General features: G+C 42.7%; 2 protein-coding genes and 1 non-coding gene across 7 annotated transcripts; 2 read left to right on the top strand and 1 right to left on the bottom strand.

Moving 5' to 3' along the window:
- Positions 1-47,588: 47,588 nt before the first annotated feature.
- ACTRT3 (actin related protein T3) lies at positions 47,589-51,975 on the bottom strand. Of its 2 annotated transcripts, none has more exons than XM_055125549.1 (2): positions 51,543-51,975; positions 47,589-50,884 (listed from the first exon to the last, which is right to left on the bottom strand). In XM_055125549.1, exons 1-2 carry the CDS (start codon positions 51,803-51,805, stop codon positions 49,966-49,968), a joined length of 1,182 nt encoding a protein of 393 aa, XP_054981524.1. In that variant the 5' UTR covers positions 51,806-51,975; the 3' UTR covers positions 47,589-49,965. The 2 variants fall into 2 exon arrangements, with proteins under 2 accessions (XP_054981524.1, XP_004618942.2); XM_004618885.2 differs by having other exon boundaries at positions 51,606-51,975.
- Positions 51,976-53,100: 1,125 nt separating this feature from the next.
- Positions 53,101-53,173, top strand: TRNAV-AAC (transfer RNA valine (anticodon AAC)). The gene has a single exon. It is a non-coding gene; the product is annotated as a tRNA-Val (tRNA).
- A 685-nt stretch (positions 53,174-53,858) lies between these two features.
- On the top strand, positions 53,859-71,269 carry MYNN (myoneurin). Of its 4 annotated transcripts, none has more exons than XM_055125546.1 (8): positions 53,859-54,884; positions 55,716-56,012; positions 61,274-62,064; positions 63,264-63,423; positions 65,679-65,770; positions 67,100-67,183; positions 68,678-68,764; positions 71,003-71,269. In XM_055125546.1, the coding sequence occupies exons 2-8, from the start codon at positions 55,747-55,749 to the stop codon at positions 71,263-71,265; spliced, it is 1,743 nt and encodes a 580-aa protein (XP_054981521.1). In that variant the 5' UTR covers positions 53,859-54,884; positions 55,716-55,746; the 3' UTR covers positions 71,266-71,269. The 4 variants fall into 4 exon arrangements, with proteins under 4 accessions (XP_054981521.1, XP_054981519.1, XP_054981520.1 ...); XM_055125544.1 differs by having other exon boundaries at positions 53,862-54,884; positions 65,592-65,770; XM_055125545.1 differs by lacking the exon at positions 68,678-68,764 and having other exon boundaries at positions 53,862-54,884; positions 65,592-65,770.
- Positions 71,270-71,831: the final 562 nt, after the last annotated feature.

Genomic DNA, 71,831 nt, shown 5'->3' with positions numbered 1-71,831 from the left:
TTATTGTACCAACAGCCCTGGCCCAGAGACACAGCAGCAAGTCCCAGAAGACAGCACAGTGCCGGAGATCTCTCCGGGCCCCACACGGAGCCAATTTCACCAGGGCACCCCAGATGGAGTAGCTGCAGTCTCCCCACCTACTCCATATGGAATCCTGGTGACCAAGAGCTTCCACAAACAAGGCCCAGTTATGTGGATTCCAGGACTGAATTTCCAGACCATATGGCGGCAAAGGACCCGGCCTGTCCCTCCTTGGCTCCCTACCTGCCCAGAAGACTGACTTTCATGCCCACAATTTGCCTTTGGTCTCCATCTTAGCACACCAACAGCCCTGGCCCAGAGACTCCCAGTTGAGTCCCAAAATGTATTAGTACCATACAGAGATGTCGCTGTAACCAATCATTTACAATCTAGAAATTTACATTTACAATTGCGGCCATGCAAGCTCTCATGATACTCAAAATGAGCAATGGAAAATAAATTATCCAGCGTCTGCTCCTGGCAGGTAGGCTTGAATGGTGGTGGGAAATTTCAAACAAAACATAATGCCCAAAATTAGAGAGAAAGAGTATTGGGGAAATTGTCTGCCCATAGAGGCAGGGTGAGGACTAGGATGTGGGTGGTGGAACATGTGCACTGGTGGAGGGATGGGTGTTCCATCATTGTATAGCTGAATCTCAAACATGAAAGCTTTGTAACTCTATCTCATGGTGATACAATTAAAAAAAAAAAGTAATGTGGAGTTCTTGCCCAATTCAATCAGCTTAACCAATGGCTGAACAAATAGAAGTACTTCTACACTAAATAAGAAGTGACAACATAAAATAAATCTAAAGCATCTCTAAAACAGACCAAATTATATGCAAGCTATTATTTATCAAGTTTTAGCCCTTCCATTCTGTTGCTGTTGTATATGTAACTATTTTTCATGTGTTTTTCTAGAGCCTCATAAGTTTTGAAGAGATAATAAAAGCCACAATCTCTGTGAAGTATCATAATCTAATGGCCAGCCTTTAGTTCTGCCTTTGTATTTGCAGAAATGCCTTATATTCAAATATAAGTTTGTAAAGTCAATGACATAAACCATAGTGTATTAACACGTATACAAAATACTTTCACTCTTCTATGAACAAATTACTGATAAGTGTGATTAGCACAAACATTATTCACATAAAGCAGAATGAATGAGACTCACAAACAATAACACAATCCTGGTGGAATGTCAACTACTTTTTAAAATATTGAAATGGGGGCTGGAGAGATAGTACAATGAATGCTTCTTGCCTTGCTCATAGTTATCTGGTCTGGTCCCCATCACCCCATGTGATCCCCTGAGCCCAACAAGGAGTGTTTCCTGAGAATAGAGCCAGGAGTAAGCCCTGAGCACAGCTGGATGTGACCCAGGGGAAAAGGAGTGGCACCTGAAAACCACAGGATGTGACTAAAAAAGGTAAATTTTAGTCTAATTTAAAAATTTTTTAAAGTTATGGGGATCAGAGTTAATACAAGAGTTTAAGCCCATTTGAATCCTTGATACATGTGGTTCCTCTATGTGACTCCAAAACAGAAATGGATAAATATGCATATTACATAGGAAGGTAATATAATTATCTTGCAGTTTCAAGTTAGATTTTTTTTTGTTTTGGGGGGTTTTATTTTGGTTTTGTGGCCATACCCAATGGTGCTCTGGTATCACTTTTGATGAAACCATCACTCCTTGCGGGACCCTAAACGGTGCTAGGCAAGCATTTTAATCCATGTTCTACCTCTATTGCCCCTCAGCCTGGGTTTATTTCCCTTTGCTGTATGAATGATCTTAGATAAATTGTCTGAGTTCCACTTTTCTGCAACTATAAAACCAGGAGAATAACTATGTCAGTGTGTCAGAATTCAGTGCCTAGAGCAGGACAGCGGAAGACTAATGTCATGAGCATGACTCCAAACTCAGTAAAACTTCCAAGCAAGAGTCTAGGCATCTATGAAAAGTATCTTCGGGGAGAATGTATTCTTGACATTTATGTATTTTATAAATTAAATAAAGCAGAAAGGTTTCACAAAATAACATCACACAAGGCAAAAGATTATCTTTGCTTTTAAGAAATGCTCCTTTGGTTCTATATTCAATTCAATTAGATTAGCTGGATGTTTTTGGAATAACCTGACTATAATAATGCATAAAAGTTTGTCCTAGAGCCGGCCACACGTTTTTGCTGACACTTAATGAAATCTGTTTAATTACTCCAGCAGCCCCTATATTGGCTGCTGTGCTGGGGTCATTGGAAAACTCGACCCAGTGGTACTCGGGATGCAAGAACATCTTCTGCTGATTGAAGCCTGTACCCTGTGGAAATGTTTTAATGTGGTCTTTGAAGCATGTCCTAAGAAATGCTGTCAACACATATTCTTCCCTGTCAGGCATTTATTTGGTCAGGAATACTCAAGAGTTCTGTTTGTCTGCTCGTAGTTTACCACACTGTCTCCCGTTTGCTTTTAAATCTGGTTTAGCTGTGTTCAATGAAGCAAAGGTAGCTGAATTGGAGGGACATCATCAACATTGCTCCCCCAGAGAAAATTTCCCATCAGATAAATCACTAAACCAGTGACCATGTTCTGATGCATAGAAGCCACATCCTTGCCACCAACACGTGTTTTCAATATGAGCAAAGGGGCATGCCCAATAGACAATATGAAAAGGTGGGTTTGATTGCAAATGTTGGCTCTGAAGTATTTCCCAAAAAGAAAGAGAAACAACAATAAGACATCTTATTCAAGTGATTTTGTAAAGTAAAAAAATTCTGGGGGAATTTTTATTTTCTGGGGCAAAACTAACACTTAACACAAACTAAAAGGTTTGCAATGTCATTAACTATCCACAGACACTTATTCAATCATAAATTACATTTATTTATAAATTTTTTAATTTATAATTTTTTGTATATTCTTTCTTTTTTTTTTTTTTTTGTTATTTTTGGGTCACACACAGGGGTTACTCCTGGCTCATGCACTCAGGAATCACCTCTGGCGGACCATATGGGATGCTGGGATTTGAACCCGGGTCGGCCGAGTGCAAGGCAAACGCCCTCCCGGCTGTGCTATCACTCCAGCCCCTAATTTTTTGTATATTGTAAATTGGACCGGAGCAATAGTGCAGTGGGTAGGGCGCTCGCCTTGCATGTGGCTGACCCAGGTTTGATTCCTCCGCCCCTCTCGGAGAGACCGGCAGGCTATCTAGAGTATCTCGCCCTCATGGCAGAGCCTGGCAAGTTACCTGTAGCATATTCGATATGCCAGAAACAGTAACAAGTCTCACAATGGAGACGTTACTGGTGCCTGCTCGAGCAAATCAATGAGCAATGGGACTACAGTGACAGTGATACAGTGATATTATAAATTGATGAATTAAAATTCAATACATCATTGAAATATAAAGTGGTGAATAGTTGTCAAAAAACAACTTAAATTTGCCATATCCAAAGGCATTGAGATGGTCCTCAATTTATGTTATTGCTGTTCTTAATGCATAGGAATTCACGCAGAATAAAAATTTTCTTTAACTTTTATCATCTGCCCAATTAAAAATCTTAATAGTACAGAGGGTAAGGCTCTTGCCTTCCATGCAGCTGACTGGGTTTGATTCCCTAGCACCCCGTATGTTCCTCCAAGCCTACCGGGAGTGATCTCTGAGTGCAGAGCCAGGAGTAAGCCCTGAGCACAGCTGGATATGGCCCAAAACAAACAAACAACAAATAAACGTAAAGTCTGGGATTTTGTTTCTAGCTCTGAGAATAGAAAATGTTACAGGAATAAGTTGGTGTGAGTTTTTTTGCTGCCCCAAAATGTTGATATTTAGAGCAAAATGAAGGAGCTTTCTTTCCCCCCAATTAGACAAGGATCTTTTAGAAATGTGATATTTGAAGACCATCTTGAATTTCATTAAATAATTCCATTTTAGGGCCAGAGAGATAGCGCAATAGTTCAGTGCGTGTTTTGCATGTAGGAGACCTAGATTCCAGTCCCAGTACCACATGGACTTCTGAACACTGCCAGGAGTGACTCCTGAACACTGCTGGATGTGGCACCTGAGCATCACAGAAAGGAAGAATGAAAGAGAAAGCAAGAGAGAGAGGGAGGGAAGGAGGGAGGGAGGAGGAAGGAAGGAAGGAAGGAAGGAAGGAAGGAAGGAAGGAAGGAAGGAAGGAAGGAAGGAAGGAAGGAAGGAAGGAAGGAAGGAAGGAAGGAAGAAAAAGGAAAGAAGAAAGGAAGGAAGGAAGGAAGGAAGGAAGGAAGGAAGGAAGGAAGGAAGGAAGGAAGGAAGGAAGGAAGGAAGGAAGGAAGGAAGAAAAAGGAAAGAAGAAAGGAAGGAAGGAAGGAAGGAAGGAAGGAAGGAAGGAAGGAAGAAAAAGGAAAGAAGAAAGGAAGGAAGGAAGGAAGGAAGGAAGGAAGGGAAAGATGGAAGAAGGGAGGGAGGGAGGGAGGAAGAAGCATGAGAGTTTATGTATGCTAATATTTATGTATAAAAAGAGGAAATATGGGCTTATAAAAATGCATAAAAATCAAACAACAGTTACCTGGAAAAAAAAAGAGTGTAGGTTGCATGAAGTACAACTACAGACAAAATACTACCACTGGGGGAAAAAACTATATTTGAATTGGGTATTTTTTTAATTTTATTTTTTATAGAATCACTGTGAGATACAGTTACAAAGTTTTCATATTTGAATCACTGTGAGACACAGTTACAAAGTTTTCATATTTGATCCACCACCAAAAACCCCCGCATATCCCCCTGCTGCCTGTGTGGCAGACAATTTCCACTTTACCCTTTCTTTACTTTGATTACATTCAATTTTCAACAGGAATCTCACTATCATTATTTGGAGGTTTTCCTCCAACAGTCAAACATGTTGGATGGCATCATTAGATTGTATGTTTTTATTTTTCAGGAAAGGTTTGGAGATGTCCAGTCCCACATCCCGGAGCTGTGTTAGTAGAAGCTCAGTGTCGCCGGGGCTCCATCTGGAGAAGGCATGCTAGCTGTACCTTCTCCGTCTGGCTCCCCGGTGTTGTTGGCCCAGTCTGGGGTCTGGAGTAATCTCTGGCTTGCGGTGCTTACTGGAAAGCCCAAATTCTTCTCTGTTGATTGTGGCAAGATGACGCCGAGAGTGGGTCGAGGGCATGACTTCCGGCGGCCAGGGTGAATTGGAGACTGGGCTGGCGCCGCTGCACTCCAGTGCCCCCCGCCCCCCCAGTTTGGAGATGTCCTAGTCCTGCATCCCAGAGCTGTGTTAGTAGAAGCTCAGTGTTGCCAGGGCTCCATCTGGAGAGGGTGTGCTGGCTGTACCTTCTCCGGGCGTGCTGGCTGTACCTTCTCCAGGCGTGCTGGCTGTACCTTCTCCGTCTGGCTCCCCGGTGTTGTTGGCCCAGTCTGGGGTCCAGAGCTGAATTGGGTATTTTATTCCTCTATAAATTTCATGGGACTGGAGCGATAGCACAGCAGGTAGGGCGTTTGCCTTGCATGCGGCTGACCCGGATTTGATTCCTCCACCTTTTTCGGAGAGCCTGGCAAGCTGCCATATGCATACACCAAGGCCTGCACAGCAGAGCCTGACAAGCTCCCCATGGCGTATTCGATATGCCAAAAACAGTAACAACAAGTCTCACAATAGAGACGTTACTTGTGCCCGCTCGAGCAAATCAATGAACAACAGAACAACAGTGCTACAGTGCTACATAAATTTCATGGGGAAAAAATACTCTTTACAACATGAAATGACTTTTAAATGTATTTCTGACAACCTGCTTTTCTTACTAAAACCATGGCAAAGGCAATTCAATTAGAAACATTAATTGCTTTCTCATAAACAACTTAAACATAAAGTTTAGAGAAGGACTGGAACGCTGTGCCTGGTTGACTTCCCATAGAAATTATGCTTAAAATTATGAACTTAGTCTCTCATACCATCCTATTTGCAGATCAGGTAAATTAATAAAAAAAAATGTTCTTCACTCTCACCATGCACCCAACCCTCTTTTAGAAAACACCCATGGCGCATTTTGCTTTCTTTCTTTTCACCTTCAGTTATTAGTACATGAACAGTTGTGATTAATAGATTAAAGGAGCCTCAAGGACCAGAGTTCAGTGCATGCTTTGCACTCAGTACTACATCTGGAACCTTCATATGGTCTCCCAAACACTGTCAAGAGTGATCCCTGAGCACAGAGACATGAGTAATCACTATAGCACTGCCAGGCATAGCCAACACACACACACACACCACAAATAAACAAGCCTGAAAGGGAAGACAGAAAAAAAGGTTTTCACCTTACTATAATTTAACAAGCCCAAAGGTTTCCAGGTAAAGTCTTGACTATACCAAGCCCTCTAGATATAGAGGCAGTTGCAGAAAGATAAGGTGGAAAATAGATTCTATATTATTTTTGTGTACCATATGCATATATAAAGGAACTAAGGTTAATTTTTAGACAATGTTGCAGTATCTCAGTCCCTTATCACTGGTTTAAACTTGTCACACAACCAATATAACCTATGACAAATTGATTCCTGCGCATATATAAAGAAATAGTGTGTGTTTAAACAATGCTTTATTTACTGACTAGAAAGAAATAGCACATTGATGTCAATGTGCTTCTGCCCTTGAAGAAATGTAATGAGCCTGTCTGGAGAAAATTTCCGTGGTGCCCAGTGGTGAAGGGCACAGGATTTTGGAGTAAGACCCATCTAGATTAAATCCACTGCCTCTGTGACCTTGGATGAATTTCTTCCTAGAAAATTGTTTCCTATCACACAGTAACTTCTCAAAGGGTTGTTGATTAAATAAAGGAAAACCTACAAATGGTTTAGCACAGACATAACCTTAAACTGCTTTCATTGTAAGTCCTCTGTCTTTAAGAATCTCCATGTTCCTGCAGGTAGATATGCTTTCAGAGAAAGAAAATGAGAACACAAGACAGAAAACTAGAGAAATTAACCATCTATGAGTTTGTGAGTTCAAAGACTCTCCTAGAAATCTTAGCAAGAGGGCCAAAAGGAATTAAGAAATTGGAGTTTTTCAGGTTAATACCCAATGAATAGTACTAATGCTCTAGAAGGATCACATCCCATTAACTATTAATATTTAGCACAAATGTCAGCTTAACAATTACATGGTAGAACTAATCTTAAAGAACAGTCTGATTAAGTCTGGTGAAATACAGAATCTTGATGAGCTTTTTTGCCCACTTTTCACACACACCTCTCATCCAGAGTGATCCCTTCCAACCATCATTGTCACAATGGCCCTTTCTCTATTCCAACTGCCCTCTCCCCCGCCCTTGAGTCAGGCTTCCACCATGGACCAATCCTTTGTTTCAACTGTCTTTGTCTCTTAGTCTCATACTATGTTTTTGTTATATCCCACGAATGAGTGCAGTCATTCTATGTCTATCCCTCTCCTTTTGACTTTTTTCACTCAGCATGATACTTTTTTCATGTCCATCCATAATCCCCAAAAGTAAGAAATAGACAAAGAAGGAAAGTGCCTGCCATAGAGTCAGTCTGGAGGTGGGGGGGCAGTGGGGCAGGGGGATGTGGCAGGAAAGATACAGGGGATATTGGTAGTGGGAAATGTACACTGGTGGAGGGATGGTGTTGGAACATTATATAACTGAAACCTGATCATGATCATGAAAGCTTTGTATTTCACAGTGATTCAAGTTAAAAAAAAATTTTTTTTAATTTTAAAACTGTTCAGCATAAGGATTTGAGGAATTTGGGAGCATAGGCTAGCCCACAAAAAAAGAATGAAGCATGAAGGAAACTGTCCAGACCCTCTCATGGTAAGAAGAGTGCAACCACCTAGTGGCAGGAATGACCAAAAACTTTGAGAACAGAAATACTTCCCATTAGACTGTAAGTAGCTGGTTTTCACAGCTAGCTCCAGGGCCTCCAACTTTTCACAAGATCATTACACGTGTAGTCCTGAGTTGTTGACTCTCGGCCGTGAGGGGATTTGAGTGTTGTCCAGGAAGAAGACACTGGCAAAGCAGACTGAGGAGACAGGGAGTAGGATAGATGATGAGTTTGAGTCCACAGAGTTAAGCCTCAAGGAAGAGGGAGCAAGCAACATGCGGCTCAGACTCAATTTCTTTCTTCCCTACTCTTTAATAGGTGGGGGGAAGTCAAAGACACAAAAGGCATAGAACTCAGACTGATAGAAGACACAATTGAAAGCTAGAGAAAAAAGTCTGACTATGATGATACAAAAGGGGCTTTGGGGGAAAAGGCAGCTGAGATAGAGAAGGGAACACCAAGCAGAGGATGTTAGGAGGACCCATTCGGATTGCGTGCCGAAAGTAGACTATAGACCAATCATGATGACAACTCAATACCTCTATTGAAAACTACAACACCCAAAAGGAGAGATAACAAAAGAAATTGCCCTGCCGAAGAGGCAGGGTGGGGTGGTGAGGGATGGGATAGGGGTGGTGGGAGGTATACTGAGAACATTGGTGGAGGAGAATGGGCACTGGTGGAGGAATGGGTAAACTGTAGGACTGAAATGCAAACATGAACGTTCATAAGTTTTTAACTGTACCTCATGGTGATTCACTAATTAAAAATTTTTTTTAAAAGAGGGGTCTTCAAAAGGAACAACCTTAGCAGGAGAAAATTGTTCTGAATGAAGAGATGCACCTGTGCCTTGGACAAGGCTGCACACATTACAAATGAACATTTTAAATGTTATTCTCTCAAAGTCAAATTTTGGTATGTGCTCTGTGGGTCATGAATCACAAAACCACGAAATCCCCATTAATCGTCAATTTCTCGAGCGGACTCAATAACCTCTCCATTTGTCCTTTCCCTGAGATCTTAGAAGTCTCTCTCGGCTCTCAGCTCGGCCTTCTCAACGATGTCAATGTCGCACTGTAGGCTCTTTCAGGGTCAGGGGAATGAGATCCAGCTTGTTACTGGATTTAGCATATGAATACACCACGGGAAGGAAGCTTGTAAGGCTGTCCCATGTGGGCAGGAAACTCTCAGAAGCTTGCCAGTTTCTACCAGAGGGAGAAGTAGGCTACAAGATATCACTCTGTGGCCGCGCGCTTCTGGGAGCTTGCTTTTAAGTCTCTGGGTGCTGACCGTTGATGGAATTACACACACCTGGGTTCCTCTGCCGGTACCCTCATGTGTGAGGCCTGTTCGAACGTGTGGAGAGGGGCCTCGAGCATGGCTGTAGCTAGGTTCCTGTGGTCTTCGGCCACCGGGAGCTCTGCTCAGGGTGGGGAGGGAAGCTGGAGCCCATCCCCTCTGAGGGGCCCCAGGGAAGACATCCAGGCGTGCAGGCAAGAGACTCTCTGTATCGCTCTCTTCTGGGAGCTTGCTCTGTGGGTAAGTGATCAAATACCCAGTTGCCAGGAACAAGTTACTGAGAGAAAAACTTAAATCATAACAAACACATGGGAAAGAAGCTGTTATTAAGAAAAAAATATATTTTTAAATAATACTCTCTGAGCAGTCTATATGAAAGAATTATGTTAAGACATGAAACAGGGGCAAGAGCAATGGTACAGCAGATAGGTGTTTGTTTTTCAAGCATCCTTTAATTCCTGACACCCAGTGTGGTCCCCCAAGCTCACCAGGAATGATTCCTGAGTGCATGAGCCAGGAGCACTGCTTGGTTTGGTCCCAAAACAAAAAACAAACAAATAAGACATAAAACTATCAGGGCCAGAGAGATAGTACAGCAGGTAAAGTGCTTGACCTGCTCACTTGTGTTTGCTCTCCAGCAGTCCACACGGTCCCCTGAACCCACCAAAAGGGATCCCTCAGCACAGAGCCAGGAGTGAGCCCTGAGCACGGTGTGGTCCCCAAACAAAAGAAAACAGAAAGAAACAATCATATCAACCTCATTCTTTATTGAACACATCCTTGTATTCAATAAAGATATGTAGCTAGAAGTGTAGCTAGAAGTGTATGTAGCTAGAAGTGTACACAGAAAAATATGTAGCTAGAAGTCCTACCTTAGAAAATCTGAGGTATAAGTGAAAGGAACAGAAATGAGCAGGTTTTACCAGTTCACACACACACAACCATCATGCTCTGTTCAAAGCTGCTTACAAATACATAATATTAAATTCAGTCTTTAATATATTCTGATGTGTGGCAGCTTACAATCACAAGACCTGTTCTTTGGTTCACTGTTCATTGTAGGGGCTAGAAAATCAGGTGAATTGCAAACGGTTGTCGGGAAACAAGATGACTAGGAGTTCTGTGTTTAATAGAGTCAAAATGCTTATAATGAAAAAATAAGTAGATGGACATGTACAATGTAGACATTCCTCATCTAAGTCTAATGCATTAGCTTACAGGCATATTCATATATGAGAAAGGAAATGATGAAACTTTGTTGTTTGCCTGAAGGAAAACTTGTGATAAATAATGGAACAGGCCAGATATACAGGAACCCTCAAAAGAGTTAAGCCTCTGCTGTGAAAGCCATCACTTCTCGGGAAATAATTAAAGAAACAAACCACTCAATAGAAAAGATTCACCAAAAAAAATCCAAGATAATTTCCCTTCATTTGACCATAAACCCATCAAAACATCTTGGAATGTGGCTATTTTATTTATGTGGTACCTGTGTCCAGTTCACCACACATGCTGCAGCCTTAAGTAATGAGACAGAAAGCTGCTGTGCGTCTTGTTCTTTAAGAGGAATTTAAGTATCAGAGAGAATCTCCAGAATCCTAAGAAATTTTTCTATTGACATCAGCAACTGCCAGTGCATACTGACCTAGAAATAGTTTAGATCTTTTTTTCTCTCTTCAAAATCTTTTTAAAATCCATCTACTTAATGTGAACCACTTTCTAAGAATTTGTCCAAGGACTATAAACAGATACACTGATTCAAAAAACTGATCATAAACTATGGGAACTAGGGAATAGTCATTTTTAAAATGAAAATTGGATCAGTATTACTCTGAACTTAAAAAAAAACACTTATGAAGTCATATAAGCTAGACTTTATTTAAAATCACTAGGTCTAATCCAGTTTCTCCTTTCCCTGGTGCTTGCGTAGGCTCTGACAGTTAGTGATCCAGGCGTGGACTCTGACCGGCTTCCCAGCTGTCTGGAAACAGTTGTTTTCCCACCCACAGTCGTCCATTGAGCAAACTACCAATGCTTGTTTATACTATTTTGACAAATGAATAATTTGTTTTTAAATACATAACAGAAAAATATAGCCAGTGAGCAAGTTAATACTAGTTATACATTAAAGGTGAATTTTTTTGAAGATGAAACACAATAAGGAAATTGCTAAAGTAAAGGAGAAATTACACTGTAGGTATGTTTCTCTCATTAGAGTGCCCACTATATCAATTAAAGTTTTTCAAAGGCGTAAATGATGTTAACTGTTAAGGGGACTGTGACAACATATTATCTCTCTTTCTGTTTAAAAAAAGAGGCTTATTTATTGTTCTATCATAGAGGTAAAATCTTTTAACCTGTAGAGCACACATTGTTAGGCCAGCAACATAATTTTTTAACATTTTGAAACGATGGAGCAATTTCCTCAAATAAACACTAGAAATCCACTTTATAAGAAGCGGAACCACTCTGGTCAAGGGTATCAGAGGGAGTCAGATCTAAAGTAAATGTCTACCAAATCCAAGTTTTGAAGCCACCCCCCCAACATACAGCCCCCCTTACTTCCTTGAGTAGGAAAGAGTAAATGTGAGCCTTGAGGACAAAACTCGCATTGTTTCTTTTATTTTTCTCCTCTTCTTGCTCAAAAATAAAAATGTATGAAGTTTAATTTTCTCTAGGCAACAGCACACACTTTGGGATTTTAAAAAATCTTATGAGGATGAAACTTGATCTGAGAACAAATTTAAACAAAACTTGTTCAAAATTATTTCTTGAAACTCTCTTGTGCCAGTCTCTGAGCGTCAATCCAGGTTCTGTTGGTTCACAGCATCCAGCAGCACTCAAGTCTCTAGGCCCGTCCTCCCTCCCTGCAGAGACTAAGGAAGACCGTTTCCAACCTCTCACCTATCTGTGACCATCTTCACCATTGTTTAGAGAGTAAGATTTTACGGACATGCCAACTGTTTCTGTATTCAACTTAAAATTATGAGTTGTCTGATTTCGCCCAACAAGGCTGGGAGAAAATCATCTAAGTCTTTCCTGCCTGGGAGTGAGGCTTTTGTTTCAAGTGAACAGATATTGCCATCTACTGTTGGGAAAAGATAAAACGGCTAAAACAAAAGACCTTATTACAGTTTTGACAGATCACACATTAAAAAAATAAAAGATTTCTCCTCATGTTTATAACTCTTTAACTCTTTAGTATTCATTCATAAAGGATTTTGCAAATTAAAGTAGATAGAGAATTGAGCAAACCAGAAAGCTTATTTCCCTAAATTCAGATACATCACTATGTGAAATGATTCTTCTTTTTGATTAGAGCTTTAAAGCAAATCATTGTTTTATCAGTTCTCATTTGGACACTACAATGAAGAAGAAATATAAATAATTATCACTCTCATTGATAACTTTCAAATTTAACCTAAGATATAATTGTTTTTGTTTTCTCATAAAGCTACCACAGAAGCATAACATAAAGTCAACTTTAAACTTTAGATTTAGCTATAAATTTTCTTTAGAACATCAGGGTCGCTAACACAACCTTCTTCAGGCCTCTAACAGAATATAATTAGGTTCAACATTAGAAAAAGCCCCTTTTGGGGGGCAGAAAACTACACAAAAACAGTGCCTGTGTGTTAGCAAACCCAGCCACATTAAATAAAATCCCCCTACTAGTAAGGGGAGGCCAAACTCTGAACTCCAGATCCATCAATGTGAAGAATGACCTGTCATTATACTGGGGGCTGGTGTTGAGCTGGAGGAAATGATTGGGTGACTGAATTGCTGTTTTTTTGCACGTAACAAAGTATTTTCTCCTTTACAGAATATTTATTTAACTCTGTCAACAGCCAAGCACCACACCATGTCCCGTGTCAGCTATCTTGTAGCTAGGAGAAGCAGATACGAAACGTGATGTGTGGATGGTGCGAGACAGCTCATCAACATGAATGTCTGTGAAGAAAAAGAAAAGAGGTCTTTGATATTAAGAGTATTAACTAGTCTTAGTATGAAAAGTGATCTCACACTATGCATGTATGTGTAGCAGTGTGTGTGGGGGGAGTTAATGTGTTCAAAACTGGTTACTGATTTTGCTTTATCAACAATTCTGATTACAATTGCTATGACTTATTTTCCTGGTGTTATTAAGGTCTCCATCAATATTAACACCACCATAGCTTTTATTTATTATGGGGCACCCTCACACCAATGTCACAGATTACTTATTTAAAAAATAAATAAATGTGCCTAACTTCAATTAGATTGGTACCTCCAGGCTCCAAGAAGCAGACCTCAGTCCAAGAATGATACTAACATGTAAGGAGGATACAGACACAGTACAGTACAATCATCAATTATCCATTTATCCAATACCATATCTCTCCCCACCACTCCCCACTCCCAAGAGGTGAGCTTTTGATAATATAGACATTAAAGACATCAATTAGTTAGTAAACATCAGTATTCAATACATGAAAATCAGAGGCTGGGGTATTTTACAGTTTTCAGAAGGAACCCTTAAATCTATAACTGAGTGGTTTTTTTAATTCTAGTTTTGCCCATGCTGTCCCTACATCTAAAAGATGTTAAACAGACTTATTCTGTACTTGCCTGAAGCGTTTCTGCAGTCTGCAGATATTTGTTACCTATTCTATTTTTCCTGATATATTATTTTTTTTCCTGGATGCATTTTTGAAAACACTTCACATTCTAATATCTAAACTATCTAACCGAAGGGCATATACCTGTCTTTTGGAGGGGGGTGAGGTGTTAGGGGGAAGAATTCCCACAGAAATGAGTACTGAACAATGTGCAAGATCCTCACAAGCATCTGAAAATAAAGCTAAAATAAAGGCATCCCACAACCTTTGCCATGTTAGTTCACTTATCAGTCTAGCTTTACAAACTCGTGATTCAATCTTGGAAGAGATCAACAAGCTGCAAAAACTCACAAGTACACCAGTCTCCCTGCTGAAAAGTCTGGGATGCCCAGGGAGGTGGGAGAGCTGCATCCCTGGCAGCCATAATCACACCCCTACGGCTGCCGCCGTGCCAACAACTGACTCCACTACCTCATTACGAAGCTCTGCAGAGATGCCAAACTGCCAAAAACTTCAGGTATGCCGATCTTCAAGCTTAGAACTCTGGGGTCTTCTCAGAATGGGACTGATCAGCTTCCCTGCACCCTGGCAGTCCTGGCAGCCCACCCACATCCCACAACTGCTACCATGTAAATTCACTGCCCAGTTAAATATTCTTGAGTTTCTGGAGCATCTGTGGTCGAGCATCACTTCCAAACTCTGCAATACTGACATCCCAGTAGGTTCACACCACATTAGATGGGTGAGTAACAGAGAAGCCAAACAAGCTCAATAAATAAAAGTATTAACACAAGGAGCTGGAGCCATAGCACAGCAGGTAGGGCATTTGCCTTGCATGCAGACGACCTGTGTTCAATCCCCGGCATCCCATATGGTTTCCCAAGCACAACCAGGAGTAATTCCTGAATACAGAGCCAGGACTAACCCCTGAGCATCGCTGGGTGTGACCCCTCAAAAGAAAAAAATTTTGAAAATTAAAATATATATATATATAAACACAGAAGGCTCAACTAGCCATAACAGCTTAGTAAACCCTCAGGCAAGGACTTACTGTCCCTAGGGCGAAAATATTACAATTTTCACAAGTTTTCTTTCACTGAACTAATTTTTTTTTTTTTTACTTTTTGGGTCACACCCGGCGATGCACAGGGGTCACTCCTGGCTCATGCACTCAGGAATCACCCCTGGCGGTGCTCAGGGGACCATATGGGATGCTGGGATTCGAACCCGGGTCGGCCGCGTGCAAGGCAAACGCCCTACCCGCTGTGCTATCACTCCAGCCCCCTGAACTAATTTTTAAATAATTTCATTTGCCATTTAGTTCTAACAAACAAAATAAAATAAATTATTTGTGCCTGCTAAGGAGATAGCCTAGAAGGGTGGTTGGAAAAATGGGACAATGGTGGAGGGAAGGTCACACTGATGGTGGGATCGGTTTCGGAATATTGAATGCCTATCACAAACGCATAGTGAACAATTTTGTAAACCATAGTATTTAAAGAAAGATTGAAATATGGGGGAACAAAGCTAAAATCGTAACTCCCATCCTCCAAAGAGCTTCACAGTCCAGGTTGAGGAGAAGGAAGTAATCCCACCACTAGTCTTGCAGAACAACATCCCATTTGCATTAAGGTGGAGCACTATGGAGCATAAACCATGGCAACAGTTTTATTGCTGGGAAGCATCAGGACCAAGAAGGTTTCAGTAGTAGAAAACGGACTGGCATATTATTTAGTAGAGGGGGCACTTCCGGGCAGCTCTGGTCATTACTGGATGTCACATACTCAGCAGGTGTTAGCAGGTGAGTCATGCAGAGGAGGACAGGCGTATAACCTAGTGTTGTGTACACGGGGAAGATTAAGAACACAGGAGAACAGCTTAGAAAAAGAGAGGTGGTGAAGGTTCACCATCCCCCAATCCCCTCTCACTAAAGTTCTCAGCACTTTCATTATCCCACAGTACAGATAATTCCCATGCGCCAAACCATACATCTTAGAAGAGGCCCTGTACCACAGAGCTCCAGGGAGCAGGGAACATACATGTACCACCATGGACACTCCTTGATCAGAGAAGTGACCTCGAAAGTGACTGGAGTCTAAGGGCTGGTGCTCTGGAAATTGAACTCCCACTTGCAGAGATAGTGCTCTAATGACAAAAAAAGGGAGGGGGGGGGAGAATCCAGCCCTCAGTGCATGCAGATGTATTGCTGTTAAGAGAGGCCAGACAATATTCCCCATACACTCTCTCTACTTTTGGGCATTAGGGTTTGCAATACAGATATTGAGAGGTTATCATGTTTGGTCCATAATCTACTTTCAGCACACATCTCCCATCCCGACCAATTGGTGAAGGAATGGGTGTTTGATCGTTGTGTGATTGTAACCTAAACATAAAAGCCTGTAACTATCTCATGGAGATTCAATAAAATTTTTAAAAATTATTTTAAAAAAATTTTTATTAGTGAATCACCGTGAGGTACAGTTACAAACTTATGAACTTTCATGTTTGCATTTCAGTCATACAATGATCATTTGCATCCCTCCACCAGTGCCCATTCTCCTCCACCAATGTTCCCAGTATCCCTCCCACCACCCCACCCTAACCCCCACCACCCCACCTTGCCTCTGCGGCAGGGCATTCCCTTTTGCTCTCTCTCCTTTTGGGTGCTGTGGTTTGCAATAAAGGTATTGAGTGGCCTTCATGTTCAGTCTATAGTCTACTTTCAGCACGCATCTTTCATAAAAAATTAAAATAAAAAAAAAAAGAGGAAAGAGGCTCAGAAAGAAATGACAGGAAGCAGGGCATTTGCCTTGTACTTGACACCTGGTTTTGATTACCGATATGTCCCACCCTCCCAAGGACAAGGAGGAGGGGAGAACAGGAATTGAATTTTTTGTGTGTTATGTCGAGCTGATCTAAAGTTGTGGTATCAGACAGATAGAAAATTTTCTTGAACAGGAAAGTAACAGGAACTGATTTTTATTTTAAAAGTTCACCAACATTGTAAATGAGAGGTATGAGGTAAGAGGCTAGCCAGGAAGCTTCTGCAGAAGGCTAGACTAGAGGATATGACACTGAGCTGTCACAGAAGGGTGGGAAGGACAGTCAGACCAGAAAAATGCACCCTCAGAGATGGGTGGGGCAAGACTTTAAGACTGGTTAAGTTTGTCAGGGGGAAAAAAAAAGAATAGATCTGGTCTCTGAATGACAACCTAGATTGAAACTGGGAGACAAGTGACAAGACACTTGAATTTTTTTTTACTTTTTATTTGGAAACAATTATAGATTCAAGGAGCTGCAGATATAGTATAGAGAAGTCCCATATACCTTCCACCCAGATTCTCCTAATAGCAGAGACCATCTTTCTAACTACAGTGTAACAGAACCATTTTACATAGCTACAGTATAATATCAAAACCCAGGGGAAAAATCCATTGGGAAATGTATGTTATTTTATCACAATGGCAGTTTTGGGTGGTCACCAATAGAATTGTATCACTGTATCACTGTCACTGTCATTCCATTGCTCACTGATTTCTCGATTGGGCACCAGTAACGTCTCCATTGTGAGACTTGTTGTTACTGTTTTTGGCATATCGAATGCGCCACGCTTGCCAGGCTCTGCCATGCGGGCAAGATACTTTGGGTAGTTTTCCGGGCTCTCCAAGAGGGGTGGAAGAATTGAACCTGAAACTACTTCATGCAAGGCAAATGCCCTACCCGCTGTAAAAAATTTCACAAAAATCTCATCCCTTGAAGAATACATCCACTCCCCACCCCACTTCCCTTCAGCATCCAATCCCTGGCAACTACAAATCTGTTTTACAATTCTGCAATTTATAGAATTATCCTTTAACTCATTTTTTTGTATTTTATACCAAATTCCTCTCTAAAATCAATATCAGGCCAACAGTTCATTTTATTCTCACTCTGAGCACATGAATAAATGACCCAAAAATATTTTTTGTTTTGGTTTGGGGGACATATCCAATGGTGCGCAGAAGTTTCTCTTGACTTTACACTCAGGAATCACTCCTGGCAGCCTTGGGTACCATATGGGATGCTGGAGATTGAACTGGAATCTGCCACGTGTAACACAAACGCCCTACTCACTGTACTATCTCTCCAGCACAATCAAAATTTTAAGGAACTTATATAACTTAAATTTGTATCACTTCACTTGTATCAATTGTCGTCCCGTTGATCTTCGATTTGCTCGAGCAGGTGCCAGTAATTCGCCATTTGTCCCTGTCGCGTGCTAGTGCAGTCCAATGATATCTGCTTGCTCCAGGAACAGGAAGAGCCTCAAACCATTCATTCAGGGATTTGACAAAGAAATCTGACCATCTAGTTGGTGGGCGGCCACACAGTCTTCTGACATCCCGTGGAATCCAGTTGGTAAGAACTCCAGTCTATGGTTGTCTCTGAATCGCATTATATGACAGGCCCATCTGATTTTTGATGCCTTAGCAAATGAGACAGCATCCCTGATTCTTGACCATCGATGGGGGTCAGAACTCCAGATTTCTTCTCTCACTTGAGTGAGATGTGATACTCCTAGCATAGCTCTTTTGATTCCTCTTTGGGATACCCTAATAGCATTCTCATCCTGTTTGCATAGGGCCCAGGTCTCTGAAACATATGTTAGTGCAGGAAGAACAGTGGAATTGAAAAGATGTACCCAGAGTCAGAGGTCCTTCATCCTCTTAACCACTTCTTCGATGCTCTTGAAGGCATTTCATGCTGCTCTCTTCCTCCCGCGCAGTTCTGGCTCCAAGTCGTTCCTCGTGTTGATTTCTCGACCCAGGTATACGTAGCTGCTGCATTTGGAGATGTTTGTTCCATTGAGAGCAAATGGAGCTTCAGGGACTAGTTCGTTTTTCATGAGCATCATCTTGTTGAGATTCAGCTGCAATCCGACCTTTCCACACTTGTGGTCAAAGCCGGCCAGCCTTTGTGCCACCTGGCTAATGTTTGGCGTTATGAGAATGATGGCATCAGCGAAGCGGAGGTGGTGTAATTGCCAATTGTTTATCTTCACTCCCATTCCTTTCCATTCCAGTCATTGCATGACGTTCTCGAGGGTGGCACTGAAGAGTTTCGGTGAAATGGTACCACCCTGCCGCATCCCTCTCTTTACATCAATGATCACTTCCTTGTAGAATGGTGAGATCCTGGTGGTGAATCCACAATACAGCTCTTGGAGGATCTTGACATACTGAGTTTGGACGCCCTATTTGGCTAGGGCTTCGATGACCACTTCAGTCTCAACAGAATCGAAGGCCTTCTTTAAGTCGGTGACCGTTAGACAGAGCGGCATCTTGAACTCTCACAAAACTTCAATGAGTTTGGTCACTGTGGATATGGTTGATCGTGCTGAATCCCCTTCAAAACCCAGCTTGCTCTCATGGTTGTCCTTCTTCTAGTGTTCTGCCTATTCTATTCAGGATGACACGAGTGAACAATTTGTAGACAACAGACAGCAGGCAGATTGGGTGATAGTTGCCCATGTCGTGGATGTCTCCCTTCTTGTATAACAGAACGGTCCTACTGGTTTTCCATTGAAATGGAAACTTGCATTCAGACAGGTAGCGTGTAAAGAGCCGAGCCAGTGTACTGATGAGTACTGGCAGCAGATTCTTCAGGTGTTCGAGTCTAACCTTGTCTGGACCGGGTGCTGTATGTGTCTTTACCAATGAACTGGCGTGTCAGATTTCGGAAGGGAGGACATTGGGAAGGACATATCCATCCTGTGGAATTTGGTATGTGGGCAGGTGGACATGGCTGTCAAAAAGATCTGAGTAGAAGTTGTGAATAATCCTCTCCATTGCCCTTCTGGAAGATGTGATAGATCCATCAGGACGTCGGAGGGCAGTCATCTTGGTCTTATAGTTGGTGAAGGACAGGCGAGCGTTGCGAATACTTTTCCCGGCTTCTGCTGCATCGGCCAACACTGCTGCTCGTTTCTCTTTGAGGTCTTCCCTTTTTTTTTTTTTTTTTTTTTATCACATCTCTGCACAGCTTTGCAAGCTCGGACATTAGCTTGTGGTTGCCTGAGGCTTGTGCCAAACCACGTTGACGAATGAGCTCGAGAGTTTCCAAAGACAGGCGTCTGTTTGTGGCTTTCTCACTCTTGGCATTCTTCGAACAGTCATGGAAGTGCTGAACCAGTCGATCGTATTCCTTGTCGATCGATATTGTCAAGCATGGCATCTTCCCACGTTGCTGCAATAGTGACAAAGAGCTCCCAGTTGGTGGTCATTCTGGGAGTTGCCTTCTTAGACTTAAATTTTGCAGACCTTTCTCCCCGCTCTGTGATGTAGAATTTTGCGTGACGGAGACAGTGGTCCAATCCCGTTTGGAATTTTGGGACCACAGTGACATCAGTCAGGCAAAACCTTCGATTGAATATGATGTGGTCGATTTCATTGTGGAACTGTCCACTGAGAGACTCCCACGTCCAGTGTTTAGGACTTGGCCTTCTGGAACTATGAGTTACCATGGATGGTCTTGGTTGACATGATGAACTCAGACAGTCTCTCACCCTGATCATTCCATACTAGGCCATGGGTCCCAATGTGGAGTTCTTCAGGTGACCTTCTTGGACCTATCTTGGCATTAAAATCACCAACATTGATCCTGTAGAAGGTGTGGTTTTCTTTATAGACCACAAACTTATACAAACTTAAATTTGTGTGGCAATATAATTCATATAGTTTTCTTCATCTCAATAAATATTTGTGAGTTAAAAAAATCAGATATTAATAACCTTAGAGATGAAGCAACAATTCAAGCTTAATTATGCAAGTTCATTGAGAAACTATGTACCAAAACTAAGACATAGCTCTCAATTCAGTATTCTTTCTACTTTTAGAGAAAATCTGATTTCTCTGGATTCCTCTATATTTAATATACAAAGTTATAGCTTTATGTAAGAAATTATAATCTCTATTACTATACTTATTATGTTAGAGCATAATTTTTTATTTTTGTTTTTGTTTGGGGGTCACACTCAGTGGTATTCAAGGCTTATATCTGGCTCTGCATTCAGAGATTACTCCTGGTGGTGCTCAGGGGATCATGAAGGGTACCAGGGATCAGACTTGAGTCAGCTATCTTCAAAGCAAGGGCCCAAATATTGTAATAGCTCTCTGGACCCTGATGTTTGATTTTTAAAATTGAGACTGTAGAAATAGCACCAAAATTGTGGCAGGGTTTCCAAAGGAGGAATCGGTACAGCTAAGATAGTACAAGATGGTATAGTGCAATGAAAAGAATGGCTCTCTTATCTCTCGTGCCACCCAGTTTAAGTGGCAAGGAGAAAGGTTAAATAAGTGGTGTAAGACATTTGGGACTTGAAAATACAATCAGGCTTGAAGGACTGTAGCTGTTGTCCATTGTTCGTCAATTTGCTTGAGTGGGCACCAGTAACGTCTCCATTATGAGGCTTGTTGTTACTGTTTTTTTTTCTTTTTGGGTCACACCCAGCAATGCACAGGGGTTACTCCTGGCTCTGTGCTCAGGAATTATCCCTGGCAGTGCTCAGGAGACCATATGGGATGCTGGGAATTGAACCCAGGTCGGCCATGTGCAAGGCAAATGCCCTACCTGCTGTTCTTTTTTTTTAATCTGGACTTTATTTATCTAATAAAATTACATTAAGAATTGAAATGAATTATACATTATTGTGCTCATGTTTCCCCCATACAAAGTTCAAGAACCCATCCCTTCACCAGTGCCCATTCTCTACCACCAGTAAACCCAGCATCTCTCCCACCCTCCCCAGTCCCATCTCCCCCCCACCCCACACTGCCACTATGGCAGGGTATTCCCTTTTGTTCTCTCTCTCTGATTAGGTGTTGTGGTTTGCAATAAAGGTGTTGAGTGGCCATTGTATTCAGTCTCTAGTCTACATTCGGCATGCATCACCCTTCCCCCGCATGACCTCCGACCAATTTTACTTGGTGTTCCCTTCTCTGAGTTGCCCAGAATGAGAGACCAGCCTCCAAGCCATGGAGTCAACCTCCTGGTACTTATTTCTACTATTCTTGCCTACCCGCTGTTCTATTGCTCCAGCCCCGTTGTTACTGTTTTTGGAATATCAAATACGCCACGGGTAGCTTCCCAGGCTCTGCCGTGTGGACAGGATATTCTCGGTAGCTTGCTGGGCTCTCCAAGAGGGAGGAAGGAATTGAACCCGTGTTGGCCACATGCAAGGCAAGGGCATTTGCCTTTGCCTTGCACGCGGCCGACCTGGGCTTGAAGGAGAGAATCATAAATTTTTCTTACCCTCAATCTTATCCTGATAATATTGCTATAATGAGTTTGTACTAATAAAATAAGATCATCTGCTATAATTTTTTTACCTTGCCTTTTTTTTTCTCCCTTCCTTCTCTTGTTGGTATTACCATGATCAGATGCTTGGTTGCAGAATTCCCATTTGACCATTCTTTCCAGGGCTTGAACTTCTTAAGCAGAGTGTTTGTACATGTGCTTACTTGGGGGGGGGGGGTCACACCCTTCAGACAGTACTTACACATGCCTTCTTGAGGTGCAACTAGAAATCACCTGTAGTGCTCTGACACAGCAGCAGAACTTCCAGGATCACTCTAGGCATGTGCAGGTACCAGGGATCAATTTCATAGCCTTATACTTACAAGGTAGCAGCTTTAGCCATTGAGCCATCTCCTGGCCCCAATAAAATGTCATCATTTAAAAATATTCAACAAATATTTTTGAAGGACTGTCCATATTCTTTTCCAGAAAGGCTGAACCAGTCGGCATTCCCACCAACAGTGAAAGAGTGTCCCCTTTTCCCCACATCCACACCAGCACTGGTTGCTTTTGTTCTTTTAATGTGTGCCAGTCTCTGCCGTGTGAGATGATATCTCATTGCTGTTTTGATTTGCATCTTTCTCTGACTAGCTATGTGGAGCATTTTTTCATGTGCCTTTTGGCCGTTTGTATTTCTTAACAGTCCTTCAAAAACTAGAAATTGAGCTTCCATATGACACCGCAATACCACTTCTGGGAATATATCCTGAGGATGGAAAAAACCACAGTAGAAATGATATCTGTACCTATATGCTCATTTCAGCACTGTTCACAATAGCCAAAATCTGGAAACAACTCAAGTGCCCTAGAACTGATGACTGGTTAAAGAAACTTCGTACATCTACACAATGGAATACTATGCAGCTATTTGGAGAGATGAGGCCATGAAATTTGCTTATAAATGGATAAACATGGAGAGTATCATGCTAAGTGAAATGAGAAAGAGAGGGACAGACATGGAAGGACTGCACTCATTTGTGGAATATATAATAACATCACAAGGCTGACACCCAAAGACAGTCAATACAAGGGCCAGGAGGATTGGCCCATAGCTGGAAGCCTGTTTCATGAGCAGAGGGGAGAAGGCAGATGGAATAGAGAAGGGATCACTAAGAAAATTATGGCTGGAGGAATCAGTCGGGATGGGAGATATGTGCCGAAAGTAGATAATGGACCAAACATGATGACCTCTCAGTGTCTGTGTTGCAAGCCATAATGCCCCAAAGTAGAGAGAGAGTATGGGAATATTGTCTGTCATCAAGGCAGGGGGAGGGTGGGAAAGGTGGGGGGTATACCGGGGATATTATAGGTGGTGGGGAATGTGCACTGGTGGAGGGATGAGTGTTTGACCATTGTGTGATTATAACCCAAACATGAAAACTTGTAACTATCTCACAGTGATTCAATAAAATTAGAAAGAAAGAAAGAAAGAAAGAAAGAAAGAAAGAAAGAAAGAAAGAAAGAAAGAAAGAAAGAAAGAAAGAAAGAAAGAAAGAAAGAAAGAAAGAAAGAAAGAAAGAAAGAAAGAAAGAAAGAAAGAAAGAAAGAAAGAAAAGTAGGTGTGGCCATGGCACAGAGCGCAGTGTAGCAGCTGCACTCTCTGCAGGTGAAAATGATCCTGCCGTGGGGGAGGCAGCTCAAGAGGGCAATCCTGAGTATCAGCCAGCCCTCAATACCATGCCACCTGCTGACAGGCTCACCTCAGTGTCTGGACCAGGCTGGGGTGGACTATTATAAAATAAACATCCCACTTGGATATTCCATCTCACTCAGCATAAAATTATAGAAACATTGATGCTTCTTTATAAACCAGTTCTTCCTTGTATTATTAAATTGCTCTTTATCCCATCTGTTAAAGTCAGAAATCTGGAACTATACATAGTTGCCCCTCCCTGCCCCTTCCTAATAATTTGATATTCATTTCATAAGCCTCATACATAGAAATGTATCTATAAAGCAATAACTCACATGTATCTACTTCTTTCCTTGTCCATCTACTACCGACTGTACTCCAGCACCACACTCATTTATTATCATCATACTATGAACTATACATTTTGTAGTTAATTTGCCACTCCATCTGCTCTAGTTTGCTGTCAACAACTCTGGAGTTTAAGAAACCTTTTTCAGATCATTTTTAGCAGATTATTCATAACAAAGAATACAGAATAAATTATTTCAGTTCTGCTTTGGAGGCAGGGTTTGGGTTTGGGATGAAAGCATTTGAAATATGGTGGTGGGAAGGTGTAATGGTAGTGAGATTGGTGTTTGAATAGTAAATGTAATCAAATATTGTGAGCAACTTTATAAAAATTAAATTAAATTTTTTTAAAAAGAGAACTCTGGAGTTTGATCACCAAGTGACTGGTATTCCTGGCACCTAGAATAATGCTGACATTTAATAGGAACTCAGTATTTGTTGGGTGAAAGAAAAACAGATGGGGGGGTAAACGCATCCTTAGAAAATACATTTACATAGCATAAAATTGAGAAAATACAGGAAGGTATTTGTGCCCTAATTTGGGGTTTTTGTTTGGTTTGGGTTTTTGTTGGTTTGGGATCCATACCCCATTATGCTTAGGGGTTGGTGACTCCTGGCTCGGTGCTCAGGGATGCCAGGCACCGAACCTGGATCTATTTGTGGCCCAAAAACAAGCAAAAAAAAAGGTGGGGTCCACCTCTCTGTTTTCTCATACTCTGCCTCTTTAAAAGTTATAGAAATAGCTTCTCTTTTAGTTGCGAGTAATAGCAACATTGATGTCTGTTTTCCTCTCTCCCACCTATCTAAAGAGAGAGAACTTGACTTCACTCAACCATTAAATTGGAGCAGTATTTGGACTTGCTCCAAATGGAACTACCTTAGAACTGACCAAGATGGCAATGAAAATGGAATTAGCACTAGAATTAGAATTTGAAATGGAATTAGATTTTTTGATATGGACAAGAGTCAATTTATCCCATCTACAAGGTGTAACTGTAGCTGAAGGCTGTGTATAGGAGAGGGACCATCATATCCATATCTAGCCTCTGCAGTGAATTTCCTGGGCCCTGTGAATAGAAGCACAAAGCTGTGAGAAACAGTCCAACTCAGTGTTTTGGTTATATTTTCTCTTTCCAGTCTCCCTCATTTTTATCTCTTGCTTTAAACATACCAGCCGTGAAAGCAAGGTAGGAAAGAGGATAAGGAAAGAAAAGATTGATTGCATGTGACATTTAGTTCAGGAGAAAAATTTAGTTATCTTTTCTATGAATTCATTTTGCAGTTACCCAAGATTTGAATCTGTGCTTGAATCTAATATTCTGAATAAACAGATATGGTGATCAAGGAAAATTCTATTTGGAAAATTTTACAACAACAACAACAAAACTGGATAGATTAATCAGAGGTACAGTCTGGATAATTTAGCAATTCATACTTCAAAGTTTGTTATAGATTATATCACTAAAAGAGATTAAAATCATTTGAGAAAGATTAATTTTTAGCACAGCGGGTAAGGCGTTTGCCTTGCACGTGGCCAACCTGAGTTTGATTCCTCTATCCCTCTCAGAGAGCCCGGCAAGCTATTGAGAGTATCTCGCCCCCACAACAGAACCTGGCAAGCTACCTGTGGCATATTTGATATGCCAAAAACAGTAACAATAAGTCTCAAAATGGAGACATCACTGGTGCCTGCTCGAGCAAATCGATAAACAACAGGATGACAGTGATAGTGATTTTTTTAAAAAAGTATCCTGCAAATTCTTCAAATACTGCACACCTTGCATTAGTTATATAACAATTAAGAGAATCATTGAAAAATTGTGGAAACTATATATACTATTAACGATAGCAGAAAAAAATGAAAACAATTCAAATGTTCATGAGTAGGCAAAGTGCTATGCAGATTTGGTAGGTCTAGGCAATAGAATTTTAGGAAACATTATAAGCATTATAAAGTAATGGTTTCAAAATTCTCTTCAGGGGTTGGAGCAATAGTCCAGCATGCCTTGCATATAGCTGACCTGGGTTCGATTACAGCATTCCATATGGTCCCCCGAGCACGGCCAGGAGTCATTTCTGAGTGCAGAGCCAGAAGTAACCCTTGAGCATCTCTGGGTGTGACTCCCAAAAAGCCAAAAATAAAATAAAATAAGTTTATCTTTAATATCAAAAGATGCTTATAATTTATGACTAAGAGAAAAAAGGATTTGGAATATAATTACATAAAATGTATCAAATATATAGGATATACATGCAAAAAGAGACTGAAAAGGAATATACCAATGGCCATATACTGATGTCATTGTTTCAATAATCCTTTTTGTTTGTTTTCATTTTTGTTTTGGAGCTATACCCCACAATGTTAAGGGCTTATTCCTGTATTTTTGCTAAGGATCACTCCTGGTGGTGCTCAGAGGACCAAATGGGATGCCAGAGATCAAACAGGAATTGGCTGCATATAAATGCCTTAGCCACTATACTATAAATCTGGACCCATGTGTCTAATAATCCTTTATATTAATCTTTTTTGTGGGAGCCACACCAGCTATGCTAAGTGGTTACTCCTGGCTTGTCACTCACGAATTGCTTCTGGTGGTGCTCAGGGGACCATATAGGATGACAGGGATCAAGCCAGGGTTGGCTGTTTGCAGGGAAGCTCCCTACCTGCTGTATTTTCACTCCAACCTCCTTAGTAATATTAAAATTGAGAAGTATTAGACAGCATTATTACTCAGCAGATATCTATCAGCCTGTCTATGTGCTGATGAAAAAGAACATACAATCAAATAAGTTGTACTCTGTTTTAACATTTATTTAGCAAATAATTACTGAGGTAGACACCAACAGTAATCCATAAACAATAAACAAGGTCCAAAACTGGGTCCGTAGCTCTGGGGGGGGGCGGGGGGCGGTGTTTGTGTTTTTTCGGGGTTTTTTTGGTTTGTTTTATTTTTATTTATTTATTTATTTATTTTTTGGTTTTGGTTGCTCTGGGTTTACTCCTGAGTTGCTCAGAAAATTACCCCTGGCACGGCTCAGGAGACTCTATGTGGTGCCTGAGATGAGGCATAAGGCAAATGCCGAGCGAAGGTCCAAAGGTGAGAAGTATAGCAAATTCCAGGAACCTGGAAAAAAAGTCAGTGTGGCTGAGCACATGCAAAACAAGAAGGGTTAAAAGAGTTTGGGGAGGGGCAGAGAGATAAGTAAAGAGAAAGATCAGGATTTAATGGTGCAGGGTACATTAAATCCCTTGCACCACAAGATCTCCCAAAACACAGCCCAAAGCAACCCTGAGCACACAGCAGGAGCCCCAGAGCTCCAAAAATGAAGAAATAAACAGGTATCAGATCGTGCAAAATCTTGATAAGAACTGAATTTTATTCCAAGTGTAATGTGAAACCAACAGAGCCGTAAAGAGAAAAAACATGTTTTAGATTACATTTAATAAGATCACACACAAGGTACATTCTGAAGAAAGACTAGGTAGGTGGTGGTGCCTGGTGGCCAAGGGAAGAAACACAGGAGCTTGTCAGTTCCTTGCAGAAGATAGTGAACAATGGAGATGAATTAGATGTCTTCAGGGTAAAGTTTCAAGATAGATGAAATGGTGAAGGCAGAGAGAGTAAAAAATGATGCCCAGATAACTGAGTAGATTTGAGAGATAAAAATAAAGAATTAATTAAATTTAAGTAACAACAGAGCTACAATAACCAACTTAACTAATCCTTCTCCCAAAGCAAACCTTGTCCCATAGGAAATCTGTTTTTAAGCTTTGAAGTCTAAACAGCCTGAACAATGCAATGTTACAGCTGGCATTTAGTGTTTGTTTAAATGGATGTCACAGCTTTACAAATAGATCATCCATCCCAATGCAATAAGATTCGAGGTATTGTGCAAAGCCTGATTTTAGACATCTTTCGTTACCACAGACAAAAAAAAATTAATACTAACTTAGAAATGAAGTTATGTGATTTATTTTGTAATATATTAAGTTTTCTGTAGTTAAAAATGGAAATTAAAGGTTTTTAAGTGTGTGTGTTTAAATTCTTCAGTGTGCTACTGACCTTTTTGGAATAATTTGACCTCTTTTACCTCCTAGTGTTTCAGTCTCTCCATTTGCAAAGAGGAGATAATGGTAGTTGCTTATCTTACAAGGATGTCATGAAAATAAGTCAGATAAATTGCTTTGCCTCTTAGGAGAGAGGCTCCAGAAAATAAGTATTATTAGATATGATGATGAATACCCACCACTTCAAAGCTGTTTTTAAATTGCCCCCTAGGTCTTTGAACATGTTAAGCCTTTGAATAGCACGATGTTAGGTGTTTATATATTTCTGGCAAGCTTTCTCCTCTTGTTAAAGCAGTAAATGGCCTTGGAACAAATGTATTTATCATTCTTTGATAACTATGCTTCCTTGTTTGTATACTTGCAAGATGATTATCATCTGGCATATGCGATCAGGTTGAACTCCTTGGTGCCAGTACAGTTCAATTGCAGTTTTAATTGAGTTTTTCTTTTGAGGTTGAAAATAAATCACTGGCGCAAAAGGCTATTTGTGTTCTAAAAATTATCATAAGGTGACCAAACTATTCTCTACAGTGATCTGAAGAGTGTATTTTTTCATTTAGTTGTAATATGCTTATTGAAAAATGATGTGAAGAATTTAGCATTTTTCATTGTAATTTTTCTAATTCTCCCTAAATTGCTATTACTATAACTACACATTTTAATATGCCTAAGATAGATATGGTACCTATCGTTTCACCAAATTGCTGCAGGTAGGAGAGGTGACTCACAACAGAAGTAGGGTCCCTGGGATGGCTTATAAATTGTGCTGCAAGTTGTCTAACTCCTGGCTATATCCCCAAGAGTTTTAGGTTAGGTAAGGAGAGGGCATGTAAAATGGGGAACTATAGGATAACATTGGTTTGTCCTTTCCGTCTTGCCACAGGGAGCTTAGGTTTGTTGGGTTACTCCCATCACAGTGCTCCCATTTCTCTGTGTTTATTTGTAACCTCTTTCTTTGTGTTTTGTTGACTTGTAAATATTATTTTTCTCTTCTCCTTAAGTCCTTTGCATAGCTAATTCAGAGCAATATCCTTTTTGTATGGACACAAGTAGACAGTTAATGCTCTGCTTTCATAACTTGGGAGTTAATTGACTGAATAATATTTACCTACTGGATATCTGTTCTCTTAAGCCTCAGTTGCCCTTACTTCTAGCACCCCAAAAGCAGGGTCCTGAGGAGGGACTGGATGGACCCAGGGCAAGCGGTGAGCAATGTGCTACCCTGGCATCAAAATGGACCTTGCCAAAGTGCCATAATGCTTAACTATAAGTTAAATGCTTGGTCATGGACAAATTCTGTCATGATCCAAAAAACAACAACTAGATTCAGACCCTGCTAAGTTTCTGTCGTTGTCACTGTCATCCCGTTGATCGGGTACCAGTAATGTCTCCATTGTGAGACTTGTTGTTACTGTTTTTGGCATATCGAATATGCCACAGGTAGCTTGCCAGGCTCTGCCATGGGGACAAGATACTCTTGGTAGCTTTCTGGGCTCTCCAAGAGGGGCAGGAAAGATTAATCTGGCCTGAGCACTGTAGTCTGAATCTGTGGTGAGATGTCCCCAGGGAGTTGCCCTATAAACCTCAATGTATCTCTTACTGTGTCCTTACTCTTACAGTCTCTTATAGTATCTCTTATAAAATAACTAATATTAGTAGAATTAAGATGTTAAGTTATTGGACTAAGGAAATGAGAAAAACACCTTAAGTGGTATTTTGCCCCTGAGCAAAGAAAGGGCTTTTTAATGTTGATTTTGCTACTGGACTGGATGTAGCATCTACTCCCAGTGCGATGGAGTTGGAGAGAGATGAGAGGGTGGGAGAGAGATGAGAAACAGAGCAGGGCAGCAAGATGGAGCACAGAGAGACTAGCAAGAGGGATAGAGGGAGAAGAGTGTAGAAGAGTACAGGAGCAGGCACATGGAGAGCCCAGGCTGAGCCCAGGAGAAAGAGGATGGAGAGGGAGAGGGAGAGGGAGGGGGAGGGGGAGGGGGAGGGGGAGAGGGCGAGGGAGAGGGCGAGGGAGAGGCAGGGAGAGAGAGCGAGAGCGAGAGAGAGCGCCCAGGCTGAGATGGAGTGCGGAGAGACAGGAGATGGGAATGAGGGGCAGTGTGAGACTAGAATGGGGGGCTCAGAGAGACTAGAACAGGTGCGTGGGGAGAATGGAATAAACACAACTGACCACCAACCCACTTGGCCCTCATTTCCTCCTCCTCTGCCCCATGTCCTGGGCTGCCCCAGTTGGGGGAGTGGCCAGGGACCACCCAACCCAGGTAGGAGAGGCAGAAAGGCTGGGCCTGGGGCCTTCCCTAGCTGCAAGGAGATTATACAGGGAACAAGGAAGTAGCCTCAAGAATGCTTCCGGGGCTGGAGCAATAGCACAGTAGGTAGGGCATTTGCCTTGCACTTGGCCAACCTGGGTTCGATTCCCAGCATCCCATATGGTCCCCTGAGCACTGCCAAGGGTGATTCCTGAGTGCAGAGCCAGGAGTAACCCGTGTGCATCGCCAGGTGTGACCAAAAAGCCAAAAAAAAGAAAAAAGAAAAAAGAATGCTTCCACCTCTCTGCTCAACCTACCTTAACCACCTGGGAAATATCTGGAATTGGTCAGGACTGTTAGTCAGCTACAAGCTCCTACATGGCATGGGCACCAGTGTCCCACCAGCTACCTGTTCTAAATGGAACAGGAATAGGTTCTTTGCAGAAAAAGAATTTTTTTTTCCCTCACTTGACTTCTGAGCCATAATACGAGGTGATGCTCAGGGCTTACTTCTGGCTCTGTGCTCAGAGATCACTCCTGGCAGTGCTCAGGAAACCATATATGGTGTTGGGGAATGAAACTGGTTTGGCTGTGTGCAAGGCACTGTATTACCTCTCAACCCCAGGAAAGTCAGTCTTAACCTCTGCCCAGGGTTCAAGGAGCATCACCTTCCTTCACAGTAGAGACAAAATAGTAAAATTGTTTAAATAAATTTGCTTAGTGATATGTGAGGGGGAGAAACAGCAATACATGTTCAGGAAGAAAGATGGGTTTTCCAGGGGAGGTGATATGCTGAGAATAAACATCTCAAGTAGAGACGTGAAGCAAATCTCCAGTGTGAAGAATGAGTCCCACAAGGCCTTACAAAGCTGGCTCAATAGGAGGGTTTATTCAAAACAGTCTTAGCCTCTGCATTCAGAAACGGTAAGGGAAAAACCTTAGACTCCAAGATGATTCTTCATATTCTTATCATGACCTTTACAGTATCTTGAAGCTTCTCCTTTTCTGAGTAGGTTCCTCTCCTCTAGGCAGTACCGCAGTTTCTGCATCTGGGTGGTGGCTCATTTTACCAAACTGCGAAAGACTCTCAAAAGGATGCCTTTACACCTTTGCGCTACTTCAGCATTAGATAATTTCGGTTATTGGTTGGTTGTTTGGTTTTTGGACTGCACCAGGTGCTCAGGGCTTAGTCCTGGCTCTATGCCCAGAAATTATTCCTGGTGGGGCTCGAGGAACCATATGGGGTGCTAGGGATCAAACTCGGGTCAGATACATGCCAGGCAAGGTCTTACCTACTGTACTATTTCCTCTGTCCCTTAAGTTATTTGCTTAGTTTTAGTATTTCCCAAAAACTCAATACAGGTTCCCCCTTAACTACCTGTCTGCAACAAAGAGATACAGTACCCTCCAAACAAAATGGGGGCGGGAAGGGCGCAGAGCTAGTACAAGTCAGGCACTTGTCTTGCATGAGACCTACCCAGGTTTGACCCCCAGTACCTCATATGATTCCCTGAACACTGCCAGAAGTGATCCCTGAGCACTGAGCTAGAGTCAAAACCCTGAGCATAGCTGGATATGACCCAACTTCGTCTTCCTGACACCCCCATACTCCCCTCCAAATACAGTGTGGTGAGACATCTATATAAACACTCTCCATAAAGATGGCCAACAGACACAGGGAAAAACCTTCATCACTGTGACCAAAATCAAAATAACTATTAATTCACACCAGAGAGAATGGTCTACATGAAAAAAGACCAGAAAAAATACATGGCAGGGAGGATGTGGTGGAAAAGTAACTCTCATTCACTGCTGGTGGGATTGCTACTTGGTTCAGCCATTTTGAGAAATGGTTCGGAGACTTATAACAACATTATGTATAGAACTTCCTTATGATTCATCACTTCTACTCCCAGGCATCTACCCCAAGAACACAAACATTAATCTGAAAAGACGCATGTAAAAGATCTATGCAAAAGACATACATACAAGATCTATATTCATCCCAGTACTATTTACAACAGGCAAGATCTAAAAACAGCTCAAGTGCCCAACAAGAGATAAGTGAATTTATATATATAAATAGAGATGTATGTGTGTATATATATATATATATATGCACAATGGGATACTATTCATCTATGAAAAAAAACAAAATTTTGCAGTTTGTTGCAAGTTGGACACAATTAGGTGTCATACTAAATGAAGTGAGTCCAAAAATAAGATAAATACTAGATCACTTTGCTCATGTGTAGAGTATGAAAAAGGAAAGTGATTTGGTGTAGCAGCACTACAAGTATAAAATAATGATTTTAATACTATTGCAAACTATCATACCTCAATTTTAGAACTTAGGGAAAAATAATTTCTAAATTATTTCTAATAATAATTTAGATAGTATTTCTCAAATTTTTTCCAACCACATTTCCTCCTATGTCCCTCTTCTTCACCTTACTTGTTGGCCTGGTAGTCTCATATCATCTCTCCTCCCCACTTACATAATTTTAACCTGTGGGCCCACTGGAATATTCTGAGGGTCTCAGAGGACCATAAGGCCCCCAGATGAGAAATGCTGGGTTACATCTTCTATTGCAGGTGGGTATGATGCTTATAATCAGTACTATTTAAAATATAAAACAAAACTAGCTCTTACACCCATATTCACCTGTCCCTTAGCTAAATACTCAACACAACAATCACTTCCTATTAGAGTAGCCGCACCACTTCATCAGATTTGGGTAAAATCATTCTTTGCAAAGAAAGTAAGTGCAACTACTGATGGGCTGGAGCACAGTACATGCAGCTGACCAGGGATCTATCCCCAGAGCCACATATTGTTCCCTGAGCTGCAACAGAGAGCCAGGAGTTAGCTCTGAGTACAGCCGGGTACGGCCAAAAAAAAAAAAAAAAAAAAACCAGCTGAAACCAAACAAAAGACCTCTACTGTTAACGCCAATTGCTGTTAACAAAGATTACTCCCTTACCCCTCACCCCCACCCCTTTGAAATGAACCTTAGCCTGAAGATAGTACAGCAGGTAGGGAACTTGCTCTGCACACAGCTGACCCAAGTTCAATCCCCACATCCCATATGGTCCCTTGAGCATTGGCTAGGAATAATTCCTGAGCTGAGGGCCAGGAGTAACTGAGTATCACTAGTGTTTGTGTGTGTGTGTGTGTGTTTGGGGGGAAAGCGGGGGGAGTTGAGAGTTAAGTCTTAATACATTCATTTTACAGATACTGAATCTAAAACCAATTGAGTCATTCTAGATTCCCTCAGCTGAATGAGAGCACCCAAGCTAAAATCCTTGACTACAGAATAATTTCACCTTTTTTCCTGATTCCTTCATATATATTTCAAAGAAATTAAATTTGAAACGACACAAATAATAAGTTTATATCTTTGGTGACTAGAGAAAAATATCTAAATCAAAGTGGAGAAAGCATACGGGGATCATAGACTCAGTTCCATCAAGAGATGGAAGAAATCTCTTTCTTCACTGTTTAAACAGGATCTACATGTGATAGAATAGTCTGGACAGGTCTATTCCCACAAACAAAATCATTAAAGTAGAAATTTCCTAGTCCTTGTATGGGGGACCACTTTCAAAATAGTAACTGGTATTCATACATTTTGATGTTCCCAGGTCCTATATCAACAGAATAGTCACCTGTCATATACACCTGTCTTGAGTACACCTTCAGGTTGTGAGACAGCCCCACATTTTTAGGGAAGGCATTCTTAATTTCTTTGAATTAAGAAATCATTTAATTTGTGCAGGTCAAAAATTGCAAGTTATTCACAATTGGGTCAGGCAATGTTTCAATACCAATCCCTTCATCAGTATCCACTTCCCTCCACCAATGCCCCCATCCCCATTTGCCTCCCACCCACCAGTCTGCTTCTACAAGAGGTACTATAAGTATATATACATACATTTTCACATCCCGTTGCTCACCGATTTGCTTGAGCGGGGCACCAGCAATGTCTCCATTGTGAGACTTGTTATATTCTCGGTAGCCTGCCAGGCTCTCTCTCGTGCAAGGCAAACACCCTACCCGCTGTGTACTATTACACACACACGCACTCGCATGCGCGCACACACACACATATACACACACACACATATAGAAGCACCTCCTGTAGCAAGAGATTGGTATATATTCACATTTTTTCATTGTGGTTTACAGTACTGTTGCTAATATGTATACAGTACTGTTGAACATACATAACACTTTAATCACCTTTCAGCATCGCCTCCTCCTCAAAGTTCAGAGATGAACTTCACCAGAGATGTCCCCTCCCTGTCCTATTCCACCCCCCCAACACACACACCAAATGGCATATTTCCTACTGAATACAACTTTTCATGTTCTTTGCTTCTATTGGTTTTGGGTATTAGTCATTCCACCATTATGTTTCTTTATATTCCAAATATGAGAGATCATTCTGTGTTAGTCTCTCCCCCAGTGGCTAACTTCAATAACATGATACTCTCCATGGCCCTTCAAGTAGCAGGAAACTGCATGACTATTTTTTCTTATGGCTGAGTGGTATTCCATTGAGTATATGTACCCGTTTCTTTAGTCATCTATTCCTGGACACCTGGGTTGTTCCAGATTTCGGCAACTGTGGATAGTACTACAAAACTAGAAAATAATAAAACTAATACTAATCATTCTTCCAGACATACCAATACAGCACTAACATGCCAAACAGTAAATGAAACAGACATTGAAGTTGGAAAAACTAGTCACAAAAACTGCCATAAAAAAATTTTTTTTTGGGGGGGGCTGGAGAGATAGCACAGCAGGTAGGGCGTTTGCCTTGCACACGGCCGACCCGGGTTCAAATCCCAGCATCCCATATGGTCCCCTGAGCACGGCCAGGGGTAATTCCTGAGTGCAGAGCCAGGAGTAACCCCTGTGCATCGTCAGGTGTGACCCAAAAAGCAAAAAAAAAAAAAAAAAATTTTTTTAACTTGGCTATTTAAAATCCTGTAAGCATCAGTTTCTTCATCTGCTAGGATTTAAACCTTGCAGCAATGTGACGCTATATTTACTATATATAAATATATTCACATAAGTAATCTCGTGAATGATATTAATGGCCCCTTGCTACCATATTACTTAGTTTGGGCACAGAGCAATAGTACTGTGAGTAGGGCATTTGCTTTGCATTCAACCCCACCAGGTTTGATCCCTGGCATCTCATATGATCCTCCACACTTAGCGAGTGATTCCTGAGCACAAATCCAGGAGTAATCTCTGAACATCGCAGGTGTGATCCAAAAAACTAAAAAATAAAAAACCACAAAACCCACTTAGATTCACTTTCACTAACACCTCCCCAATCAAATTTTGTTAACACTAGGAATATTTTAGAATGCAAAACATTAGAGGGAAACTTTATAACATAAGATAGAACTAGCCAACAGCTGTGGGCCTGTTTTCAAATCTCAGGTATTAGATTGGTATTTCTTTTTTTTTTTTTTCAGGTTTAAGTCACAGTCAAATACTGATTAAACCACCATCCCTTCACCAGTGCACCCGTTCCACCACCAAGAACCCCAATACACCCCCCTCCCACCGCACCCCCCATCTAAGTAGCTAATGATATTCCCATTATTCTCTCTATATATTGAGTACATTTCATATTTCCATACAGAACTCACTATTGTTGATTGGAAATTTTCCCCAACATAGATTGGTATTTCTTTAATAGGCGAGAAAAGATTATCTTGTAAATTTTCTACAAATGGGGAACTGTAAGTACCACTAGATGGAGCAATAACAAAAACATCTGCTTGTTCAATAAATTCTGGTGGCTTTCAAGAGATTTAAGGTCAATTTGAGTAAATGTAAACTGTAGGTAGTCACTTCAAAAATTTAGAAAGATCTTCAGCAAAAACAGAACTAGAATTTAATTCATTTCTTAGTTCCTTCTACAAGAACCGTACACCCCATCCCCCCCAACACACACACAACTTTTTCTTGAAACTCAAAAGAGCAACACTAACAGGACTTTGCCGCTTCCCCACATCGCATGTCCTCCAAGACTACTCCCTCCTGGGGCCCGACCTCGAGAGCAGGCTGCGACAATACACACCCTGCACGTTCATAAATTCACTTTCACTGACGCGGCTCTCCTGACACTCTGAAGACCCACGCCGAGTCCTTTCGTTCTGCTTTCTTGCAGGGCCGAGACCGAACCAAGAACGCCGGCGCGCAAGCCGGGACCGCTCTCCAGCCCTCCCGGTCCCCCGCCGGGCGGCTGGCTGGGCTCGGGGCGCTACGGAAAAGGCAAGGCTCAGGGTGAACCAACGCAGAGGCCCGATCCAGCATAAAAGCCTGCCGTCGGGTTTGAAGGCCAGTTCGTCATTCCCTTTAAAATAACGAGCTTGTTCGCTTAGTTCTTTTCTGAACAAAGCCAAGACTTCTCCCCGCCTTGGCTTCCTGGCTAACGCCATGAAGCAGCACGCCTCTGGGGTGGGGGAGGCACACCGGCTGCGCTCGGGGGTCACTCCTGGCAGGGCTCAAACGACCCTACCGGGTGCAGGAGCTCGAACCCGGGTCGGCTGCGTGCCAGGCCAGCGCCTTCAACTCTTCAACTCTGCAGCCACCTGGGGAATTTTTTTTTTTTTTTTTTTTGCTTTTTGGGTCACACCCGGCGGTGATGCACAGGGGTTACTCCTGGCTCTGCACTCAGGAACTATCCTGGCGGTGCTCCGGGGAGCCTATGGGATGCTGGGAATTGAACCCGGGTCGGCGGCGAGCAAGGCAAGCGCCCTCCCCGCCGTGCCATCGCTCCAGCCAAGCACCTGGGGTAAGCGAGGGTGCCTGCGAAGGCGGCCCGTCCGCTCCGGGCCCCGCCGGGGGTGCCGCCTGCAGGCCCACGGCGAGGGCTCGAGGACACGCACCCCCTCCCGCAGAGAAGCCGCGCGGCGCCCCCGCCCCGCCCCGGCCGCGCGTGTCGGAGCCGGCCCCGTGCGGGTCCCACAGCTCAGGGAAGCGCACGTGCAGGGTCGCCTCCGTTTCTCTGCCTGCGAGAGGCGCGCCCGCAGCCCCCGCGGCCCCGCGGCTGACAGAGCCCGAACTCTTCGCGACGGCATCGGGCGCCCCGGGGAGCCCCGACCGACCGCGGCCTCAGGCGGGCGCGGGGGCGGCGCGGGCGCGCGGGCGCAGGCTCCGGGGAGCCGAGCGGGCCAGCAGCTGACATTTTTTTTTTTGTCTACAAACGAAACGGCGATGAGCGGTAGGCCGTTTGCCTTTTTCACCCGCTGAAAGTCAGCGAGAAAAACAGCGGGCATGGACCCAAAGCAACGCGCCTACGCTCCTAAGTTTAGGGTTAGCAAGCAATGGCCGCCCGGCCGCCCCGGCCCCGCCGCCGCGCCGCCTTTTAAATGGAGTTGCCGCTGCTGCACCGATTGGCTGAGCTGTTCCCGCTACAGATATCGCGAGATCGAAAAATCCAAGTTGGGTGGGTTTTTTTTTTTTTTCTTTTTTTGGGTGGTTGGTGGTGGCCGGGGGCGGGGGTGTTCCGGTGTGTGTTTCAGAAAGCTGTATTTTCGCTCTGGGGCCGAGCTCACCTCCCCTGGGCCCCGGGGCAGTTGGGTCTTTTCTTGTTTACAAAGTTATTTAAAGGTGAAAGCTAACTTGTTTGCTTCTGAGTATTGTTTTCATCCTCTAAAGATCAGGTGCCTGGTACTCGAAAACATAGAAATATTTTAAGGCGGGCATACAAAATAAGTTATTTTGTTATTGTTAGAAAAAAGCTTCAGGAAAAGCGCTGAAGGATCCGACGTTGCAAGTCTTGGCTCCACTTGTAAGATGCTCACGTTCTTTTTTTCCCCTGCCTTTAACTTTAGGAAGTCTTTTTTCCTACTTGGACGATTAAATGACTATTTGTTTAAAAAAAAAATTGCTTTTGCTGGTTATGAACCCAGGGCCCCACATATGCAAGGCTCAATAGCCTGAGCCACATATCAACCCTAAGTACTTGTTTCTTAATCTTGTTATAATCCACTGATTTGGGCCTTTCAACTGCTTGATGTAATAATGTTTTGCATACAACCGACTATTATTAAAAGTTGAACTGGGACTGGAAACAAAAAAGGAAATGAAAATTCTACTTGCGTTCAGTAGAGTGAAGAAACCTATGGGATTGTTGCTTATTAGCACCTCAATCAGAGAGCAAAGTAAAATATTGGATTGATTAGAGATATTTTTAAGGGCAGAAAAAAAGGGTTGTTGGATTAATGTCTGAAACCAACTAAGGATTGTAGTGTTCCCACATGCAGCATGTTGCGTTAGAGTCAGATCTCTCAAAATCTTTAAATTTTGACTTCTGAATTTGTAAAAGGGGAATATTTGTCTTTCCCTTTGCTCTGGGAGGTGTATGTGTATGGTTTTTAATGGAATCTCTGGAATGTTTGAGTTTAAATTAGATGTACAGTTAGCCTTATTTAAGAAACAAATGCCTGGGGCTGGAGAGATAATACAGTGGGTAGGGTGCTTACCTTGCATGTAACTGGGAATATGGGTACCATATGTAGTTTCCTGAGCCCCACCAGTATTGATGTTACACAAGAGTGATCCCAGAGTGATTCCAGAGCACTGTCAGGATTAATCCCTGTGGAGCCTAACAGTGGGTGGGGCTTTTACCTTGCATGCAGCTGACCAGGGTTTGATCCCTGGCATCGCATATTGATGTAGGCAGGTAGATAGGGAAAGGCCCTGGCAATGAAACGTAGATTACCAAAGTCTCTGGGAAGGAGAATCTTAAGACTGATCCACCTTATGGATTCAGAAAACAAAAGATGGGATAAGACCATCGCAGACCCTGAGGAGATTTTACCCCTCCCTGTGAAGGAAATTCCTCGACTTCATCTGATTAACTTTAGTGATTGAGCCCAAAGAAGATCCTCACCACTTCCAACCTCTCTGGTAACCTCCTTAGCAATGAACTGTTACCTAGGAAGAAGCCCCACATGGGGGCAGATTGGAGAAACCCTGTAAAAGCCACCTTGAACAAAGCAAGGGCACGCATATGCTGCCTGAGCCCGAGCCCACGTGGGCAAGCACATGTGGTGCCTGAGCACATGGGTCACCCGCACCTCCCCTCTTGAGATGTCTACTTTCATGCTTTTGTGTCTAAGGCTCGGATGTGTGTAGAGCTCTCTCCGCTCTCGGAGAAGCCGGCATTCTCTCTTGAGCACATTACTCTTACTCTTCTCTCTTCCTCTTCTCTTCCTCCTTCCCTCAAAAAACGTCTAAATGAAATCTGTTTACTTCGCTGCTTGTCTACTTCTGAAATTCTTTTCCGCAAACTAGACAAGAACCCAGTAACCCTGGTCCTTGGTGGTAGAGGTGGTTGGGGAGAAAGTGACCGTCTTTATCCTCCTTGTTTCACATAAGTCACCTGTGAGACCCACCAACATCAATATGGTCCCCCAAGCACTACCAGGTGTGAATGCTGAGCATCGCCCAGTGTGACCCAAAAAGGAATAAGCCCTGAGCACAACTGAGTGTAGTCCAAAAAAAAAAAAAAGTTCTAAGATTTCTGGTATTAAACCTTCTAATGGTTTCATTCACTCCTACACAAATCATCCCTACTTGAATCTAGTATGTATAGATCAACTGTTCAAACTCTTTAAATAGCTGAAACTCTTCAGTCATTTTCTATACCTTACCTAGTCTTGCTTAGAATCACTAAAATAGAGATACCACCAAGAAATGAAATGCATCTTTTAAGCCTTAATTGGTTTCAGATACATACATATATACATATGGACATATATCCAGAAGAAATACCTAAAAGAAATCTAGGAAAGGGAAAATGTGACAATCCTTGTTTTTGTTCTGTCAGTGCTCTGGACTGGACCTTCCACATTCCAATCAAGAACTCCAGCCCTTTGGACTCCCTGGCCTTATTAAGATCATACCTAATGAGGGGGAAGGAGAAGCCAAGTGAAGCTGTGTAAATTAGGTGCTTGATTCAAGTCTAAGAAACATGATGCAGTGGTTTTGAGCTACTAGTCCACAGACTGATTCCAGTCCACAGGTATAAAAATGGTTGCCTTAATCCTTTTAAAACTAGTGTGCTGGGAGCACGATTTGACTCAAAAAAATAGCATCACCTGAACTTTAAAATGTTCTAATTCCAAATCAAAAAAACACCTTTTTTGGGGGGTATTTTAAAAGTACCTTTAGGGATAGTAACTCATTTGAACTTCACAATGACCCTGTGAAATATAGGGATTAGCACCCTAAATTGGTGAAAAAAATGAACTCCAAAATGTTTTTAAAAATTCGTGAGGCCAAGGGGCTGGAGCGATAGCACAGCAGGTAGGGCCTTGCACGCGGCCGACCTGGGTTTGATTCCCAGCATCCCATATGGTCCCCTGAGCACCGTCAGGGGGTAATTCCTGAGTGCAGAGCCAGGAGTAACCCTGTGCATCGCCAGGTGTGACCCTCCCCCCAAAAAAAAGACAAAAAAAAAAAAAGAAGAATAGGATCTGAATCTAGCACTTGTTCCACTTGTAATGCTTTACATGAATAGATACTGAATAATTTGAGGTAGGTTAATACAGCTGTCAATCAGTCAGCTACCAGGTCACCAGACCTTAAGTCCCATCCTATTTAGTTGGAAACTTGTCAGTTTTCTTTGGTAATTTATTTTAATCTTTAAAATTAAAGTTAACATATTTTTTATACTACACAAAATACAGTATATGAATTTTAAAAATAATTTACTTTTTTTTTGCTTTTTGGGTCACAGGGTTACTCCTGGCTCTGCACTCAGGAATTACTCCTAGCGATGCTGGGGAGACCATATGGGATGCCAGGGATCGAACCCAGGTTGGCTGAGTGCAGGGCAAATGCCCTACCCGCTGTAGTATCACTCCAGCCCCTAAAATATTTTAAAGTCTAATAGTAGGTGCTATCTGACTAGGATCAGTGATGATAAACAGTTTGCGTTGTATTGTGAATAATTTTTGATCCATTACTTTGATTTTATTTTTTTTCAGAATTAAATGTTTGCTTATTTCAGTTTCTGTCCAGGACTGAAGCCATAGCACAGGGGTAGGGCGTTTGCCTTGCATGCAGCCCACCCGGGTTTGATTCTGCCGTTCATCTCGGAGAACCCGGCAAGCTATTGAGATTATTTCGCCTGCACGGCAGAGCCTGGCAAGCTACCCGTGGCGTATGCGATATGCCAAAAACAAAACAACAAGTCTCACAATGGAAACGTTACTGGTGCCCGCTCAAGCAAATCGATGAACAGCAGGTAGGGCCTTGCACAGTGCTACAATTTATTTTAAATCATCTTTTTGTTTATAGTTTAAGACCAATATTTTATATCTAGACTAATAACTTTATAACATCACAGGATCACCAAGGCCCATCTAAATGATACTTTAAACTATCACCATATTAATACAGCAGGAGCTGAGGGATGGAGTGCAAGGTCACTTTAAATCTCAGTCCATGGACTGGGTAACCAAATAGAACAGATTAAGGGATGGCTAGGGGTAGGGGGGGCGGGACTGGGCAGCAGAGAAAAGGCCAAGCCCTGTCACTCGCTCTATGCCTGGACTCACTCCTGTGTACCTCAGAAGCATGGGCCAGTACAGGAAGCCGCAGAGGCTCAGACAGGGGCAGGATACAGGGCACAGAGGGGTCTCACCCACATGCACATTGCGGTGGACAGGCAAGGAAAGCCGGGAACAAGACAAGAGCTGCTGGGGTGCAGTTGGGAGGCCCGGCAACAGGTCTAGAGCGCAGGGATCTTGCCCGTGCCCATGTGGCCATGGCTGGAGATTGGGCAATGCTTACACGGGACTGAGGAAACAGCAGGGACAGGACTTGGCCATCATACACGGGAGACACGGGAGGCATGTGACGTGCATGGCACAAGACAGGGAAGTTGTTCAAGGGACAGGACCAGTGACCTCATTCACAGGAGGCAAGTAGACTGTGTGCGACAGGACAGGAAAGTTGTTCGCTGGATCAGGCAGCGTCAGAGACAGGACCTGGTCATCGTCCATGGGTACAAGAGGCCTGGACATCTAGGGAGAGACCCAGATCCATCTACTTTTATTTGTCTAATAAGCTTTTCATCTACTGAGTTTTGTATGCATATTTCATACATTTCTCTAGAACTTGCCAGCACAGGAAAATCTGCCTTTGTGCTATGTATTTGGTGCTCAACACTGCAGTGCTTCATAGAGGAGTTTTACAGGAACCAGTAAGCACCCTCCAACCCCCTCGCCCCCCACTCCCGCCCATCTGAATCCTGTAAGGGAGCCAGAGAAGCAGCCAGCCGCCAGTGTTTCCTCAGCAAGGACTTTAAGGTACTGTTTTTGCTAGTTAATTTCAGTTTGCAAATAAGGAAATCACAGGAGCAAGAGATACAGGCCGTTCCTTCCCTGCAGTTTTTCTCTGCTTATGGGACCAAGTCAGTGCTAAGTCAGGAGGAGCACAATAGCACAGCAAGCTAGAAAGCTGGGAGCAGAACAGGAAGAAATATTAAGAATGCATTGTAAGCACATGGAAAACTTGAGTAGGCTGAAAGAGATAGAGGTCTGTTATGCTCATATGTGGAACTTGAACACAATACCCATAGCACTGATGTCGGGGGCCCCACGAGTGACTTATGTGACAGGGGGAGGAGAAAGACCATCACTTTCTCCCCAACCGCCTCTACCACCCGGGACCCAGGGTTCCTGGGTTCTTGTCTTATTCTCGGAAAAGAAGTTCAGGAGTAGACAAGCACTGAAGTAAACAGATTTTATTTGGAGGTTTTGAGGGAAGGAGGAAGGGCTAAGTGGGAGAGAGAAGAGTAAGAGTGACGTGCTTGAGAGAATGTGGGCTTCTCCGAGGGTGGAGAGAGCTTGAACGGGCTATTGGACTGGCTTTTACAGGTTCTTTGCAGCTCATCTAGATCTGGAATGTTCTAGAATCTCCTTGGGGCTGGGTCACTGAAGTTAATCAGATTAAGAGGTCCGACTGAGGGGTCCATCCAGATCCTCAGGGTCTGTTTTCTGAATCCACAAGTCTAAAGATTCTCCTTCCCAGAAACTTTGTTAGTCTAAATTTCACTGCCTAGGGCCTTTCCCTATCTACCTGTCTACATTAGCACTGTGGTCCCTTTGTTTATGGATTTGCTCGAGTGGGCACCAGTAAAGTCTCCATTGTGAGACTTGTTGCTACTGTTTTTGGCATATCAAATACACCACGGGGAGCTTGCCAGGCTCTGTCACTCGGGCGGGATACATACTCTCAGGCTCTCCGAGAGGGGTGGAGGAATCGAACCCGGGTGGGCCGCATGCAAGGCAAACGTCGTACCTGCTGTGCTATCACTTCAGTCCAAGAGCAATAGATGCAGCAAAATACAGATTCCTAGTGGAGCAGAGACAGGATTTGGCCATCGTACACGGGAGGGAAGTAGACTGCGTGGGACAAGACAGGGAAGTTATTCCCTGTACTGAAGAATTGAAGACTTCTTTGTCATTGTATTCCAGGCCTGTTTAATCTCCTTTAGCAGGGAATTTTTTAGCTGAACCCAAACTTATCATCCTCCATTGGAAATGAGTCTTAAGTGGTCAAAGATCAATTCAGCAAGATCATGGAAAAAGATTTTCTTTTGGGACTTCTGTAGTAAGTTTGCTGCTCAGTTTTGCAGTTATGTTCAATCCTTGGATTTGGAAGCAGGCCTTCAGGTCTCAGGTCAGACAGAAAAGTTGGTTAAAAATGTTACTTCCAAAGTTAAGAACGTTTTGGAATTTACCTCTGTGTTTATTAAGGAAACAACAAAAGTAAGATGTGTTCTGGTATGCAGGATAGTAACTTCAGGTCATATCCTTGAAAGAAAATGGTTGTTGGAAGATGTGTGCAAAGGAAATTTTTAAAATTTTTGTTGAATTACCATCAGATAGTTACAAAGCGTTAATATTTGAGTTTCAGTCATATGATTGAACACCCATCCCTCCACCAGTGTACATGTTCCACCCCCAATGTCCTCAGAATCCCTCCCCCACCTCCATCTCATCCTTCCCCCTACCTCTAGGGCAGACAATTTCCCTCATAAAAATGTTATGTTGGGTCTTTGCACAAAGAGAAAAATGGATTAGCTCAGGTTTCGCCTTTTTAGATGTTGTAGAGTCTTTTTTTGTTAATGAGAAAAGCAAGAAATGTGGAATGTATGAACAACAGGTTCTGATATATGCTTCTGATCTAATGAGAGAGTTAATTTTAAAGGTAAGGTGCTTCTTTAGTCCCTGGCTAGCAGTTTTTAGTCTTGCCCTAGGGGGGATATTCTGATGTTGCTCCTGGCCCTGCCTTGGATATGGTCTCAGAGGGTGAGGATACTGTTTACAGGTTCTTTACAGAATGGCTTCTAAGGGAGCCCCCAGGTACAGGGAGCAAGTTCAGTGTTCATCATGCAGGTCATGTGACTTGGCTGAATTCAAATCTCACACAGAGTATCTATGAGAACATGGATCTGCAAGTCTAATCGAGGTGGGGCATTTAGGCCTGCCACACTGCACACAGCTTTTTTTGGACAGTACCATGTAAAGTTAAAGGAAAACTTTCTGCTTTTAGCCACAGGTGTGCAATGGCTTCCAGATGCAGGATGATTTTGAGCCTCACTAGAGACATGGCCTCTAGGAGTTGGGGTACATAAGCTTTCTAAGGGGTAAATTTCTGGGGGAAGAAGTTCTAATGACCCCGCCCCAGAGATGTACCCCAGGCACAAGGATATAGCTCAGAGCCCTTCTCCGTGTTTACTGCTGGCATCAGCCGTTATCAGGAGAAGCAGAAGCAGCCACTCATGGCTCAGATTCACCGGTCTATTTCACAGATGGGATGACAAGCTATTAGAAGGGGACTTTTCCCCAAGTGGAAATACTGTTGGGAAGACAGTTTTCAGATCATGGTGTATGTAGTCTTGGGAAAGTGTCTCAAACACTCAAGTTCACTGCTGTTTTGGCCAAACCCTGTGGGCCTTTCCGTAAAGGCTTGGATTCAGGTTCCCAGGGACAGGGAAATACAGGCTTCGAGTACTTTGAGAGCAGGCAGCTCCCAGCAGCTGCAGTGCCCACCAGCTTAGCTTTGTCCTGGGAGGAAAACCCTCAGATCTGCTCAGGACTGCAGCATTCAGGCCAGACAGGACATCAAACACTAGCAGGCTAATGTTTCAGAACTCCCAGATGGAAAGGGAGTTGGCTCAAATGAGTACTCGGAGGTTTCCCTGATAATGACAATAAAGGCATTTTTGATCTTCGATCCCATCCCCCATGGAGCGTCTAAAGGTTCACAGACAAGTTGTTGAATCCAGAGGACAAGGAGTTATTCTGTGTATGGGATACACAGAACTGAAGCTCTGCACTCAATGTGCATCAGGTCTTGAGCCAGGACAAAGTGAGGAACTTCAGCATCAACGAGTTGTGTCAATTGGTGAGTCTGCACTGGCAAACCAAGTGGAACTTGGTGTAAAGTGGCTCCGCTTCTCTGAGAGCCCTTAGTCAGGTCAAAGTTGGGGAAAGTCTTCACCAGTTTCTAGACTTGATTCCCAATACCATCTGCCAGGAGCTCAATCTACACAATAGACTCTCAAGCTTTTTCTGAGAACCTTATGGTGATGTGCCAAGTTCAACAAAGGTTAGTCAAAGGCTTGGGCTGGTACAGTTGTGTTTCTGGGGAAGTGAACTTCCACTCATTCATGAGACATTCCCTCTAGAAAAATGGCTTTTGACATAGTTATTGACCCACATGGTTATTGACCCACTTGGCAATTCCTTATTGATCCAGGAGGCATAGACACACCTCATTCATAAGTGCTCACCCACTCAGCAGTTACAGATGCAGAGTCTGGTTATCGGTGGAAGATATTATCATTAGGGTATTTCTGCTTGTGTGTGTATGGTTATAAGGAAGATTATTTCTGATATCAGGGCAGAGGACCTAATGCAAGCTCTGAGTCTCTGTCCTGGCCCAGATGAAATGTTAAAATAGTCTTACCAGAGATCACTGGAAAAAAAAAGCAAAATGTCTTAAGATATGCAAGGAAAATTCATCTCTCAATGATACCTCATGGAAATGCTCCAGACATCTTAGTTTAGGTGATTAAAAAAATAAAAAGCTGTTGCTGCATCCAGCAGAACGGCAGGTTCTTTATGGAACAGGGCACTTGTAAGTTTGGGTATGCCATGGTAACTTCCATGGCTGTGGCAGAAAGTGGCACCTTGCCTGCAGGACATTCAGGGCAGCTAGCTGAATTCATAGCTTTGACCAGAGCCCCAGAGTTAAGTGAAGGCAAATCAGTCAACGGATACACAGAGTCCAAGTATTCTTTTTTGGTACTCATTGCCAATTTAGCCATTGGGAAGGAAAGGGGATCTTTGACTGGCAAGTCAAAAATTAATTATGGATCTCAAATACTCAAATTACTTGGTTCGGTGTGCCTGCTTATGAGGGTGGCAGTTATGTTTTGCAGAAGCCACCAGCAAGATAATAGTGAGGTGACACTAGGAAACAGGGGTGCAGATCTGGAAACCAGGAGGGCGACCAGCTGATCAAGTCATGGCTCTGGTCCCTCAGTGAGATCTTGGTGATGTCCGCCCCTCCTATACAGAGGAGAGATCACAGGCACTATCCCGAGGATATGGAAAGAAAGAAGAATGGTTTTGGAAGGGTGACAAACCACATCTGCCCAACCTCTCTAGTGGAAGGCCCTAAAGGCCATACATGATTCTCATCATTTAGGGAGGGATAAACTTTGTCTCCTCAGTTGTTCAGTCTTAGCGGAAAAAGACTAAGACCTTAGACTGAGTATGCCAGACTTGTGAAATCTGTGCTTGCAGTAACCTCTTTGGGGCTCTGCTTCTCAAGTGAATCAGGAGCACACAGAAACGTGCTGCATTATCCTGGAGAAAACCAGCAGCTGGACTTTGCTCAGTTACCCCCACAGGGTGGTTCCAATACTTACTGGAAAAAGTAGACACTTCCACGGGATGGATAGAAGGTTTCCTATCAGGTCTGAGAAGGCACAAGAAGTGATTAAGACTCTTCTCTGAGAAATAATTCCCGGTTTAGACTACCCTGTAGGTTACAGAGTGATAACAGTCCTTCCTTTACTGCAGAAATCACTCAACAAAGCGTTAGGAATAAAATTTTACATTTGGCTTGGAGACCTCAATCATCAGGAAAGGTAGAATGAATCAGACCTTGAAAACACAGCTCAGGAAACTGTCAAGAAACCTCTCAGAACTGGAGAGAGATTCTTCTTTTGGCTTTGCTTCGTGGGCACACTGCTCCTTCCACAGATCTGGTGCTCAGTCCTTTTGAAGCTCTCTATGAAAGGCCAGTATATTGCACTGCACTGCTTTTTTGGTTCAGAGTAGTCCTTGCTACAGAAGCATGCTCTCTTTCTTGGTTCTTTTCAACAGACTCTGAGAGATTTTGGCCAGCACATGTTCTGAGTCCCAGATGGCAACATGGGAACTTGATACTCTCCAGATACTCTATAGTGTTAAGACTTACAGGAGTGGAATTTAGCAACCAGGATGACAATCTATGTGGAAGGGACCATTCCGGATCCTTCTCTCTACTCTAATTGCCATTAAAGTTCCAGGAAATCCCAGCTAGATTCATCACTCTAGAGGAAAGAAATGGGTAGCTTCCACACAGTAGGGCACTGAAGTGCTGATAAAGGTAGCTCTTCATCAGTGGAAATAAATCTAGACACTAGCACAAACCACAAAGATAAGATGCATGAAGCGCAATATCTTGAAATATTTCTTCAAGGACACTAATTAAGTGTTCTTCACGTGTAAATAGTTTTGTGTCTTTCTATGAGTGTAAGGGATTTATTTATGCTTTCTATTTCTTTATATAGGAATACTTTTATCCAATCTTCCATGGTCCTAGTTAAATGTTTTTCAATTGTCCTTGTATAACCACGTCTGTCTCTTCAGAGTTACGGAACCCCAGTGAAAATTTTCTCCTTGGACACCCAGAATCAGGTAAAATGGCACACCAAGACATGGAACCCCAGTACAGACAGGGCTCGGACGTCCAGGATAGCTCAGGAACCGGCAGGGCTCAGACGTCCAGGATATCTCAGGAACTGGCAGGGCTTCAACGCCCTGATAGCTCAGACAGCTCAGGAACTGGCAGGGCTTGGACACTCAGGTAGTGACAAGGTGTTGACCACAGGAGTCTCACTCATATGTATGTGGCAGTGGCCAGAGTCTAGGAAAGCGGGGGCAGGATGACAGGAACTTTTGGGGGACAGTTGGGAGGCCCCGCACAGGGACAGAGCACAGGGATCTCACCCACATGCGTGTGGCGTTGCTGGAGATTGGGGAAAGCATACATGGGATAGAGAGCAGCACAGGAAGGGCCTGGCCTCGTTCACAGGAGGTGAGTAGAGTGTCTGGGACAAGACAGAAAAGTAGTTCACGGGACTGGGAGGCATCAGGGACAGGACCGTTGATGATGCTCACGGGTAAAAGAAAGGCCTAGACATCTGGAGAGGGACCCAGAACCATCTGCCTTTTTTAAACTAACTTTCAATCCTCTGGGTTTTGTGGTATGCAAATCTTTCATGCAATTCTCAAGAACCCACCTTTGCACTAACTATATCATCTTAATTTTCTTGTGTGTCCTCTTATATCTTTAATTGTTCAGATTTATTTACAGTTCCTGGCCTTTACCTTCTAAAAGCTGTAACTCTATAATAGTTCCATATGAGTTCTTCATTTTAATTTTTTAAAAGGAAGAGTTAATTTTATTCTCATTAAGATGGTGTGCACACCCAGTGGTGCTCAGGACTTACTCCTGGCTCTGAGTTCAAGGATCACTCCTCGGGGCCTCAGGGGGCTGTAGAATCATCCATGTGCAAGGCAAGCATCCTGTCCACCGACTTTCTCACCAGCCCCAGGAGTTCTTTTAATAAGTCTATTACCATGCCTTCAATTTGTTCATTCTCCTCTCTAGACCCTTATCTATTGCTTTGATTCTTTTCTGGATATCTGCCCTCTTCTCTCCTTTCCACTCCCTCTTCCATCCCTCACCCATTCTTATTCCATTTCATGATGATACCCTGCTATGAAATGTTTCCTCCTCCTAGCAACTGTCATGAATATCAACAAATCAGCTTTTGGCACGTATCATTCTATCACAAATTGATCTCCAAGATAAAGAGGCTGGAGTGATAGTATAACAGGTAGCATATTCGCCTTGCACATAATCAACCTGGATTCGATTCCTGGCATCCCATATGGTCCCCTGAGCACCACCAGGAGTAATTCTTGAGTACAGAGCTAGAAGTAACCTGAGCATCAAAACAAGAAAAGATCTTCAAGATAAAAAATGTCCCTGCCAATATTTAATTTAGTTCTACTAAATAAAACATGGTATCTCATGACATCACTGTGATTTCTCCCATTATAGACATGCAAGAGGCACGGGCATTCCAACTGAAATATTTTTGTTCTCCCAGAAACATATAATATCCAGTTTTATCACAAATACTCCAAATGCTTTCTTCTAGCCATTTTATCTGTACTCAGAAGCATCGCTGGTGCACTATGTTGGGTCCAACTTCTTTAAATTCTGCAGCAGTGATCCACATGTCCTGAAAAGCTGACAGGGATGCAAGAATAGACCCTCCCATCCACACGGATATTTTCCTTTCTGGGGGAGCAATAACCTGCACAGGGGTGTTAGCAGGAGCCAACTTTGCTACATCCTTAACTAGACGCTTGTCTAAGCCAGGAAAAGTGGTTGATCCTCCAGCAAGGATGATGTTGGAGAAGAAGGAACTTCTCAGGTCGGAATCACACTTCATTATACTGTTGAAGCACATCTTATCAATGCCAGGAACATCCAGGTTCATGAGTGCCGGACAGAAGAGGGTCTCAGGACAATGGAAGAGCTGGTCGTGGAGCTTGATCATCTTCCCATCAGGTAACTGGTACACTTTCTCTATACAATTTGGTTTCTTACTTTTTTCCTCTTCATAGTTCATTGTCACATAACAACAAGTTTCCTTAATGTTGGCAACAATCCTCCTGTCTGCAGTACTGAGCAGCATGATCCCATGGTCCTTCAGCAGCGTCAGGAGGAAGTTGGTGAGGTCTGTGCCTGCCAGATCTAGCTGCAGGACCCCGTGGGGAAGACAGTAGCCCTCAAAGATAGGGATGCTCTGGGTGACCCCAGCACCGGAACTCAGCACAAAGCCAGTTGTGAAGCCAGCAGCAAAGAGCGCCAGGACCCCCTGGATGGACATGTAGAAGGCAGGGACGTTCAGGTGCTCAAAAAACACTTCAGTGATCTGCTGCCTGTTGGCCAGTGGGTTGAGTGCTGGCTCAGTAAGCAGCACTGGTCCATCACAGGGCTTCAGCTTCAGGTTATGATCATACATATGCTTCCACATGTTCTCCATATCCCCCCAGGAAGTAATCAGGCCTCGCTCCACCGGGTAGCTGTGGGAAGAGCAACAAGACAAATGCACTTTTTCAAACTGGAGCTAATCCCCCACATTCATTACAATACTGCCAATAGGGTCAAGTGGGGAGCTCTGGAGAGCCCCTTGGAAACTGTCCCTTGGTGAGTAGTGAATGGCAGAGTCTCTTAGGAAAGCCATCTGTAACGCTTGCTGCTCTGCACTCTTTGCTGCCCATTGAAAAGACAGAGTTGGAAGGGGGCGGGGGACACAATTCTTCTATCAGTTTAGCTTAGAGACGAATGAAAGAACCCAGAGGCATGGCGAATTAAAGTGTTCTTAAATGAGCTTGGATTTTACGAACACTGACTTTAAGCGTTTGAAAACGTGTGGCTCTAAAGGAAGCGCACTCTGGGTATTCGGCACCTTGGGACTGCGATGACACCAGCAGGCTAGCTACCTCCTCTAGCTACTTCCTCTCCGCGTCCCCACTCCCGGGCCCCGCTGGCTCTCCGTGTCGCCCTGCGCGTGCAGTGGTCGCGGAGGCCTGGTGGCCTGCTGAATGGCGCGGGGCTGGGGGACGGGTGCCTGCGGGGCGGAGGACCGGGTACTTGCTGGACGGCGATAGGCGGGGGGTTGGGTGGGGGGGGGGGACGGGTACCTGATGGATGGACAGCGCGGGGCGGGGGACCGGGTACCTGCTGGACGGCGATGGGCGGGGGCACGGGTACTGCAGGGCGGCGCGAGGCGGGGGCGGGTACCTGATGGACAGCGCGTTCCTCCGCTCCTGCGCCTGATCGCCGACGTACAGTTCGGGCGCGCCCTCGCTCGTCAAGTTGTGGCCTTTGGCGCGGCCGATGATGTTCGGGTAGACAAACTGGGGCTCCCGAGACCCAGCCAGGCCCGCTTTGATGACTTCCGAGCCGTTGTCGATCACCACCGGCACTTGATAGTAGCTCATGTCGCTGCGGCCGCCGCTGCCCCGGCCGCGGGAGGCGTCTGGAGGACTCGGTGCCAAGGGCGCTGCGCAGCGCTGGGGCCGGACGCGGGTCGCCGTGATGCGCGGGGCCGCGGCCCGAACGCCGCGTCACAGAGGCCCGGCCCGCCCGCCGCGCAGCCCCCGGCCCGAGACCGCCGCCCCCCGGCCCGAGACCGCCGCCCCCGGCCCGAGACCGCCGCCCCCCGGCCCGAGACCGCCGCCCCGGCACCCTCCGGCCAGTCGAGCCCTCGCCAAGTGGCTCCCAGCGATCGCTCCGGGAGCCGCAGGGGGAGTTTTATTTTCAAAGCCACAGAGTTCGGGCGAATATTTAGGGCACGGGGAGCCCCGGGCGCGCCCTGGAGACGGGAAAGGCGGGAGACCGGGCCGGGAAAGCGTCACGGGGAGGACACCCGGCCCGCGCTCCTGAAACTCAACCTCGCGAACGGGAGACGCCAAGGTCTTAAAACGTTTGTTACTATGTTATATACTGGAACTCTTGTGGTTTCTAAACAAAGTATACGAAGGACCAAAATGTTGGGGGATAGTGTGTGTGTCTTACGTGACAGTAAGTAAACTCCACCCGCCGTCACAGTATGTAAACTCATTCTCAATCCTGACTTAAAAAAATTCTAAGCATAAATAGGTCTGCCTCTTTGCAGGGAAAAAGAAAATGAAATCTCTAAGATCAGTCCTTATGAAGTACAGGTTAGGAAACCTTAGGTACTAAAGATTGGTTTTCGGAGTCCGAGTTTCTGCCCTCAATTCTGCACCCCCGCAAGCGCGCGCGGTAAATCTCCAGCGGCTCTGCAGCCGCGGGCGGGAGCGCACAAGCCCTTTCCCTTCGCTCCGCGGAGGAAGCCGGAGCGCAGCCGGCGTGATAGGGGAGCAGCTGGCTCGGTGCTGCCGGGCGAGGGGCAAGAGAGGGACCCACTCAGCAGCCCCATCGCGGCTGCAGCTCCAGCTCTCCCGCACCATCACCAGAGCGGGCCTGAAAGAGTAAGCGGTGACCTATCCGCCCCACCAGCCTATCCCAAAAGGGGGGACGACCAGGGCTCCTGCTTTACACAGCGGCGCCTAGTTTATTCTGAAAGAAGGTGCATGCAAATTTCAGCTCCCCAAAATTTTAGCATTGTTTAATTGGATCTTTAACTGGTTTTTATTTGTATTCCCCTATTCTAAAGCTGTATGCTGTATTCATTTTGCATTTAAACTTAAATGAGAACCACGCCGCATCACACAGATTATAGGGAGCATTCGGAAGGCTCTGCAGCGGCTGGGTTTCCGTAGTGTAGTGGTTATCACGTTCGCCTAACACGCGAAAGGTCCCCGGTTCGAAACCGGGCGGAAACATCTTTTTCTCTTTTGCTAATACATACCTCCTCTAGAGGAGATATTTCGATATTGTTATCTTCTGAAAACACTTGTCTGGAAACCTGGGGAGCTTGGGTGTGATTCATTCATCTGGCAGAGATTCGGTACCCTTCCACGTTCAAAAAAAAGTCCAGGTTAAAAATACATCAACATTGAACTCACAAGCTTTTACGGAAAGAATGCACAGCCTGAAATAAAACTAGAAACTCAGACTTGTTCGCCTTCTATCGCTGTATTACGTTTGCTTCCCGCCAGTTTTTCCCATGAGATGATGATCTTCGTTAATTCCAGACCATGTTTTATTCTTTTCCCGTGTACTTAGGGGTCGCGCTTTAGATCCAAGGAAACTCAAATATTTTTGAATTACGAGACAAGTTTTCAACAAAAAGTGGAATGAGAGGAAGTTAAACTAGAAAAAAATGAAACAGCTAGCCTCAAAATTTGCAACATAGACAAATATACTCATAAACACGTACTTTTATTCATAAATAGAAATTTTAGAGAACAAAGGAAGTTGTAAAGAAAAGTTTGATGGGGGGGAATCTTGAGAAGGCAATTTAAGTAGAAATTGTTTAATATAAAGTCGCGAATAAATTTCCTGTGGTATTGACAAATTTTAAAGAAAATGCTATTTGTTTGGAATAGATTTTTGAGTTTTATTGAAATCTTACATGAACAAGAAATTGGAAATACAAATCAAAGAACAAATTGTTACGGCTTTGGCGTTTAAGCCAAACAAATTTTGAAGGGCAAATTTCAAAAAGGTGTGACGTTGTAACAATTCTAAAACAAAGTTAACCTACTTCTCGGAATGCAAAACATACAATCATATGTTAAGAAAATGCTATCTTGTGTTTTTGAGGTGACGTCTACGGACTTCAGGAAAGAAACCTCCCTCATACATAAACATGATGTGTTCTACTGTTTTAAGGAGAGGAGGTAAAGACGTCCGCTTCAGGGCCAGCATCCTTGCACTCACTGTAAGATTTCTGAATCCATAGTTATAAAAACCTTTCCAGTCTAGAATCAGGGGCTTTCCCGGCAACCACGGCGCACGCGCCTGTGTCCTCGGGCGTCGCTCGTGCAGCGCGCGGGCACAGCCCGCTAACGGGTAAGCGGGTCTAGGAAACTACACGTCCTTCACGTAAACAAACCCCGGGATCCCCCGAGCTTTCGGGCACGTCAACTGAAAAGGGGTGATGTAGTCTCAGCTCAAGAATTCCCCAGGCACTGAGCAGGTCCCATTCTGGGGGCCCAGGGGAGGATGAGCAACTACAACCCCCAACATGCCGTGCGCACTTCGGCCCAGGAAAGGACGCCACGGGGTTGCCCGGCCAGACGGCGAGGTCGCCCCGAAACAGGCTTAGCACGAACGACTTCCAAGTCGATCGACTGAAATACTCGGACCCCGAACGACGGGCGTTTCAGATCTGGCTTTTTGGGTCCCCCCCGGTGACGCCCGCGGCTCTGGGCGGGGGGGGGGAGGCCAGCCCGGACCTCCTGGGCAGTCGCGTTCCAGGGCTGGAATCCGGCTCGGCCAAGCCGGCGTCGGAACTCTTAACGCCCCCGGCCGGCCGGCGCCGGAAGTGACGTTTCATGCCGGAAGAAGGGAAAGGCGGAGTGTGGCGTGCTGACGTCCTCCCAAGATGGCAGAGCGAGGGTGAGCAAACTGTCCTCCCTTTCACTCTAGGTGAGTTCTGCTTTCGCCCCCAGCCCCTCTACAGGCACCGGGCGTTTGGGCAGGCAGTGTCTGGCGTTCCAGCTGAGGGCAGGGTGGAGATGTCCACTGGGAGGGCTTGGACGGGACGACCGTGCCGGTGGCCTTGGCCACTGGCCCCACGGTGGAAATCCGCGGGAGTGGGAGCTGGGCGGAGGGCAGGGCGACCGCGGGGACGGACCGCTGCCGCTCGTCACTCGCCGGTGCCACCTGGAGTCTGGGCAGGGGAGGAGTGGCCTCGGGACGGGGGGCGGAACCGCTGACGACTCCCGCCGGCTCGCTCTCCGCCCACTCTGCACCCCCTGCGCTTCGGAGCGCTGGCAGGCCACGTGGGGACCGACGGGTCCCCGTGCCTTGGGGGCTCCTCGCAGCGACTCCGCTGCAGGCTCTGCCCAGTCCGGCCCAGGGAGCGGGGAGGGATGGTTTGCTTTTTTCTTGGTTCGTCCCCGTTTTGTATTTTGGGGATGACACCCAGCGCGAGGCGCGGCGCGCACCCGGCTTCCCTGGGATCGCTGGGCGGGCTCCGGGGAGGTGCCGCCGCCGGTGCCCGCGCCCGCCCCGCTCTGTAGTTACAGCGAGGGGAAGTGTTCGTGTCCAGAGGGTGCTAGAAGCCGAGATGCAGCCTAGCCAGGCGCTTGATCCCGAAGCATTTCGAGCACAGCTGTTTAGAATGGGGCGGGGCGGGAGTCAAGCCAGTTCATGTTACATGCCTGGCCCTCCCCATCCCCCCATCCCAATTGCTGGGGTGAAACATCTGATGAAGCTTGGCGATATTGATGTAGATGGTTTCATTTTGTCTTTTAGAACAGGAGCGAACTTCTGTTCTGATATCAAAATGCAGTACTCGCACCACTGTGAGCACCTTTTAGAGAGACTGAACAAACAGCGGGAAGCAGGTTTTCTCTGTGACTGCACAGTGGTGATCGGGGAATTCCAGTTTAAAGCCCACAGGAATGTGCTCGCCTCCTTCAGTGAGTATTTTGGTGCCATCTACAGAAGCACTTCTGAGAACAATGTCTTTCTTGATCAGAGTCAAGTGAAGGCTGATGGATTTCAGAAACTGTTGGAGTTTATATACACAGGAACATTAAATCTTGACAGGTAAAGTACACATTCTCACTTTCAACAGCGAGTCAAGTAGTCTAGAGCTAAAGTATCTTGGTATTCTTTTGTCCTTAGTCCAGATATTCAGTTTAGGTTTTTTTTTTTTTTTTTTTTTTTTAGCCACGCATGGCTTTGTTCTGGGCTTATTCCAGGCTCTGCTCAGGGAACCATATATGGTACCCCAGATCAAACAGGTTGACAACATGCAATGCCAGGGACTTACCCTCTGTACTATCTCTCTGGCTCTCCTAATGGATTTTTTTTTTCTTCATTCAGACAATACTTAAAGGGAAGGGAAAGCAGGGAAGTTCTCATATTCTCACGGTTCTCCTAAAGAACGATTCTTTTCCCTATCCCCACAATGCTTTTTTTTTTTTTCTTTTTGGGTCACACCTGGCGATACACAGGGGTTACTCCTGGCTTTGCACTCAGGAATTACTCCTGGCAGTGTTCAGGGGACCATATAATGGATGCTGGGAATCAAACTCGGGTTGGCCATGTGCAAGGCAAATGCCCTACCCCCTGTGCTATGGCTCCAGCCCTCACAGTGCTGTTTTAAATAAAAAGGGCAGTATCGCTTAATTTGTGATGAGCAGCCTGCCTGCTTCCCTCCTTCCTTCCTTCCTTCCTTCCTTCCTTCCTTCCTTCCTTCCTTCCTTCCTTCCTTCCTTCCTTCCTTCCTTCCTTCCTTCCTTCCTTCCTTCCTTCCTTCCCACCCTCTTTCCCTCCCTCCCTCTTTCCTTCTTTCCCTCTCTCATACCCAGCAGTGATCTGGGCTGATTCTGCAATCAGTGATTAGTCCTGGCAGGGTTCAGGAGACTACTGGGGTGCTGGATAGAATTCAGGTTGGTCACAAGCAGGGCAGGTGCCCTGTCTGCTGTGCTGTCACTCTGCTCCCCTTGTATTTCATAACCAAGAAAGCAGAAATGTAAATAGAACTAAAAGCTTGTTTTTGATATATTCTGTTCACTAAAATAAAATCTGTGATTTTATTTTTTGTACCCCCATTCCCAGTCACAAGTAACAATGTACAGGACCTCTTTCAAATCTTGATTCAGGACAACAACTTTATTGGAGTATAAATGACTTCATTTGAGTCTTTATGTGTTGATTAAAGGAAAGAGTAGGGCCAGAGGGAACCAGAGAGAGAGAGTACTGGAGGTTAGGGGCATATCTTGCACACAGTGAGCTTGGTTCGATCCCTGACATCACATATGGTCCTTAGAGCATGGAACCAGAAGTAAGTCTGAGCTCCACTGGGTTGAGGCCCCAAAAGCAGAAGATAAATAAAGGAAAATGTCATAGATGAATCTGATATGATAAATTGACCCAATGACACAGACGTATACAACTGTTGGCTCACACTTGCATGTGGCTTAACTAACACAATTTGCAGCATAGTGTACATGTGTTAAATTTGCGTGTGACTCATTTATAGTACTTCTGATTTAAACATCCAGAATATATAATGTAAAATAACCAAAACCAGTGAATTTTGATTGATTATTCAGTGGTTTTCTGGAAAGGTTTGAATTGATTTGAACACACCAAAAAGTATCTTTGAGCCTTCATGCAAAGAACTGTTGTGGAAAAGCCAGTGTCTTGTCCAATCTGGTTCTTTTTTTCGTTTAGGTTTTGGGCCACATCCGGCAGTGCTCAGGGCTTACTCTTGACTCTGCACTCAGGGATCACTCCTGGCAGACTCTGAGGACCATATGGAGTGCTGGGGATTGAACCAGGGTTGGCTGGGTGCAAGGCAAACACTCTACCTGCTGTATTATTATTATGACTCCGTCTAATCTGGTTTTTTTTTTTCTTTTTGGGTCACACCTGGCGATGCACAGGGGTTACTCCTGGCTCTGCACTCAGGAACCACCCCTGGCTGTGCTAAGGGGGCCATATGGGATGCTGGGAATCGAACCCGGGTTGGCCGCGTGCAAAGCAAACGCCCTACCCGCTGTGCTATCGCTCCAGCCCCAGTCTAATCTGTTTTGATACTAACGTTTTTCCCAGGGTGCTGGAGCCAGCAAGCCACAAATGTAACTGAAGACCTAATCCAAAAATAGAAACTACATAAAATTTAGTGATTAAGAAAGCAGGAAAATGAGTTGATGTATATTTGTCAAATTACTTGGTCAAATCTTAGTCCTAATAGCTCTGATCTTGGACAGATTTCTTTAATTTTTGCTTTTTTCATCTGTATATAAAGTAGGAATTATAAGAGATTTCATAGGCATGTTTTGAGGATTAAATGAATCATGTAAATAATTTAGTCATATACCTGACAATATGTAATGATTTTCAGTAACTGTTTAAAAGTTGGCAAGCAATGTCACTTTATGTTTATAAACAAAATTCACATCAGTTGTTGACACATGCTGATTAGTTAAGATAATTTGTATGAATTACTGTTTTGGTACTGAATTAGTGTGTGACTAAGTGCTGTTTGTATTAAAGGCTATTTGACCGTATTTCTTCTGTGGTGTATTTTCTGAAACATTAAGCACAGTTATAATTAAGTTATAGCATAAAGTTGGTTTTCATTTTAATTTTTTAAAAAAAGCTTTTTGGGTCACACCCAGCGATGCACAAGGGTTACTCTTGGCTCTGCACTCAGGGATAACTCCTGGCGGTGCTCAGGGGACCATGTGGGATGCTGGGAATCGAACCTGGGTTGGCCGTGTGCAAGGCAAATGCCCTAGCCACTGTACTATCGCTCCAGCCCCTTGGTTTTCATTTTAATGGTTTCTCTCATCAATAGATGATGGATAGTACAATTACTAATCAATTAAATATATACAATAAAGTGCTTAAGAAAGTATTTTTAAAGAGCAGTGATACTGTGTACGGTTTAACATATTTTGCACTGAAGACAGGATTGTCTCTTTGGGGCATTTGTGTTTTATCTTTGCAAATAAAGAATGAACTTGATCACAAAGATCATCCCTTATATATTCCAAAATTATAGCCACGAGCCATAAGAAAGAGTGTCTTTATGTTTTCTCTTTCTTTTGGTTTTGTTTTGGTTCTCAGTATTTATTCACTCCTGGCTCTGAGCTCGGGAGTCTCTCCTGGTGGGCTCAGAACCCTCTGGGGTGCTGGGGATTAAACTGGATCTGATGTGTGCAAGGCTTTATCTGCTCTACTATCTTCCTATCTTTTCTTAAATGTTTTCTTTAGGGGAAAGCGTCATTTAAAAATATACCATGTTCCAAAAGTTTATTTGTAATATATTAAGTAAATTGGATGAGTTTTCTGGAGAATAAAATGTCTCCTAAGCTGGTAGTTAAGTTCACAAACTAGCCTATAAACGTTCTTGATACATAATAAGCTGAAACATTATTGCATGTGTAATTATTAAAAATTTGTACACCCCTTGTAAATATTAAGCATACTGGTGGCAAAAAAAAAGCATACAAGTGTCATTTTAAGGCAAAGGAGATTTAATTAATTTATTTAAAAAAATTTTTTTGACGTTTAATTTAATGATGATAAAATGGTAAGGGTTTGTAGGTAGATTTCTGAACGCTGTATACCTCCCAAGATCTCAGAGATTCATGATTCTAGTTGCTTTTAATTTCAAGTGTTATTTTTTTAACGTATAGTTATATTAACAGTACTGCAGTCTATTAGCTATGATTTTAAACCCTTTGTCTGTTTGTGTGTGCCTATTCATATAAGAAGCAAAAAGAAAAATTTTTCCCTGTAGCACTGCACTGTCGTTGTTCATTGATTTGCTCAAACAGGCACCAGTAACGTCTCCACTGTGAGACTTGTCGCTGTTTTTGGCATATTGAATGCGCCACAGGTAGCTTGCCAGGCTCTGCTGTGTGGGCGGGATACTCTTGGTAGCTTGCTGGGCTCTCCGAGAGGGATGGAGGAATTGAAACCGCCCTACCCACTGTGCTATTGCTCCAGCTCAAGTTTCCTGGAGACTTAAATTTATACAAGTAGGAAGATTACATGAAGTGGTAGAGGGGTTTGTGTGTGTGTCCGTTGGGGGTGGGGGGCACATATGGTGTGCGGTGTTTAGTGTTCTAAAATAACTGAAAAATGTATGGAGCATGTATTTTCAGTGTATTTTCATGCTGAATCATAGCTAAAAAATTTGAAGGACCCCAAGATGCTGACTTACCATATTTATTTCAGTTAATCCCTAGAGCAGTATTAGGGATCAGACCAGCCATTCTCTACATTGTATAAATTTCCAGAGGCCAGGCACTATTTGATATCTTCTAATTACTATACATTACTATACATGGTAGAGACTCAGTAAATAAAGACTAGAACTTTTAACAAGATGACTTAAATAATTCTTGGTATTTATTTATTTATTTTGGTTTGGGGGTCAGAGGTGGTGGTGCTCAGGGCTTACTCCTGGCTCTGCACAGGGATCACTACTAGCAAGACTGGGAGGACCATGTGTGGTGCTGGGGTGGAACCCTGGTGAGCCACATGTAAGGCAAGTGCCCTACCTGCTGTACTAGGTCTCTGGCCCAGATCTTTCTCTAATATACAGCTTTCCAACTAATAGGTTGACATTAAAAAAAAAAAGTGGAGGAGAGAGGAGGAGGATTACTAAGGGAGAGCATCGCACATCTTAAGACTATTATTCTTCCAAAAGTAATCACAGGACCAGATGCATGGCCTCATTCACTGGGAGTGTACCAGAGATACAAGCACAGACACACTAAATCTGAATTTGTAGATGACAAGAACTCCAAGTTATTCAGATGCACAAGAAAGAAAGCCCAGTTAAAAACTCTCATAGGAGCATAGGGAGGAACAAGAAACTTTTGTTTTGGGGCCACATGTAGCAGTGCCCAGGGCATATTACTGGCTCTGCACTCAGAGATAACTTCTGGAGGGTCTCAGGGAAACTTGTGGGGTGTTAGAGCTCAAATCCGAGCCAACCAGGTGCAAGCAAGTGCTCTCTCTGCTTACCGTCTTTAGTAAGTTTTCAACAGTCATATTTGTGCTCAAAGTGTTTTTTAAAAAAGCCAGAAATGCTAGCATTTATTTTTCTGTAGTGATAGGCCACTATTGAAAGACCATTATTTAGTCTTCATCTTCTGAAAACTACCTTTTTTGCTTAACCATTATGATGCATGAATTTCATAATTTGTTCTCTTGGTTTTGCCCATCTTTTTATTATTCTGCTTCATTGGGTCTTTAGAAGGCATTGGAATATGTGAATCTCTGTTCAAAAACAGTTTTTCTGTGGTCAGAATACTGTCATTAGCCTTGTTTCCTTACAGTTGGAATGTTAAAGAAATTCATCAGGCTGCTGACTATCTCAAAGTGGAAGAGGTTGTCACTAAGTGTAAAATAAAGATGGAAGATTTTGCTTTTATTGCTAATCCCTCTTCTACAGAGGTATCTAGTATTACTGGAAATATTGAATTGAATCAGCAGACTTGTCTCCTTACTCTACGGGATTATAACAACCGGGAGAAATCAGAACTACCTACAGATTTAATTCAGGCAAATGCTAAACAAGGGCCTTTATCAAGAAAGTCATCTCAAAGTAAAAAGAAGAAAAAGGTTCTTAAGTCCCAGAAAACTGGGCAGAATAAAACAGTGCAATATCCAAGTGACATTTTAGAGAGTGCATCTGTTGAAATATTACTGGATGCAAGCAAGTTGTCTACCCCTGTCATAGAACAAGTTGCACAAAGAAATAATTCAGAACTGGAGTTGACATCAGTTGTGGAAAATACTTTTCCAGCACAAGATATTGTACAGACTGTTACAGTGAAACGAAAACGTGGAAAGTCACAGCCAAACTGTGCTCTGAAAGAACACTCTATGTCTAATATAGCCAGTGTCAAGAACTCATTTGAACTGGAGAGCTCTGGAGAAGAGCTGGATCAGAGGTATCCCAAGGCCAAGCCAATGTGTAATACATGTGGGAAAGTCTTTTCAGAAGCCAGCAGCTTGCGAAGGCACATGAGAATTCATAAAGGCGTCAAACCTTACGTCTGCCACTTGTGTGGAAAGGCATTTACCCAGTGTAACCAGCTGAAAACGCATGTAAGAACACATACAGGTAAGACAGTTTTCTGGCATGATAAAATTCTTTTTATATGAGACTGAAATCATACTTAAACATTAATTTTTATTGAATCACTGTGAGATAGTTACAAAGCTTTCATGATAAGCTTTAGTCATACGATGATCAAACACCCATCCCTCCACCAGTATACATTTCCCACCACCAGTGTCCCCAGATCCCTCCCTGAAATAATACTTTTTTAAGAGCACATATCAATAATGTATACCTTGTGACCAAAATTTGGTATATATTTGTAATTCATTAGAATACTTTTCTTTTTTTTTTTTTTTTTTTTTTTTTGCTTTTTTGGGTCGCACCCAGCAATGCTCAGGGGTTACTCCTGGCTTTGCACTCAGGAATCACCCCTGGCGGTGCTTAGGGGACCATATGGGATGCCGGGGATCGAACCCGGGTCGGCCGCGTGCAAGGCAAACGCCCTACCCGCTGTGCTATCGTTCCGGCCCCCTAGAATACTTTTCATGTTAGATGGTTGAACTTTTTTGTGATTGAACAAGTATTTAATGAATTTTATTATAGCAGCTACTTCTGAATTTCTAATATATGAGTAATTTGGACCATTTTCTCTCATAATTAAAAATAGCCATAAACTTGATTCTAGCATATTAAGTATTTAACTTAAAACCGATAAAGCAAAAGAGATCATTAAAACTTGGGCCAGTTCTTAGATTTCTCCATCACATATCACCCTCTGTTTTCTCAAGTTGTAAGTGTCTAAACATTTATTAGAATTACATATTCCTTTCTCAGCCATTTTTACCTTTATTGGTATACTTAAACTTATATGTTTTAGGATGTGCTATGCATTTCTCTCACTGATCATATTTCACTATAGTGATTTGGGAAACACTAGTTTCTGTTCATTCTGTGTCTTTAGTAGTTAGCCAGAAAAAGATTCTTAACCATGCCAATGATAGTTCAATCCCCAGCACCGCATTGATCCCCCAGGACCACCAGAAGTGATCCCTGAGTACAGAATTTAGGGTTAGCCCTGAAGTACTTCCATTTATGACCCAAAAAGCAAAATAAGAAAAGAGAGATACTATTTGCTATTTTACTTATAGCAGTTTCCCAAATACCAGTACTTACCTTTGACAGGCCTTTTGAAGCCTTATATGGTTTATTGCAACTAGAAATACCTTCTAAGTAAATATATATTTTATTTGTTCCTTCAGGTGAAAAGCCATACAAATGTGAATTGTGTGATAAAGGATTTGCTCAGAAATGCCAGCTAGTCTTCCATAGTCGCATGCATCATGGTGAGGAAAAACCCTATAAATGTGACGTATGCAATTTACAATTTGCAACTTCTAGCAATCTCAAGATTCATGCAAGGTAAAAAAACCAAATGAGTTGTTTGGACTTTGAACTTGTCTTCACCATAGTCTTATAGAATAAACTAGTATTTTAGAATCCAGGACAGTAAAGTTCTAATTGTAGTTTCACCACTGACACATTCAAGGAACATGTTGACTGTTGACTGAAGGAGCTGAACAACTCAGGGAAATGATCAGAATAGTGACAGCACCTCCAGATGCCGTAAGGTTTGTAGGCCGTTACAGCGCCATACTCGAGATTAAGAAATAAGTGAGGTCATCTTGCTTGAATTTTTAAGAGGATCATACTGGGGAAAGATTGTAGGGTTCATGAGTGGGAGCATTGTGACTAGTTAGGAAACTATGTATCAGTGGTTTTCAACCTGCTCCACAGGCTAAAGACAACCTTATTCAATTTAGAGAACTGGCTTGCAACTACCCACCTGATCATAATTGTAAAAAGGTTGAAAACCACTGCCATATGATTGAAACCCCAAGTAACGGTGGTAATGAATTGGGACAGATATTAGCAGTGGAAGAGATAAGTAGTAACTAGATTCTCGAAGTATTGTAAAGGTCGGTGTCACTGTCACTGTCATTGTCATCCCCTTGCTTATTGATTTGCTCGAGCAGGCACCAGTAATGTCTCCATTGTGAGACTTGTTAGCGTTTTTGGCATATTGAATACACCATGGGTAGCTTGTCAGGCTCTGTCATGCAGGCGAGATACTCTTGGTAGCTTGCCGGGCTCTCCAAGAGGGGCAGAGGAATCAAACCAGGGTCGGCCACGTGCAAGGTGAACACCCTACCCGCTGCACTGTCGCTCCAGCCCATTGTAAAGGTAGAAAAAAAAATTGGCTATAAGCGATGAAAGAAACAAAATGAGTCCACGTTTATGGACTTGAGGACCTAAAAAGATGGAATTATTATGAAATGAAATTGAGATTTGTGGATATAGCAGTTTATATAGGAATACATGGATTTAAGAGCAGAACTTTGAAAATGTTGAATTTAAGGTGACTGTTATACATTTGAATGGAGATATAGTTAAGTATGGTGTTTAAGGGACTGACTAAAGCTGAAGATGTGAAATTGCCAGTTATTAGCATATAGATTTTTTTTTTTTTTTTTTTTTTTGCTTTTTGGGTCACACCTGGCGATGCACAGGGGTCACTCCTGGCTCTGCACTCAGGAATGACTCCTAGCGGTGCTCAGGGGACCATATGGGATGCTGGGAATCGAACCCGGGTCGGCCGCGTGAAAGGCAAACGCCCTACCCGCTGTGCTATTGCTCCAGCCCCAGCATATAGATTTTTTAAAAGCCACCATACTGGATGAAGTCAGGAAATGTGAATAGAAAAGACATTAAAGAGTTCCGAGATGCTAATTTAAGAGTTCTCTGAGATGTGCCAGAACCATCAAAGATACCTAGGCAGAAGTAGGTCATCAGTACCCTTGAAAACCAGCAAAGTCTAAAAGAAAAACTTTGCAGAAGAGAAAATAAAAGTACAATAGTTGATAAAGGAAGCAGGGAAATGGAGAGCCAAGTGAGGTCAAGGATTTTTAATTTTAAAGATGGAGTACCATCAGTATATTTATATGCTGTGATCTAGTGGGATGGAAAAAACTGATGTATGAATATGCAGGAGTGATAATGTAGATAGGCAAGAGAACTAGTATTTCACTATGAATTGAAATTATTAGATTCAGTTCCAACACTTCATATGTCCCCTTCATAGTAAAAAGAAGGGAGGTGAGCAATTAAATACGCTTATAGGTGGTGATGCCTCTAAGTTGTAAATTGCAATACTGGAAATTTTCTTCTGATTGCTTTTTTCTCAATAAAATGTAAAAAGGACGTAACAGAGAATGAGGATGAGTGAGGAGGTACTAGAGGCAAGGGTTTTTAGAAAAGTGAGAGACAACAAGCAAAAATAATTACCCATAGAATTAGGGGTACAGTTGAACTAACACATGGTAGCAAAACTTTTCATCCTGATCTCAGAAGTAATGTTTTGGTTGCAACCAAAACCTTTTGACAATAATTACACTAAAACTTGACTTCAAATACTTAGCCTGTTAAGATAAAATGAAATTAAACACTGCATGCAAATTTGTGTGAAAATGCTCATAGGGATCGATCCCAATTATTTTGTTACTTTGTAACTTCTATTTAATTACTATTAGGAAGCATAGTGGAGAGAAGCCATATGTCTGTGATAGATGTGGACAGAGATTTGCTCAAGCCAGCACACTGACGTATCATGTTCGTAGGCATACTGGAGAAAAGCCTTATGTCTGTGATACCTGTGGGAAAGCATTTGCTGTCTCTAGTTCTCTTATTACTCACTCTCGGAAACACACAGGTAAGAATTTTAAATGGAGAATCTGCTTAAAATAAGTTCAGATAGAAAAAGGGCACTTAAGCCTTTACCAAAAAATAGAGAATAGACTTAGTAGTTATATATCTGCTGTTGTGTTTGTTCTTTAGCTTTTTGTGTTAATAACTTTAAAATTAGATATAAAAGCTGACTTATTTTCTGGGTTTTTTTTTTTTTGTTTTTTTTATTTTGCTTTTTGGGTCACACCTGGTGATGCACAGAGGTTACTCCTGGCTCTGCACTCAGAAATCACCCCTGGCAGTGCTCAGGGGACCATATGGGATGCTGGGAATCGAACCTGGGTTGGCCGTGTGCAAGGCAAACGCCCTACCCGCTGTGCTATTGCTCCAGCCCCTGACTTCTTTTCTTTTTTTTTTCCTTTTAATTTTTTTATTTTTTTTTCCCTGACTTATTTTCTAAGAGAGCAGATTGGGGGTGAAATTTTTGTCAGTTACGCAGATTAAAATCAGGTACTTTTGAAACTATAAACTTAAGACATATTTTGTGACCTTTCTCTTTTGGCTTTTGAGCCATGCCTGATGGTCCAGCTCAGGGGCTTACTCCTGGCTCTGTGCTCTGAGATCACTCTGGCAGACTTGGGGAAACAGATGGAGTTCCCCGGGAGAGAACCCACATTGCCATGTGCAAGGCAAATAGCCCACCTGCTGTATTGTCACTCTGACCCCACGTATTTTATGACATATTTTATGTTTAGAAATACATATTTCTACTTAGAAATTTGTATACATAAAAACATATTTAGAAAGACCATACTTTATTTTCCTTGGAAAAAACTGTAGTAGAGTTAAGGGATGAGGATGTGTTTAGGTAGGACATATGTTTTTATAACTTCTTAGGATATAATTATTGCATGGAAATTCTTTGTTTTGCAAAATAAATAGATACTCAAAAGCAAAATTCGGTTTTGAAGCAAATTCTATTAAAAGATTTTCAATTTTTGAAGTATAAATTTTTAATAATATTTCCTAAATGATTTTATTCTTTATTAATATTGTTTATAACAAGAATTGAAATATCAGTTGCTGAATTTACAGATTTTAATCATTTGAAAATTGAACTTCTTGTTGACTCATCTCTATAACGATAGTTACAGAAGTAATTACTATATGAAAAGCAGCATTTAGATGAAGTATCAAATCATTACTAATTTTTATTGAAATTGGATCACACAGAGAATGCCTTTAATACAATAGCAGTTTTAATTTTAATTGCATTTTTAGAGTAGCTGACTTTTGATTAATTGAACTAATATTATATTGGTATAGTACACTGCTGTTTTTATTTTTCATCTAGGTGAAAAGCCCTACATATGTGGTATTTGTGGGAAAAGTTTTATTTCCTCAGGAGAGCTCAACAAACATTTTAGATCCCATACAGGTCTGTATTTCGATAGAACAGAGTTTTTGTTCTCTCTGATTTCTTTTTATGTAAACCAGGTCTTTTAAACTTTTGTATACTATATAGTATCTAATCATAATATGCATATGGTAGTATTTTAATGTGTATATTTATGTTTTAATTTGGGGGCAACACCCAGCTGTGCTCAGGGCTAACTCCTGGCTCTACTTGAAGGCATCCCTTCTTGGGTGACCAGATGGGATGCCTCGATTCAGACTCGGGTGGGCTGTGTATAAGCCAGCATCCGACCCACTGGACTGTTTCTCTAGCACTGTATAAGTATTTATTTTTTAAAAATTGTTTTAGTTACTTATAGTGTAATTAAATTTGGTTAAGAATTGTGTAGGTTTTCTAAAAATTTGCCAGATAGTTTGTTTGCTTGGGGGCCACACCCTATGGTGCTCAGATACCACTCACTCCTAGCAGTCTTGGGGACCATATGAAGTAGTCAGGGATCAGACTTGGCGAGCTCTATGCCTGCTGTACTATTTCTCCAGTGTCCACAGATGATTGTTTTTAACTCACAAAAATATACCAAGAAATGAAAAGGAATATAGTTCCAAGATCATATCAAATCATATTATTAAATGGCCTGTTGTTTGCAGGTATTGGGAATAGAGTTTAGTATGAGATGTTTATTATAAAAATATTATGAAGAAAATACTGAATATAAAAAAACATTTTAAAGGGACACATTTCTTTGAAATGTACTATGCTTATCTTTTTGTTTTGGGGCCATGCCTGCTCAGCACTTAATCCAGGTTCTGTGCTCAGGGATCACTTCTGGTAGTGCTCAGGTGACCGTAGAGGATGCCAGGGATCGAACCCAGATTGGCAGTGTTCAAGTTAAGCTCTACCTGCTGTACTATCTCTCCAGCCTCACCTTGTTCTTATTAAAAATGTAGATATTCCTTGTAATTTGTATCTAGACTTGTGGGAGCACCTAGTACATATTTTATATTTATCGGAAACTTTCCCGTTTTCATAAGCCTTGTTATATGTTATAAAGCATCAATTCTTAATTTAAAAAGAATTACAGCTCTATAACATTTTTTTGTCAGCATTTTTAAGGATTTTCTAATTCATAAGCTACCTAAGAAGAAAAACCATAATCACACTTTTCTTCCCTCTTCTTTACTGTACTTGTTAGCCAAGGTTTGGTACATAATTGGTACCCACTGGATATCTGGTAGAAACAAAAAAGTAAGTTTTTTAAGAGTAACTTATTTTTCAATTTGAATTTTATGTTCATGAAAATATAATTGACCCCTGGAATAGGGGTGCTTTTTATATAAAGGAATACCTTCATAGAAATTATTTCACCGTATTAAAATCAAGTAATTAAAATGGAAATTTGATACTAAACTTAAGGAGTATAGTTTCTGCCTTATATTGATAAGCACTGACGATTTTGCTTTAGCTGGCAACTTCTAAAAATGGTTGAAATTTTAAGCCTTTTAACTTGTTTTTCAGGAGAAAGACCATTTATCTGTGAATTGTGTGGAAATTCTTATACAGATATTAAAAATTTAAAGAAACACAAAACAAAAGTCCATTCCGGTAAATGCTTTTTGGGGGCGGGGTGGGGGGAGTTGTTTGTCTTGGGTCTCTGCAGCAGTGCTTGAGCGCCCGGGGCCCTTGCAGTGAGAGGCTCGGTTGGGGGCTTGGCCCATGCTGCTTATAAGCTGCCAGGATCGCCCAGGCCACATCAGGCAGTGTTCAGGGGCCCGCCGGGACCTGTATGGAAGGCATGTGCTCAAGCCCTTGTAGCTCTTTTCCCCAGCTCCCAAACACTTGTGTTTAAAGAACAGTTGGTACTGTTCCTTAAAATACGCATTCTAAAAATTCAAATTAGATAATATAGTTTGTGAAAAAGTTATATGAGGAGCATAGATTTGTAGTTTACAGATAAGCACACTTTGGATTTCTTTTTATATTGACCTCATATAAGAATTCTTGAAGTATTTCTTTCCTTAAACCAACTAATGAACCGTTTCAAAAACGAAGGAATATATTAACTATGTGTCAGGAATATTTGAACACTAGTTCAGAACTATGAGGAAACTGGGAAATACGTAGCCCCAAGTTGTTTTATAAAAAAAGGAAAAGCCAGACTACAAAATATTGAGATTGTTGTTCAAGATGAATACTTGAAGAATTTTGTTCTGTGCTTATTACCTTTTTGTGTCAGAATGTTCAGTTTCTTCCAGTGTACTGACAGTCTGTGATTATCACATCCCCAAACTGCAGTCATTAATTGAACAAAGGTTTACCAGTTGACATAATTGTGCAGGTAAATAAAGTTAAGCAAGGTCAATTGAATCCTGTCTTCAAAACATGTAATCTGGCATAGGAGAACAGGTATCTAGATAAGTAATTATGATTACAAGACTGATAACAGGGTAGGAGATTAAACCCTTCTGAGGTTAGTGTTGGATAAGACTTAATTGTAGGGAACCCACAATGGAGAATTCAAAGAATGGAGATGGGGAAGAGGGGGTCTAAGCAGAGAACACCAAGAAAAGCACAGGTTGGTTGTTTTTGTTTCTGGTTGAGCTGAAGAGCACTCTGGCAAGAGTAGATGATTTATCGGTTTTGGTTTTGGGGCCACACCCAGTGCTGCCCTTGTCCTCAGGGTAACACCTAGCATCGCCCAGGGAACCCTGGGTGGCACTGAGGATCGAACCGGGGTCAGCTGCTTGCAAGGCAGAACCTTAACCTTTCCCCATATAACTATCTCTCCTGCCCTAGAGAATGATTTTATAAAAGCAAATATGTAACTGTAAATAATGAATTAATATTTGATTGTAAGATTGAAATTAACATTAGTACTTTGGAATAGCAAGAACACGATAAAGCTGGTGGCAAATGTAATGTCAAAAGTGCATTTATAGGGTCTGGAGAGATAGTATGGTGGGCATGGTGCTTGCCCCACACCCAGCCGGCCCGGGTTAGATCCCTGGCATCCCTGATAGTCCCCCAGGCACAGCCAGGAGTAATTCCTAAATGCAGAGCCAGGAGTAACCCCTGAGCATCATAAAGTGTGACCCAAAGCCAGAACAAAACAAAGAGTACATCTTTGGTCTGTGGAATAATTACTTCCTTGAATAGACCATAATTTTTCACCTCTGAAAATATATAAAACTGCCTCACCTTGAACTTGATCTCACAGTCTAGTATGTGCTACTCATTTATTCATTTGATGAACAAGTAGAGTGTTTGTTATGTATAGCACTATTAGTATTTTGAAGGACTTAAAAAAGTGTAAATTCATTTACACTTTAGCTCCAGAAGCAGTCTAGGTGGTGACACATCTCAGAATAATGTCAAATAGTGATAGTAGAAATATACTTCAAAAAGCTGTAGATGGAAAATTGATTAACACCCTCACCTTGGTCTAAAATGATCCAGTTTGTTTTATTTTTATTTTTTGTTTTTTGGGCCACACCTAGCTGTGATTGAGGTTTATTCCTGTCTCTTACTGAGGGATCACTTCTGGCATCGTGCAGGTGGATGGAACCCAGATCAGCCATGCTCAAGGCAGACGCGTTGCATGCTGTGCTATTTCTCTGGCCTTTCAGTCCATTTTTATTATGGAATTATATGATTGAACCTTATCATGAGGACCCACATTAGATTTGTATATAAAATGAGCACGGCAGGGGGAACCACCCTCTTTAAGTTCAAGTGTGGAGGTCTGAAATGCAAACGCCGAAAATAGTAAAAATATTTCATCTACTTGGGGGTTTTGTTTTGTTTTTAAAAATAGTGTAATTTGTTTTCCCCCTTCCATATTAGGTGCAGATAAAACTCTGGAATCCAGTGTAGAGGATCATACCTTGAGTGAACAAGATTCCGTACAAAAAAGTCCTTTATCAGAAACTTTGGACGTGAAGCCTTCTGATATGACTCTGCCGCTAGCTCTTCCCCTTGGGACTGACGACCACCACATGCTTCTGCCTGTCACAGATAATCATTCTCCTACATCAGATACACTGTTGAGATCAACTGTGAATGGGTACTCAGAACCACAATTGATTTTTTTACAACAATTATACTGACTTTGTGAGAAATGCAAATTTGATAAAATGTTCTCTAGTAGTAAACATAAACATCTCTGGTAAGGTGCATATATTCATACTCAGTTGCCATTCAGTTGAGTTTATTATTTTTCATTCACTGAAGTAAAAGCAGCTGATACTGCATCGTATCTGTGCAATGCTTGTTTTGACTTTTGGTTTTTATATTTAGGTTATATATGCAATCTTTTAAGGATTGAATTGTACTGTTTTGGATGGATAAATTTTTATTTTCTTTTAGAGCTGTCTTAATTCCATTTTTATTTTGAAGTTTCCTTTTATTTATCTAAGTGGGATCTGTCTGTTTATGTGATTTGTTTTCTCTTTCTGGGTCATACCCGGTGGTGCTTGGAGGGACCAGGCAGTGCTGGGGTCAAATCTGGGGCTTCCACATGCAAAGCATGTACATCGGCCTTTTGAGCATCTCTCTGGCCTCTTATGGTTCAGTTTTGACCTATGGGATTGTTTTTTCCTTCTCAAATTTAAGCAAACTCCAGGGTAATATCAGCATGAGAGTGAAGTTTTTTTATCTAGTCTCCATAGACCAA

The sequence above is a fragment of the Sorex araneus genome, chromosome 2 (genome assembly GCF_027595985.1).
Source record: "Sorex araneus isolate mSorAra2 chromosome 2, mSorAra2.pri, whole genome shotgun sequence".
In the NCBI taxonomy this organism is placed as follows: Eukaryota; Metazoa; Chordata; class Mammalia; order Eulipotyphla; family Soricidae; genus Sorex; species Sorex araneus.
The sequence above is the reverse complement of the archived record's forward strand: the minus strand, read 5'-3'. Positions and strand labels throughout refer to the sequence as shown.

Coding starts and splice junctions, on each gene's coding strand:
- ACTRT3 (XM_055125549.1), bottom strand. CDS start 51,805: ATGAGCTACTATCAAGTGCCGGTGGTGATCGACAACGGCTCGGAAGTC. Junction 50,885..51,542: donor CGCCCATCGCCGTCCAGCAG/GTACCCGGTCCC, acceptor CTCTTCCCACAG/CTACCCGGTGGAGCGAGGCC.
- MYNN (XM_055125544.1), top strand. CDS start 55,747: ATGCAGTACTCGCACCACTGTGAGCACCTTTTAGAGAGACTGAACAAA. Junction 56,013..61,273: donor GGAACATTAAATCTTGACAG/GTAAAGTACACA, acceptor GTTTCCTTACAG/TTGGAATGTTAAAGAAATTC. Junction 65,771..67,099: donor TCACTCTCGGAAACACACAG/GTAAGAATTTTA, acceptor TTTTTCATCTAG/GTGAAAAGCCCTACATATGT.